Source organism: Diplotaxodon limnothrissa, linkage group LG22 (genome assembly GCF_057381915.1).
Source record: "Diplotaxodon limnothrissa isolate DT_005_m linkage group LG22, D_limnothrissa_male_GT1.1, whole genome shotgun sequence".
NCBI lineage: Eukaryota > Metazoa > Chordata > Actinopteri > Cichliformes > Cichlidae > Diplotaxodon > Diplotaxodon limnothrissa.
The window spans coordinates 1,772,501-1,828,835 of record NC_140616.1 but is presented as its reverse complement, the minus strand read 5'-3'; the positions used below and the strand labels follow the sequence as shown (position 1 = coordinate 1,828,835).

The 56,335-nt window shown below is 43.6% G+C and overlaps 2 protein-coding genes across 2 annotated transcripts; both read right to left on the bottom strand.

Annotated features, from left to right (window-relative positions):
* Positions 1-838: 838 nt before the first annotated feature.
* LOC146609108 (ATPase family AAA domain-containing protein 2-like) lies at positions 839-15,123 on the bottom strand. The gene is made up of 28 exons (XM_085345993.1): positions 14,908-15,123; positions 14,123-14,211; positions 13,839-13,867; positions 13,255-13,339; positions 12,822-12,894; positions 10,666-10,744; positions 10,459-10,584; positions 10,221-10,287; positions 9,646-9,717; positions 9,388-9,496; positions 9,137-9,252; positions 8,512-8,686; positions 8,150-8,238; positions 7,854-8,013; positions 7,515-7,605; positions 7,108-7,422; positions 6,931-7,033; positions 6,426-6,612; positions 6,030-6,215; positions 5,797-5,932; positions 5,517-5,713; positions 4,622-4,781; positions 4,154-4,276; positions 3,992-4,063; positions 2,610-3,071; positions 1,790-1,911; positions 1,021-1,149; positions 839-871 (listed from the first exon to the last, which is right to left on the bottom strand). The coding sequence occupies exons 1-28, from the start codon at positions 15,043-15,045 to the stop codon at positions 839-841; spliced, it is 3,723 nt and encodes a 1,240-aa protein (XP_085202119.1). The 5' UTR covers positions 15,046-15,123.
* A 2,199-nt stretch (positions 15,124-17,322) lies between these two features.
* LOC146609107 (H-2 class I histocompatibility antigen, Q10 alpha chain-like) lies at positions 17,323-42,146 on the bottom strand. Its single transcript, XM_085346947.1, has 7 exons — positions 42,092-42,146; positions 39,092-39,367; positions 38,537-38,827; positions 33,940-34,224; positions 21,615-21,659; positions 17,573-17,839; positions 17,323-17,417 (listed from the first exon to the last, which is right to left on the bottom strand). The coding sequence occupies exons 1-7, from the start codon at positions 42,144-42,146 to the stop codon at positions 17,323-17,325; spliced, it is 1,314 nt and encodes a 437-aa protein (XP_085203073.1).
* Between the last annotated feature and the right edge of the window lie 14,189 nt (positions 42,147-56,335).

Sequence of the window (56,335 nt, the reverse complement as noted above, 5' to 3'; positions counted from 1 at the left end):
TTCTGGGATGTGTTCAGTCAAAATAAAAGTACGCGCAAGCGCAATGTAGATGAAAGGAAACTAAGAAAATATATTTAAATGAAAGCTAATGACGATCACTTATCAGCACTCAGCTCACCGTGGCATCGAAAAACCACTAACAATGTATAAAAAGACTTTATTTTGAAGAAAGCGGAAGCGTCTGTCAGCGTGCTGAGGTCAGTGTGTGACATTAATTATTTTTTATTTTTTAAATATACACACACATATAGGAGCATGGAGGGCACGAGCAGAGCCTTTGTGGTTACGTCACATGGCTGCGCTCCGACTTTCAGAGTAAAAGTACCATCTCACACACACACAGGAGAGAAAATCCACCATCATACACTGAACTCTAGCCTTACTTACAAATCACTAATATCATTTATTTTATTTAATACTAACGGATTCATGTGAGAAACTGAAAGAAGCTCTTTGAGTCTGAAGCCCTTGAAACTGTTTCCAGCTCTCTGTAAACACTCAGATACTAACGTTTCCCACATCTGCATTTCTGTCAACTCTTCTGAGGCCTGTGACCCCAGCTGCATGTTTTCATGGTTTTATTCTGTGGTTTCGTGCTGGAGTCGCATGTGCAGGCTTTCAGCGGTCAGCTGAACAGGAAACAGACGGCGGCTTCATTCACGCTCACAGAGACTTTATTAAAGCGACATCAGACAAACAGCATGGAGATAAACATGGTATTACTGTTTGAAAAGCACTGCGATAAAGCACACCTGAGAGGAGAAACTGAACGATTCCTGACGAATGAACGACGCGTTTGTTTGAACACTGAGGTTTATTGAAGTCGAGCTGCTGGAGGTCAGGAGAATCGATCGATTTCTGTCTTCATTTCCTGGAAAGCAAAAGTGAGAAAACTGAAAATGTGCTGTTGGTGTCTGTGCGCTGCAGGCTGGAGGCTGGTACCTGATAAAGTAGCTACTGTAATCAGTTATTTATACTGAGGTCACATGAGCGCCCTCTGGGTCTCTGTGGGCGTCGTACCTGCAGCAGCTCTGCCTTGTTGCAGTTGTCTCTGTGTCGGTAGATGCACTGAGCGAGCCGGGCGTAAAGCTTCTCCAGTGGCTCCACCTCTGCGCCATCCGTCTTCGCCACGGCTCTCCTCAGGAGCCCCTGGAAAACAGAAACCAGTTTGAGGTGGTGCCTGCAGAGGCCCGTGGGGCCCACGGCCCCTGCTTTATTCATTACTGGCTGCTGGGGTGGGGGAGGGGATGCTGTGCGACTTCCTGTTTGTTTCCGGTCTGAAAGCAGTTCTTCAACCGTTGGTGCTGCAGACTGAAGATGTGAGCAGACAGCTTCCTACAGTCAGACGTGAGCAGATTCCTTCATGTTCAGCTTCCTGACGACTCGCTGAGAGCAGACGGAGACGATGAAGAGCTTCCTCCTCATCGTAAAAGGACAAACTCAAGGCGTCTGACCGGTAAAGCAGGACAGCCGCAGCTTCTTGTTCCTCATGTTTGTCAAGTATACTTCACTCTGTATGTAAACTCAGACGGACCATCCAGGTATGAAGAGTGAAATGAAGCTGGAGATGTAAATCTGCAGTTACGTTAACAGCCAGCAGGGGGCTCCAGCTGTGTCTGTGACCTTGTTAACTCTGCGTTGATGGGTTTACGGTCACACTGAGTACAGTGTGAAGGTTATTCTCTTCACGCTGATCCAGGATCTGCTCACTGATGAACGCTGGCTCTAATGAACACAGCGTCACGTTTTATTCAGTCTGAGCCCCTTAAAGAGGCGAGCTGGGACTCACCTTCAGTTTGCTGCAATCGACGATCAGCGGTGGAGTTTCTTCCTGCTGCTCCGGCCTGTCCCGACTCAACACCTGCTCCAAAGCCGCCTTGTTGGCCCTCGACTCAGACTGTTCGCTCTTCTCTGAGGAGGAAGACAAGCAGAGGAAGAGGGCATTACCCTGCAGTGCCTCCCACAAACAGCCAACTCTATGCCTTCACAGCTGGAATCAACCAGGTTATGGCAAAAAGAAATGACTGTGGAGTTTTCAGCTAACGGTAGACATCATTTCCTTTGGGATTAATATTCTGATTTGTTAGAAAGCTGCAACACACACACACACACACACACACACACACACACACACACACACACACACACACACACACACACACACACACACACACACACACAGCAGCCGTGTTATTGGTCAGATAATTTAAAAAACACCCCTCAGCGCTGCGTCAGAGGAACTGCAGTGTTCTCATACCTGGAGGCGGAAGCTAACAGGTCAGGTCTGATTGGCGTGATGCAGCCATCAGATTTACAGATGCAAAGCTCCGCTGTGTGTGTGTGTGTGTGTGTGTGTGTGTGGTATTTACAGTGTGTGCTGAACCACAGAGCCGCGTTAGCGCTCCTGCAGTGCGTTTCATTCAGACTAAAGCAGCCGGCTCTGACACCTCACACGCTCCTCCTGCTCGATGCCCGGAGCGCTGCGGAGCCTCGTAGCGTGAAGCGGCGGCCTGTAGAAGCTCGATCGGCAGCGGCTGCGCTCTGAAGCGGTCCAGTGAGTCGGTTAGTACAGCGAGGCGCTCGCACTGCTCGTGCTCACGCGCACAGACCTAAGCTGTCCGCGGTCTGGCCGTTCAGCACGGTCTCCGGGCCTGGGAGGGTCTTTGATGAGCGGGTTCGACGCACGCCTACAGGTACGCCATCAGCCAGCTGGCGATGAACCGGCTCGGTGTGGCGGTGATACCCGTTCGTGAGGACTCCGTTGTGGGATCTTGTGATGCGGTTTGGGGTGCGATGGAACCCACTCAGGCCGCCGTCACTGCTCTCTGATGGGCTGGACGAGCCAGCACCAGCAGACCCGTTCACCGCTCGCCGTCCAGCAGCTCTGACCTCCTCCGCACTCGACTCAGAGCTGAACTTACTGGACATGGAGGAGAGGGAGGTGAAGGAGGAAGAGGAGGAGGATGGGACTGTTGGCTCCTCCTCCTTCTTCTTCTTCTTCTTAGGTTTCTTAATGACGCCGGTGCTCCACTTGGACTTTCGGGGCCGTCTGTAACGTTTCTTCTTACGAGCTGGAAAACAGAAGTGGGGGTGGGGGTGGAGCGGGGAGGAGGAAGAGTAAAGGTCATTAGAGAGAAAGGTCACTTCTCGTCCTCTCTGCCTCTTCCTGTCCTCGCCTGCCCTGCGGCTCTCACGTTTGAGCAAACACTGTGGCTTCCTGCTCTCGCTGCTTTCGCTTTCACTGAGACGTTTTTAAAAGCAGCTTTTTGCTGCAGCAGCCGAAAGAAGCGCCAAGCTCTCTGTTCATCAGACGTTTCACAGCGTGAGACGAACCCGGAGCCTCAGTCCTTCTGCGAGTCTGTGAATCCATCGTTAACATGACGACTTCTGTTTTACTCTCATTTGATCTAAAAGCTGCTCTGAGGAGGCGATCCCAAAGAAAAAACACATTTCTATAGATCCACAGACGAGGAGAATCAGCTCGCTGGCTGACAGACGACTTTAAAACTGATTCATTACTTGAGGTTTTTATAAAGTTTGATGGTTACAATCTTATAAAATCGACTGTTTTTGTGATTTAAATGTCATCTTTTTGGCATTTTGTGAAAGCAGCTGAGTTTTGAGAACTTCTGAAGAATATTTTTGGAGCAGCCTGATGTCCTAATGTTTGGTACGCGAGTCCAGACTCTGAAACAGGAAGTGAAACTGGTGCACTCATCAACTGTCACTTCTCTCTCACGGACCAATTAAAAGTAGGGGCGGGGCTTATCAGCACTGCTAACAGTGGCTGAGGAGAACCTGACGGGTGGTTGACGGCTCACTGGTGTACACGCTGACCCTGACGGTGATCAGACCTGATGTGATGTCTGCTGGTTTGCTCTCACGTCACTCATATTTCTAACAGTTTTGTTAAGCAGCTGCTGACGTCTGTGACTAAGTGCGCAGAGACTCTGAGCCGCCCCGTGCTGTTTCAGTTCAGGGGTGAACTTACGTTGGAGAGTGTTTCTGGAGAACGCCGATCTGCAGACGCCATCGGCCTCCTGCGGGTTGGCCACCATCAGAGCTGTCACCAAAATAAAAGTCTTAATATAAAGTTTGACAGTACACTGTTAGCAGCAGCTGGATGAGGCGTGAACATCTGGCTGAGTTTCACCTCTGTGGATGCGCGACTCTCTGATCTCCTCGCAGACTCTCTCGAAGTCTTCGTCCAGCTCGTCTCTGATGATGGCGCGGACCGTGTCCTTCAGGGCGCACGCTCGGTGACGGATGTTGCGATCTGGCACATGCACACGCACGCACACACACACGCACGCACGCACACACACACGCAGTAAAACAAACAGGGTTTTTATCACCTCTCCACAGGTGAGTCCAGCTGAGAAATCTGCTTCTGTTTAGTTCGTCTCTCCTCAAACAGACGCAGACAAACAGAAAAGGATTTTTTTCCCCCCACCCAACAGCTGAACTTATAGCCCCGCCCATTGTGGAAATGTTTCCACCTGGAGACGCCTGCTCCGTCTGTCTCATACAGACAGCAGAAGAAGAAGAAACTTAAGAAAAGGAAGGAGACTGTGGGGCAGAGGACAAACCAAGAGAACGGTCACGGGTGATGTCGTCTCACCCATGGGGTCGCTGTCCGGGTTGTACTCCAGAGCGTTCTTCCAGATGAAGTCAGCGTCCGCCATGAACTCGCCGACGGTGACGTACTTGTGCTCGTCGATGTTGGTGAGCAGGGTGGAGAGGTCCATGGGCTTCTTAATCACCATCAGATAGTCGGGGACCTGGAGGAGAGGAAGGAGGGTTTCTGCTGATGGTGTTTGGTTTGGCCACTCGGGGGCAGCAGAGACAAATACTCTGGGCTGATTCACAGATCGAACAGGCGAGAGCGGCAGCGTTGTTTCCGTTTTATAAACCCCTGGTTGGCCTTCCCCTGACACCAATGAGCCAATCAACAGTCAGAACAGGAAACAGGCCAATCATGATGTCATGCACGGTGTCGGCGTGTGGCTGCGGTCTGACGTGATTGTAGTAAACATTTCTGACGTTTGCTCCGCGTGCTGATGGGAAACTAAAATCTGATTTAGTGAATGCTGAATGTGTGGATTTGTTCCAACATTCTATTCAATTTTATCTATATATCACTAAATCACAGTTGCCTCAAGGTGCTTTATCTGGTAAGATACAAACCCTGCAATAATATAAAGAAAACAGAACAGCCCACAGTCAGACGACCTCATGAACAAGCACTGTGGCGACAGCGGGAAGGAAAAACTCCCTTTTAACAGGAAGAAACCTCCGACAGAACCGGGCTCAGCTAAGACGACTGCTGACCCGTGAGTCTGGTCTTGCCATCTGACCTCATCAACCTGCACTGAATCTGCTGCACGCTTTTTTAATAACATGTACGGCGTGGAGCTGGGAGGAAGGCGTGAACTGATCCGATTCCGTTTGTTTAATTATTCACGACCTTAAAACTGAGCGGCAGATGTCGGCGTGTCTTTCTCTCAAACTCTCACCTCCTCGATGTCGACCGGTTTGGTGAAGGCTTTGAAGCGGCGGTCCAGAGACAGGCGCTCGGTGATGTTTCGCAGGAAGAGACGGAGCTCTCGCAGCACGTCCTCCTCCTGCTCCTCCAGGCGGAGGTGCTCTTGCGCCGACATTTTGCGAGGAGGCGGCGGTGGAGCTAGGGGGAGGACCTCCATTGCCTGAGATACTGAGAGAGGAGGAGGAGGAAAGAGTGAGCGATCTATCACACTCTGGGCTTAACAACCGCAGCATGAAGGCGGAGTCACACACATGTTTTTCTCTTAGAGGGAGGGGCCTCGGCCGCCTGGTTCAGAATGAGATCCTGGAAGAAGCTGGTCCTCTCCTGCTGGGTGGGAACTCTGAGGACGTAGACCTCCCCGTAGTCCTCCCGAAACAGGCTGTGAATCTGGGAGCGGCACAGCATCGAAGATAAAAACCTGTAAAACCTCCACGCACAGGGACACAGCTGAGGGACAAAGGAAAGATAAAGCTTCAGTCCTCACCTCTGGGTCCAGCTGCTGGAAGGACACGCTGCAGGTGGCGAGGAGGAGGATGGGGGAGAAGGACGGGATGCTGCCCAGCAGGCTGAGGAAGGATGCCCTCAGTGCCGGCCCCGCAGTGTCCCACCACTGCTGGATGTGCGGTATGTAGAGGATGCTGGGAGACGTCCGCTTGGCCTCACAGAACACCTGATCAGGGGAAAGGTCAAAGTTCACATCCTGAGACTGTCCGGCACAGACAGGCTGCTTTAAATAATTAAAAACATTACAGAGTCAGAAAGAACCACAGAGCCGCCTGTTAACACTTCTAAAATGATTAAATGAAGTTTTTATGAAGTGTGTTTATGTTTGTGTGCACATGCGTGTCGACCTGTAGATGCACATGTCTGGAGGAGTCACCTGTGCACAGGCTTCCTCTGGCGAGGTGCTGCTGACACCAAACAGCACCGCTGAGTCCAGGCTGTGGACGGTGAAACGCTCCAAAGCGTGCAGGATGGCGGGGGCCAGGTGGGAGGTTTGACCAGCGCCAGGACGACCTGCCAGCAAGATCCTGGGGCGGTGAGACGTCGGCTGTTTGACGGCACTCCTACAGGTCGGGGGAGAGGATCAGAGAATGCAGCGTGGGGGAGATAATCGATGAGAGCACGCAGTGTTTATAGAGGCCATCCCTGCTTTCTACATGACCAGTTGAACACATAAATCACGTACACGTATAAGTCATACCTGCGATACTGCAACGCAGTGTTTGCTGCGGCACCTTTACTGCACTTTAACACACAGAATCTAACCTCGGAACACAGGAATCAGTGAAAATGTGGCGCTTTGACCCAGCTTTAGACTCGGCTTCTGTTACCATGGTGATTCACTTCATAGTCACGCCCCTCAGGTGTGGATAAAGGCTCACCTGAAGAAGTGCAGGAAGGTTTTGTTCTTGGAGGGTTTGGAGATGCTGGGGCCCTCGTCTTCGTCAAACATCAGAGTGTCATCGACGATACCCGAGGTCAGGTCTGACACAGGAAACAGGAAGTTTGTAAACAGGAAGTGATGTGTAGACACAGCAGAACTTTGGCCTCTGGCTCACCTGGTTCCCTCTTCCTCTTCATGCCCTCCTCAGCGTGTGGAAACATCCTCTGCAGGGCATTGAGGATTTCTTGCAGGGCGCCGCCTAGAAGCAGGTGGACCACAGGGGACAGCGGTTTGGCCGGGGAGGCGGCAGAGCGGTGCGAGGTGGGCGACATCTTCTTCAGGGCTGCTGCAAAGTCGCAGCTGCTGACGGCGATGGAGGAGACGTCCAGCAGGAGCTTCTGGGACGTGCCGTAGATCTGCGGGTAGCGTCGGCGCAGAGCGCACAATGCCGCCTCGGTGCACACCGCCCTGATATCAGCGCCGCAGTAACCTGAGAGCGACGGAGGCTCAGGAAGTCAGGTTACCAATGAAAAAATAGCTACATTTTCCTGAGACAAAAAAAGCTGCTGCCATTTTTCTCACCGACACATTTTTCTGACAGTTCATCGAGAAAGTCTTCAGACGGAGGAGGTTTCCACTGCCGAGTGTGGATCTTCAGAATGTCTTTACGAGCCTGAAACACACACACACCTAAATTAAGGTCCCTGCTGCAGTTCCTCTGATGTCCAGCAGAGGCAGCCTCAGACTCCCACGGTAAAACTTTACAGCGGAAACAAACACGTTTACATCCTGATCCTGAAACAATCACTTCCCTTCATCACAACCGTGCTGGTAGATTTTTTTAACACCAGCCCACACTGACGCTGCACAGATGATGGATGCAGCTGAAAATATATAAAATCTAATAAAGTAAAGAGTCACCTCTCTGTCGGGAAGGCCGAACAGGAACTCGCGGTCAAAGCGCCCGGGCCGCCGCAGCGCAGGGTCGATGGAGTCGAGCCGGTTTGTGGCTCCGATCACGACGACCTCCCCTCGACTGTCGAGCCCGTCCATCAGAGCGAGGAGCGTCGACACGATGGAGCTGCGAGGAATGTCAGGAATAATTTTACAAACAGATTATTACTAATCTACAGCGGCGGCGGCGCCTCTGACCCGTTACACTGGACCTCAAACTCTGACACCGCTGAGGTGACACGTGTGGAGAAGCTGAAACTGACCTGTGGATCTGGTCCTGCCTGCTGGATCGGACCGGAGCCAGACCGTCGATCTCATCGAAGAAGATGATGGACGGACGCATCCGATACGCCTGAGTACCCCACACCCACACACACCCACACACACTTTAAACCTGTTCACGATGAATTAAATGAATTTAAATTCACAGGGTTTGTTTAAAGAGTTTGATTTCAAAGTTTCCAGCACAGACACTGTCAGAGTATTAAAGTGCTGCTGACACAAACGGATGTATATGCAGATATCGGTCACAGTGTCTGCTCAGAAGCAGCTTCTCTCTGCTCAGACTCATTAAACTCACTCAAATCATATTTCCTGCTTCAGTATGACTCAGGTGAACGTTTACCTGCTCAAACAGCAGCCGCAGCTGCCGCTCTGACTCGCCCACCCACTTGCTGAGGACGTCGGCTCCCTTCCTCATGAAGAAGGACACCTTCCTGTTGCCGTGGCTACACTCGTTGGCCAACGCCCGTGCAACCAGCGTCTTCCCCGTCCCGGGAGGGCCGTAAAACAGACACCCTCTGCAGAGAGACGCAGGTGGAGCGTGTTCACTGTGTAATCCGTCTTAAAAACATGAAGTCCAACCTTTGACCTCGGCCCACTCACATCATTCAGTCTCAGCAGGACTCAGTAACTACTACAGCACACATTTACCTTTGTGAGAAGGTAAACTCATGTCCCTGCATCAAGCATCACTCACCTCTGAAGGTTTCTTTATATATTTATAATCTGGGGTACACAAGCGTGTATTCATATCTTTGTGGGGACCAAATATAGAAAGTTTACTATACTTGTCGGGACCAAAATTCTGGTACCAAAGAGTTTGAAGGGATTTTTGAGACTCAAAATGTGATTTTAGTCTCAGGGTTACAGTTAGGTTAAGGTTAGGGTAAGAGGCTAGGGAACGCATGACGTCTATTAGATGTCCCCACAAGACATGAATACCTGACGTGTGTGTGTGTGTGTGTCACCTGGGAGGCTGAATCTTGAAGTTGTCAAAGACCTCAGGGTAGAGAAGGGGGAAGACGACCATCTCCTTCAGAGCTGAGATGTGACCTGACAGACCCCCAATACTGTCAAAACCCACCTGAGGAAGGAAGGAAGGAAAGGAAGGATATAACAGGATCAGGTGGAGAACAAAACAACACAATTAGAAGATTTTTCTGTGAATCATGTGTAAAACACGAGGTCACAGGAGAACATATCTAAGGTTTAATCTCACAGATTGGTCGATGGCCATGGGATCGATGTCCGCCAGGCCCGCTCCTGCAGCCATCTTGTCGTTGCGGGTTTCCAAAAGGTTGCCGGTACGCAGGCTGAGTGGGAGACAGCTGAGAGCGAGAGACAAGTCTCAGTAAGACAGGCAGCAAACCACATCTAATCTACTCCATACGCCTCGTGCTTCACAGTTAAAAGCATTGATGATGGACGATGTATCAGGAAGTGGTTTGATGATCCAATCAGATTGGCTGTCTCTGACCTGTCAGGGGCCGCCTCCTCTTCATCATCAGAGTCTTCATCAGATTGTTTGGACCAGGCGCTCTTAGTGGGTCTGCAGGAAGAAACAGAGACCTGAGTGTGACGGATGACGGTGAAGGATCCAACAGGTGAAGTTTTGGTGATGATGATAAGATCTGTTATTCCTGTAGTGAAGGCGGTGATTTTACATCACCCACCTCTGCACTGTGTTTGTGCTGCTGGAGCATTTTTGATGACATCAGCTGACCAACAGCATGGCTGCTGAGGTTATAGCACTAACAGGGCTGAGCTCCAGTTTGGTGAAATCGTAGGACTTTAAAAGCAAGTTTGTAAAGGTTTTAAAAGCCAGTGATGTCACAGTTTAGACATCAGTCTATGGTGGCCCCTCAGGATCAAACGATACAGGAACATTTGTGGGGGAAAATAAATAAAAACCAGAAGGCAGAAAAAGTGTGACCTGAGTTTTCGAGGGTTTAGCCTGTGCAGCTAACCTTCTTCACATTACATCATACTTCAGCGTTCAGCTGTGTCCTGCTTTATTTGAAGGAGAGAGGAAAGGCGTGTCCACGCTCTGACCTGAAGGCTGCTCTGCGGGTCGTGTTCGCTCCGGAGGCGCTGACCGGGAAGGTTCCTCTCAGGAAGTCTAATCGATACCAGAGAAAACAAAATCATCAGAGCTGGAGCTTCAGTACGTTTCAAGTGTGTGGTTTTATTTTTCTCCTGAAGAACCCGTTGTTCACCGATTTGTAGGCTTTTAGGGTTTTATTGCATTACTCAGCATGTACAGACGGCGTGTTTGGAGCGGCGTACTGACCGCTGGTCGGGCCTTGGTACAGCGACGAGGCTCGGCTCAGTTTGGCATCAACGTTGTGGCCGACGCTGCAGTTGCTGTCTTCATCTGCTGTTACGGCCTTCCTGCTGTCCTCGTCAAAGCCCGCCCCTGGAGACACCAGAGAAGACGTTTTTACCACCACGTCTCCCTCTCGTCATCATTCCTCTGCTCCTAACCATCTGCACTGACCTCGGCTGTCCTCGCTGTCGCTGAGCTCTCCTCGTAGTGGGACTGGTGTTTTACTCCTCTGGGCTTTAGAGTAGATCTTCTGCAAATGTATCAGTTATTAGGTGTGTAACGATCAGTTAATCATCCCTGTGTTTATCCAAGTAATGCATCTGATTAAAGTGACCAACGTGACAACGAGGGATGGGACTGTTTTTGGACATTTCACAGATCAGTTAACTTGTTACTGAGGAACATTTCAGAACCGCTAATATAAACACAAACTCCCACTCTGGACACAGAGCTGTGGGCCTGTGTGATGTCACAGCTCTGACACTTTTCAAAGTCGACCTGTTCTGCTCGTTTCCAGCTCCATGTTTGTGTTCTAACCGTGACCCCTAATGAGGATGCAGGTTATCACGGGGCGATCGTGGCTCAAGAGTTGGGTGTTCGTCTTGTAATCGGAAAGTTGCCGGTTCGAGCCCCGGCTCGGACAGTCTCGGTGGTCGTGTCTTTGGGCAAAACACTTCACCTACCACCTACTGGTGTTGGCCAGAGGGGCCGATGGCGCGATATGGCAGCCTCGCTTCTGTCAGTCTGTCCCAGGGCAGCTGTGGCTACACCTGTAGCTGCCTCCACCAGTGTGTGAGAGTGAATGAATAGTGGCATTGTAAAGCGCTTTGAGGGGTCCCGAAAAGTACTATATAAATGCAATCTATTATTATTATCACTGATTGATATGTGGCAGTGTGGAAAATATGTTAAATGGTCACCTCGGCAACCAGAGCCTCGAATGTCCGCTAGCGGCCAACCGTGAGCTACAAAGTAATGATAGGTGGACTGACATTAGACTGGACCAGTGCCTTAGAATAACACGCAGTTTAAAGTAATCCTTATTATTCTGGGCCTTGCAGCCCCTCAGGTCATCCTCTGTCAAGGTGTTGTAGCTCCTCCCCCTTTAAGGTGCACCTTAGGATTAGACAGACATTACACAGATCCATGAGTAGAAGAAAACTTGACCAAACTGAGCGTTTCAGGCAAGCTTTTGGTTCACTGGGATTACTGCACATACAGACTCATTATTAGAAACCTGACTGGTGTGAACATCCACGGCTGGGACAGAAGATCTGTGAGCCTGCTGTTGTTCTCTGACAGGATGTAAAGCACACGCCACACTTCACACACTCTGATTACAAACGTCTCAACGACTCTCGTTGTTTTACTCATTCAGAGCAGCAGAAACTCCATGTGAGGAGGAAATATGAACATGTGGACACAAAATAAGGGCTGGTGCTTGTCGGCTGCTTTCCAATATGGTGCCAGCTGATATAGACGTTGCCCCCTCCCCACAAGCCGCGAGCAGTGGGAGGGGGGCTGGGTGCAGCCGGGTCCACCGCCCTCATAAAGACCTGATAAGAGAGGCAGCGCCCACCGAGACGGCGGCCTCAGCTGAGGGTTTACAGCTGACTCGGGATGTAAACAAACTCTCAGTGTTGATTATCAGCGTAAAAACATAAACACAGCTCCTAACAACAAAACACGACACAGCTCCACGGCAACAGTGACGCCAGAAAGCGCACACACGCGTGTGCCTTTATAAACACTGCAGCTGCCTTAGATGTTTGTGTTGCAGTGCAGTCTGGGTAATGATGCCAAAAGGTTACGGTGAGGGAAACATGTCAGTGTTTTCTATTTGATCCTTAAAGAAAGAAAAAGACTCAAGACTGTTTGTGATGATGGAGACGATCACAGACGACCACAGTTACTGACCCCAGAACAGCTGGTGACCAGCGCACAGCTGTCTGTATCTGAGCAGACTGTTTGGGCCGATGTCACTCCTGGTCAACGGGGTCGTGACCTTTGATGACCTCTGACTTGTGGCAGAAAATACTTGACACAGCGTCTGGTTTGAGTCCTCGCTTATACAGATCAGCATCTGTGAGCTCTTTAATTACAGTACTGTGCTGACCCTCGTTTCTTTATATTTTTCTTCCAATGAGCCAAAAGTCTGAAAAAGGTTTTCTTTGTCACTCATTTTCAGTCCAGTCCTTCTACCCGAGCGTGTCCAGAGGAATGATTTTGCCTGTAATGACTGAGAACTGAACAGAGAGACGTTTCTTTGTGCAAACAGGCAGGATAAATACTTATAGTCACTGATCCAGTCTAACGGCTCCACTCACTCCTTCCTTGTTGTTACTGAGCCGCCTCTTCTTCTTCATGCTGTCCATCCTGTTCAGGACCGACCTGGCGGCGCTGCAGAGAGAACAGCGTGGACGTCACCAGGATTCAATCTACCGTATTATCACAATCGTACAGGTTTGTGGCATAAAGATCAGTGCAAACACGGCGGACGGCCACATGTGGCCTCATTCATCACATCACTCTGAGCTGCTCAGGTTAAACTTCAGACTTTTAATGTATCAAAGACATCTGTGAATCCCAGCAGGGACGATCAAACACAGAGCTGTTGTTCTGTGTGCTTCTTTCTTTGGCTGTCTCAGGGTTAACAATCAAAGTGTCATTGATGGCATCATAACCTGAACTCATCTCAGTTTCTACGTCACTGCTTTTACTGCACGTCCATCACCTCACATGTCAGGAGGATTTTCTTACTTGGTGCTGATGCCATCGAACATGTTGGAGGCCTCGTACCTGCTCGTCACTTTGGTCAGCCTCGTGCTTCTCCTCAGCCGGCCGCCTGACACACACACACACACACACACACGCACGCACGCACGCACACGCATGCACACACACACACACACACACACGGGAGATACTACAACCTTTAATTCCTGAGCTCGTGTTTCCAGCTGATGCTGGACTGTTTTACATTAAGAGGTGTTTCTAATGTTGTGTCCAATGCATCTTCAATATGAAGTCATAATATTAGAGACGTGCAGGTACACAGCACTGATGGGTAAAACCACCACTGAAGCTCAGCATATTTTAAATACATATTAAAACTGTTTCCCCTCATAAACATATAAAATATCAGGACTTTGAATGATGCTCTTACATAAATAAATATTCAGAGAAATGTTTTGTTCTGCAGCTGGAAAAATAATGGACCACTTTGTGGTCTTGCGCTGTTCCTGTGTGAGATGTTTTCCTGTCTTTGTGTGTAAAGTTTAATAAAGTGCACAGTGTGAACTCTGAGACCTTTCACGTCTTCCTGCTAGCGTTGTTTTTCTCACCTGAACGCTTCTGGAGCCGCTGAGATTTCCTGCCAACACAAAACCAATGTCAGTGACAGTAAAATGAAAGCTTCACGTCACACACTGACTCCTGAACCACAGTTAGAGCCGGTTTAAAAGCACCGTTCACATCTGTGTCCTGTGGCCTGCAGTTGGATTGTTTCTGAGCACAGTTCCTCCTGCACGCTGACACAGGTGCCATGATGAAATGTAATCGCCCAGCTCATCATTTTAGCTCTGAGCATGCTCAGTAAAACAGCTTTAACTGGTGACTTTTGTCTGACCTGATGACGCTTCCTGCTGCTTTCTCATCTTCATCCTCGGGTGTTTCGGAATCGGTGAGGTTCTGCTCCTCATCCTCAGATTTACATACCTGAGGAAGATGTGAGAGGTCGGGTCACTCGCACTCATTTGGAGGCGCCTACAGCACTACAAGTGATACACGCGTGATCACAGACATTTACACTCAGTGAGCTTCACACGACTGCAGCTAAAGACCAGAGGGGTATTTTACACCTGTCACATGACCAGGGAGCCTGCTGCACCATGTGACCTTACAGTGGTTTACATGAGGCCGATGTAAAGTTAAGAAAAACAAAACAAGCGGCTGATCTCAGAATAAACTAGTAAAATATCTGCAGCGTAATTAAAAAACGTTTAGTTTCCGATTTAAACCCGAACACTAATGAAAATATCTGGAAGGTTTTTTAAAAAAAATATTTATAATAATAATGATAAAAATACGGTTACTTTTCTTTGAGATGTAATTTATACATTTGTTTTTTTAAACGCATTTCGTTCTCAGAGACTAAACTTCGCTCTCACTCGGCGGCCATCTTTAAACACAGGGTTTTTATTTATTACCGGACTTTTACTAAAGCTCGTTAAAGCAGCGAGTGAGACCAGGAGGAAACTCCAACTGTTTACTGATTTTTACCAAAATAAGTTTAAAAAGCTGCCCCCGGTCCTCTCCCGGTCAGTTTAACGTTTTCCTCCCTCCGGTTAAACTGACGGTCATTTAAACGTCGCCGTGAGTTGAACCTTACACACCGAACACGGACACACTCACATCGGACCGTCCGGACTCTTGAGTCCGGGGAGCGTTCTTCCTCCTCCGGGTCTTTATCTCAGATCGTGCCGGGGTCCCGGTGCTCGTGCTCGGCCCGTTTCTCCGGTCCGCGTCCCCTCTGCCTCGGAGCGTCACCATGGTAACGACGCAGGCATAAGCTAACGAGATTAGCCTTAACGACAAAAATAAAGAAGCTCCGAAGAAACTCAGACCTCCGAGTGTCCGCCGGCTGTTTGTTCCCGAAGAGCGTCTCCGACTGTGGAGGCTCAGCTGAAGCTGCAACGCACCCAAACACGAGCTCGATAAGCCGACAGACCGCACAGCTGCACCGCTGTGGTTCAAACGCGAGGGTTCTGCCGCCGCCTGCTGACGTCACGCCGTAATGCACGTGGTGCGTAAACTGTTGATAATAATAATAATAATATAAAATAATAATATAGATGATTTCAACGCTCTGTCCTGTCAGCGGCTGACTCTCAGAAAGATCGATCTGCGGCTGTTTGCTTTATCAGTGAAGATAATTAATTATTTTAGTGAATAGAAATCCACTTTCTCCCCCCCCCCCCCCCCCTCCTCTGTCCTCAAACAACCAGTAATAATGGTTAAATTAAGAAATCTACTTGGAGCCTTAAGTTTTCAATTAAAATAAATCCCATCGAGTATCTCAAAGTACAGAACTGTGCAGCTAAAGTGATGCCACTTTATCAGCCACATAAATTAATTCAAAAGATGACCTCATGTCATTTTTCATGCTTCATATTGTCTTTCATTTTCCTACTTAAACACTCAGTACAGACACTCACTAAAATCTTTTTCTCTTTGCTTTCCTGAAAACTTCCCTCCAATGGGACTGCAGTGGTGATTCCTTTGTTTGTCCAACCAAACATCCAACAATTTAAAATCTACAAGCCACTGCTGCACTGTGGTGGTATTTTGTATGCAGGCAAAAGAAGTCAAATGTCCAAAACCTGAAAGTTGCGTTTTATGGTTTATTTATCCAGTTTGGCAAACAATAACAAAGATCCATTTCTGATGCTTAGTGCAGCTTCTCCTGTTTTGATAAAAAAACAAAAACCATAGGCCCTCCCCAGTGCATGCTGGTCCTATACCAGTCTCTTAATTTATAGAAAAAATGGCCCCACAGTTCTTCCTGACTGACTTAATAAGATAAACAACAAAACAAAACAAAAACATGATGCAAGTATTAACCTACAAATAAAACGTGTAAATAACAAAAGATATAAGTTAACCAACAACAAACTTTAACAAATTTCAAAATAATAAAAATAAAGAACAAATCGCTCCAACAGGGACTGCATGAAATTCTCCATCCATCCTTTTCTGGACACACGCTGCTCATGTGGTCAGTTTGCAGGGCTCACTTGAAATTACACCAGGAAACACAATAATAATGAAACAAGACTTATGAACAAACTGAGATAATTTTATTAAAATACATAAAATTCACCTCTGACCTCATGTGACGTTCACTGTGACTGAGGTTCAGCTTAAAGAGGAACGTTTTAAAAACTCATTTCAAAGAACCTCATTTCAATGCTGACTCATCAGTTTCTTGATCTGTAAAATGCATTAAAAGGAAAATATTCCACTTTTAAAAAAGCAAAAACAAAACATACTTAATGCTCTGCATTAAGTATGTTTTGGTAAATCTGGTGTTGTGTGTAGATCTGATGGAGACTTCAGGGCTTCACAGGACTCAGCGTCTCCAGCATACAGCTGTCAGCGACTCAGGTGTCAGTATAGTCTGCAGGGACAAGCAACTGTTTTATTTCATATTTCTTATGTTCAGCAAAACTAAAAATGTCTCCAATAAAACAAATATTTTGCTAAAATATATGTTGTACATTTTCTCTTAATTTTCTAACATATCTCTTATTTCCAGTTCTTGCTGACCCCTGTGCTGCAGTAATGTGAATTTCCCCAGTGTGGCTTTAATAAAGTCTGTGTCTAAATAATGAAGGTTTAAAAAAAATAACTGTTTAGACTGACGCTGTCTAAAACACATTTCATGTGCTCTGTGTTTGTCCTTCGATGTGCGCTGCAATACTGGTCCAGCATGTAACATTTGGCATTTTCCCCATAAGAAAAACAACAAATTGTTTATTTATTTGTATTACATCTGCGTGTGAAACACGTTTAACCTTTAACACACTGGCACCAGCTACATACAGGGGAGTGTTACAAGATGAAGTAAGTTTGGTAAGACATTCATCCGGATCATTTTGGACACAACTGTAAATGTAAATATCTCAATGTTTCGACCACATTAAACTTTGATACTTCCAAAATGAGATTGCTTGTTTCATTTTCACTTCCTGCCGACTTAGTTTCATTCTCTGCATATCCGACCTGCTCCAGTTTTGTTGATACTTCAGTGCTGCTATAACAGGAGCGTTACAGACCTGGGTCGGTGGTGTAGTACTCCAGATTATGGATCTCTGTCCACCTCCGCTGGACTTCTGATGGTCCTCTCCAGGGCAATGCACAGTCTGAGTAGAACAATATTAGATGAATTTCCAGCTTTATAAATAATAGATAAATTATGCAAAACACCAAAATTTCACAGTGAAACTCAAGCCCTCAATACATTAACTGACACAGCCCTAAGCAACAACAGGTCTGAAAACACAGAAAACTTTCTTACCGAAGTCATGCTTAATGTTCTGGTTCTTATAAATGACTTCATAGCTGTACTTAGACTTGTCATCCTTTGAAATCTCCACATGGGCTCTTATCTCCAAGGTGCCGTCTTTATTTGTCTCAGGGTCTGATCTCATCAGACCCTTCTCTTCAGTTACAGTCTCCCCGTTACGCTTGATCTCCACGTCGATGGCTCCCTGGCCTCTGGCGATGCATGTCAAGAGGATTTTTTCACCGTCCTTCGAATTCTGTGCATACGCCTCATCTTCAGCTGGAAGGAGAAAATGTAAAATGATGTAGGGGAGACCGGGGATAGTTGTAACGTGGGTCAGTTGTAACACTTCCAATTTCTCCAATCAGGGCTAAGTTTCAAATGATGTGACTCATCCTGTGCATGCCTAATTCAGTTCTGCTATCACACGTGAAAAATCAGCACATTTTGTCAAAAACAGACAATTTAACACCAAAAAAAGTAATTTGTATGCCAAAAAGTAAGTTTTTCTACTTTATTTCAATGTTTAATAGCATTATCTGCTTTGCAGTTAAACTCATCAAACTTGAATTATGTTATTTGTATGTCTATGGGGATATATTCTGTGTAGGTCTTTAGTGCTAATGTTTTAGCCGTTGGCTGTAATGTTAGCTAGTTCATGGCTATAGGAGTCTGGGTTAGTTGTAACAATAATGCAGATGTTGCAACTTACCACACTTTTACTTTAACTTATATTAAGTTAAGTTGGGGCAACGACATCAGCAGAGAGAGGTTCACTGGTCGCTTTTGTATATGCGGTTAATGCCATTGGCAACACAATTCCTCCACTGTTTGTGTTCCCACACATACATTATGCAGACCACTGTGTCAGAGATGGACCAGTAGGAAGTACTGGTAGTGGAAATAAATCAGGATGGGTGCAAGAAACAGATTTCCTCATCTTTCTGAAGCACTTTGCAAACCACACCAAGGTAAGCCATGATAAAAAGTAATGGAATTGCGATGCTGGTGAACAACTACATTTTTTCAGCTTCATTGTTATGTTCAAAATTGGTGCAAGAGTTGTAGGTTATAATGCCCACTGAGCCAATGAGGCCAAACTCAAGGAAGACCAATCAAAATTAATGAAATATTCAGTTGCAGAAAATTCCATAATTTGTCTTTTTGGGGGGGTTGGAATATGTTCAAAAGCTAGATTTCTGCATTCTGTCACACACACACAGCTACATAAATGTCTCTAAGTGCATTCATGTGTTGAATAAACAAAGATTACATGTTAATGTTTTGTTAGTACCCTTATTTCATTGTGTTACATTTCACCCCAGGATGTGTTACAACTAACCCAGACTATGGGGTTAATCGTAACATTTCACTCTTTGTGTTTGAGGCCATACCATGCAATGGGTAATTGTGCTGCAGAGAAAATAGCTGCACTATTTAATAGCCGAGACATGTAAATACTTTGCATTACATTTTGAATCCACTACCTTAAAAGAGCTCCAATTTACAGACAGAAATGTCAAAAATGTTACAACTATCCCCGGTCTCCCCTACTATACAACAATAAGTTCAAGTATGGCTGCACTGAATTTGGATTAAGCCTGGCAAACACTTTGATGGAAACAATCTTAATGAAAGAAAGTTAACCCAACTCCTGGACTGCTGCAGTCCTTCTAACAGAAGACTTAGCCCAGACTTTTATACCCAGTATTCCAGTATATATATGTTCCACGGTAAGTGTGACAAATAACGCACTAACATCAGTGTTAGTAAAGACTTGTGGAAATTAGAAGCAGCACTCGGTCATCTCAGGATGGACTAACACGGAGTTTTCTCTCGGTCCGTGGGGACAGTTACAGACACGGAACATCTCGTGAAAGCTATTTCCTCCTTTGTTTTGAGATGTCAGGCCTGTGCAGCAGGGTTAAAGCTCTAGAATCGATCGTCTGAAATGTGCGTCACTCTTTACTTTCACTTTTAAGCCTCCTGCAGGACGGTCACTCACCGCCGTCCACACGCAGTCCTGTCCCCGCGAGGACCAGAACCACCACGAGGATCATTCTGTTCTCGTTTAGAACCAGTTTTATCCTCCTGCTGGAGCGGGGTCTCCGTGTCTGCCTGAGACCTACAGCTGCTCGCCTTCCTGCTGATGTTAGTGAGCAACAGCTGGAAGACTTCAGCTGGATAACGGTTTCTATTTTTTTTATTCCCAGCTTTATTCTGGAAGATCACACACGGAAGAGCAAACCCTGGAACACCAACACTAAAAATAATAATACAAACACATTATGTTTTAAATAGATTGCTTTATTGAAGTGATTTTTATTGGTCTTATTGGTCTCTTTTAACTTCTGGTAGTTGTTTTGTTTTACTGAATGTTATAAGTGTGTAATAAGGGAGTAATAATGGGAACACACACAATGAAATTGACATTTTGCAGATTTTTACTGAATGGAAGCACTCAGATTGTACGTGAATCAAAGATTTAGAATTAGCGATTTGAACTTTGAACTATGAAACACTAAACAACAACAAATATGTGAACTTTGGCCCTGTAGTTTGTTTCTGGGGGTCTTTTTTCTAAGCCCAGGCGTTTTTAGCCCCTGGTGGAACTCCAAAGATCAGTTCCTTACAAGCTGCAGACGAAGGACATCTGCTGTGATCGGTCGGGGTGAGAGAAACAAGACAGGATAAAGACATGCGGTGGAAGAGAGACAGAGGTTAATAACAGATATGATTCAATGCAGAGAGGTCTGTTAATACATAGTGAGTGAGAAAGGTGACTGGAAAGGAAACACCCAGTGCATCATGGGAATCCCCGGCAGCCTACGTCTATTGCAGCATAACTAAGGGAGGATTCAGGGTCACCTGTCTCAGGGTGATGCTGAAAAACTAGTTCATGTATCACACAGTGGAAAATTGTGTTCTTATATTTTGTTTTGGATCAGGCTGTGTGTTGGTACATAGTGTTAATTTTATTTGCATGATTTTATTGTGATATTTATATTGCATGGTTTTATCCTCATATTTATATTGTGTATTTTAGTGTAGTTGCACAATATTCTTTTAATCCACTGTGGACTAAGCGGACAGTTGTAGGCACCTGTGAGGTGGGGGCGTTCCCCAAGGCGGCCTATCAGCCGCCAAACTGACCTGTTAAGGAGGATAGTGAGCTGTGCTGAGGTGGGACAGAGTGACAGTTTGGTCCTACTGATGCTGAGAAAAATGTTCATTCGCTCAGGATTCTCGTCCTGACGCGTTTATCCTGCTGCTCCAGCACAAACCTGAGCTATAATCACGGTTCCTGCAGGTCAGCTGATCATTCTGATGATCGCACGAATCTAAAACTCACCTTTGCACAGATTTCCTGTGAAACTCTTCACAGCTGTGACAGTCACACCGTGGTCACATGACTGAACCAACCTGTGAGCTTCAACAATGAAGTGCTGACCTTAGCGCAAGAGCATCGTATCAATAATGATAAAAATTATAAATATCATTATAACGGGCGACCGTGGCTCAGGGGGTTGGGAAGCGCATCTGTAACCGGAAGGTCGCCGGTTCGATCCCTGGGCTCTCTGTCCTGGTCGTTGTGTCCTTGGGCAAGACACTTTACCCTACTTGCCTACTGGTGTTGGCCAGAGGGGCCGATGGCGCGATATGGCAGCCTCGCTTCTGTCAGTCTGCCCCAGGGCAGCTGTGGCTACACCTGTAGCTGCCTCCACCAGTGTGTGAATGTGAGAGTGAATGAATAGTGGTATTGTAAAGCGCTTTGGGTGCCTTGAAAAGCGCTATATAAATCCAATCCATTATTATAATGATAATAATATTCAATTCAATTTTATTTATATAGCGCCAAATCACAACAAAAGTCGCCTCAAGGCGCTTCATAGTAATAATAATAATGATTATAATGATAATAATTATAATGATAATAATTATAATGATAATGATAATAATCATATTTTTCATTAAAACTGTTTATGAGTTTCTCCAGGATGAATTTTAACACCCAAAGTTTGATCCTGTGCAACTATTAATAAACGATACTTACAGGAGACACCTGAGTCAGAGGCGGAGTCAGAGGAGCTTTGAGAGTCTGAAGGAAAGAAATTAATTCAGGTAAACTTGTGAGTTGAATATGTAAAATTAACAATATCATGATAAAAATAATTAACATAACTTTCATATTTACGCATCACTGCACAGTTGAAAACACACATACTTGAAAAACTTAAAAAATAAAAAAAAATTGCTGCACAACCAGTAAATTTTTAAGCCAATGTTCAGGAAAAGTATTTCCTGTTTAGAGTTCAGGTTTGACTTTTCAAGTGTGTGTAACTTGACAAGTTAACTGCAATAAATTACAGGTAGTAATAAAATAAACTACTAACTCTTTTACGCTGTGTCCGCACCTACACGGGTATTTTTGAAAACGCAGCTGTTTCGTCCACGTAAACGGCGTTTCGAATCACCGAAAACGGAGATTTTTTTTAAAACTCCTTTTTTGCGTTTACGTGTGGACGAGGAATACAGAGTTCGTCACACAATGTCAAAGGTATGTGCCTTGTTCACGTCACGCTGAGCGCACCTTATTTTTTCCTATGAGATGAACTGCAGAATGGCAGATAGAGACAAAACACTGTTAATCTGACTGTCTGCAGGTTTTACACGCTTACGTACACAGATGCAGTTACTGTCCCTCCATTTACAAAGGCAGAGGCGTCATGTGTGATTATTTTACATGTAGTTGTTTTTTTCTGTGTAATAATATTTAACATTGCTATCAATGCATTTCTTAAAAATTGCCTCTCTGTGCAAAATAGGTTTAAAAACAAACAGCTGTGAGATCCTGTTTGTTCGTGATTTAAACCGGGGAACAAATCGTGGCAGGATCAGCCTGATGTTATTTGTATCCTGCTGTAACTTTACTGTATAAAGAGCAAAATTCCCAAAGTGCAGACGGTCTGCACTTTGGGAAGCTGTCTTAGAGGAAGAGGACATTTTTAACAAAAGCTTCTACAGTGGGGCAAAAAAGTATTTAGTCAGCCACCGATTGTGCAAGTTCCCCCACCTAAAATGATGACAGAGGTCAGTAATTTGCACCAGAGGTACACGTCAACTGTGAGAGACAGAATGTGAAATAAAAATTCATGAATCCACATGGTAGGATTTGTAAAGAATTTATTCGTAAATCAGGGTGGAAAATAAGTATTTGGTCACCTCAAACATGGAAAATCTCTGGCTCTCACAGACCTGTAACGTCTTCTGTAAGACGCTTTTCTGTCCCCCACTCGTTACCTGTATGAATGGCACCTGTTTGAACTCATCATCTGTATAAAAGACACCTGTCCACAGCCTCAAACAGTCAGACTCCAAACTCCGCCATGGCCAAGACCAAAGAGCTTTCGAAGGACACCAGGAAAAGTATTGTAGACCTGCACCAGACTGGGAAGAGTGAATCTACAATAGGCAAGCAGCTTGGTGTGAAAAAATCAACTGTGGGAGCAATCATCAGAAAATGGAAGACATACAAGACCACTGATAATCTCCCTCGATCTGGGGCTCCACGCAAGATCTCATCCCGTGGGGTCAAAATGATCATGAGAACGGTGAGCAAAGATCCCAGAACCACACGGGGGGACCTGGTGAATGACCTGCAGAGAGCTGGGACCAAAGTAACAAAGGTCACCATCAGTAACACACTACAACGGCAGGGAATCAAATCCCGCAGTGCCAGACGTGTTCCGCTGCTGAAGCCAGTGCATGTCCAGGCCCGTCTGAAGTTTGCCAGAGAGCACATGGATGATACAGCAGAGGATTGGGAGAATGTCATGTGGTCAGATGAAACCAAAGTAGAACTTTTTGGTATAAACTCAACTCGTCGTGTTTGGAGGAAGAAGAATACTGAGTTGCATCCCAAGAACACCATACCTACTGTGAAGCATGGGGGTGGAAACATCATGCTATGGGGCTGTTTTTCTGCCAAGGGGACAGGACGACTGATCCGTGTTAAGGACAGAATGAATGGGGCCATGTATCGTGAGATTTTGAGCCAAAACCTCCTTCCATCAGTGAGAACTTTGAAGATGAAACGAGGCTGGGTCTTCCAACATGACAATGATCCAAAACACACCGCCCGGGCAACAAAGGAGTGGCTCCGTGAGAAGCATTTGAAAGTCCTGGAGTGGCCTAGCCAGTCTCCAGACCTCAACCCCATAGAAAATCTGTGGCGGGAGTTGAAAGTCCGTGTTGCTCGGCGACAGCCCCAAAACATCACTGCTCTCGAGAAGATCTGCATGGAGGAATGGGCCAAAATACCAGCTACTGTGTGTGCAAACCTGGTAAAGACCTATAGTAAATGTTTGACCTCTGTTATTGCCAACAAAGGTTATGTTACAAAGTATTGAGTTGTATTTTTGTTATTGACCAAATACTTATTTTCCACCCTGATTTACGAATAAATTCTTTACAAATCCTACCATGTGGATTCATGGATTTTTTTTTCACATTCTGTCTCTCACAGTTGAAGTGTACCTCTGGTGCAAATTACTGACCTCTGTCATCATTTTAGGTGGGGGAACTTGCACAATCGGTGGCTGACTAAATACTTTTTTGCCCCACTGTATAAAGTATTTACTTGCTTTCAGGTTTTATTCAAATGTTAGTCTTTTCAGTTGTTTCCCCACTTTTTTCCTGTTTCAAAATCAAACACCAGTTTGTGAGAAGATTATCTTCTTTTTTTTTTTAAACAGGCATCGGTTTTGCATTGGCATTGGCTAATTTGCCAATTGTATGTTAAAAATGTTTGTATTTTAATATTCAAAAATGTTTTTGCCCAAAACACATGTGCACTACATGTCAGTAAAAATACTATGCAAATATTGATGTCCTTGAATGCTGAATAAAAACTGACTGATTGTATCTCTTGTACTTTATCAACGCAGTATCTAAAAACTTTGCACCGTAGTGGTTAAAATCTCATTCTAATAAGAGTTAAAAGCGCATTCGGTTATTAGGTTTACGGGGTTATTGAATTATGGTTAACGGTTGGTAGAATTGTTTTTAACATTATCTGCCAATTACATCTGCCACCCTTCTCCAAATCTGTGCCCCTACCTGGCCCCCCCAACAAAAATTTTCTAGACACGCCACTGGCTGGGATGGTCAATTTGGTAAAGTAAATCCGTTGGGCATCTTTCTTCGCCTTTAGACAATAATTCTGATGTAAAAGAGCCAAACAGGACAGGCAAAAAAAAAAAAAATCAAAGATATCATTACCGACTCGACCCTCCCATTTATCCAGGATTAATACCAGCTACAGCTTGTGTTCCACTTGATAAATGGACTTATATGTGTGTAATCTTTCTCACATGGTGTGTCGTAAACAGTGACAGAAAAATGTCTGTCACAACATCTGAGACTATTTAAATTAAGGCAAAGCTAAAACAATTTTGAGATTTAATTTAAAAATTAATTTCAGCAATCTTATTGTCACATTTTGTTGAAACGGGTTTGTGTGTGGAAATATAGTCATTAAATGATGTTGAACAGCATTTTGAAAAGTACATTAATGAGAAGAAGCTGGTTTGCTGGACACGCTTTCTGGAGTAGAGCCAAACATTTTTAATTGTGGAACCAACAGCACTCATGACCTTGTAAACTTTAAATTTTATGTGATGGTGGTGCAACTTAAATGAATAGAACCACATTCAGCATTATGATCATAAATACTTTGCCTATTGGTGTTGTTCTGGTAAAACTAGGTAAATCTCAATCACAATTTTGGCTTCCCACAATTAAATAACCATAATGAAGTGTGTGTTCTGTCAATACAATGTGAAGCAAAAACAAATCAAGTACTGCGGTGTATACAGCCTAAATAGTGCATCAGTGCACTGAATTTATGTTAGTAAGGCCAATTTTTTTTTAATTCAGGAATTTGTGCAAATATGAACCAGAATTCTTCTCTTTAAATGACAATGCACTATAAAAGTTTGGTTACAAAAATCATAAATAATTGTAACAAATAATCATAATTATCATTTTGGGAAAAATTGCGTAGCCCTATTTTCATCTGATGGAAGTTCTTATGAGGGCTTTGGACATCTTTGTCACGGCGGGGTGCGCCGATGTATGTGGAAACAGGACCCAAAAGCAGATGATGACGAGGAATTGTAATGATTAACAGAAAAGTGAACCTTTATTGCGATGACGGCAGGGAATGAACCAAGAGACCAAAACAAACAGGCAAAACACTAAGAAACAAAACACTATAAGGTACTAAGACCAAACACTATAACTATAACTGTGGAGTACATAAGCAGGCAAAGACAAAAACTAAGGCTAAGGTCAACATAACAAACGAAAACTAGAACTATAACTGGGGCGAGGTAAACAGGCTAAGACCATGACTATAACTGTAACTCTGGTGAGATTAAACAGACGAACCGACAATGGCATGAAGAAAACAAAAGGCTTAAATACAGACATGAGGTGATCAGGGGAAGTAGGGACACATGGGGGAACGGCTGACAGACATAAACCTAAAGACGGGACCAGGGCCCTGTTTCAGGAAGCCGGTTTGGAAAACTCAGAGTGAAAAACGACACTCACGGTTGAGTAACCCCGAACTGTCCAACTCGGAATATTCCGTTTCAGAAAGGCTGATAACAATTAGTTCAGTCAACGCGGAGTTGCTTTAACCCCAAGTGAAGCGCGCGGACGAGGATACATAAAGCCCTGATAAGCGGAGCACAGATTAAGCGAGTCACCATGGAGACGGAGGGAAAGAAGGCGCGGTCAATGTATTTCACAGCGCTTGAGGCCGAAATTCTGATGGCAGCATATGCCGATAACATGCAAATTCCGCGGAAAAAAGTAACACAGCCACAGCTGCAAAAGCATGCATGGCAAAACATAGCCGACAGAGTCAATGCGTGAGTGTTAATTTAAACATTGATCGAGGGATTTCCACCCATTTAACACGTTATTTTATCATATGTTATTTTATTTGTTATTTTATACATTTTATTTTGTGATGTGATGTGAGCGCAGGTGCAACCCAACAGGCCCCAAACGTTCCTGGCAGCAAGTAAAAATGAAATATAAAAATATAGTCCAAACAGGTGAGGTGTAATTGTATTATGAGTCATAGTGCTTGGTCTGTTTGTCCGATGTAAATCAATTGCAGTTAGAGGCTACATTAATTTTCTTTCTGTAAGCACTTATTGAAATTATCTGAGCACATTACAAGTACATATTTGCTTACTCTGTATGCTCAAATGTGGCCCGTTATAGCCAACAGAAAAAAGCGGAGGCCCGAAAAACAGGTGGGGGTCCTCCACCACCACCACTCACAGAGGCTGAGCAGTTGGCCCTCAGCCAAAACAGTGGGCGCCCTGTGGCCGAAGGCATCTCTGCGGGGACATCCTCTGAGGCAATAACCCCGCAAGACACAAGTGCCTACATAGGGGGTAAATTCAAAATAATACATGATGTGCATACATCCTTTCTTCACAGTCACCTTTGCAGTGCTACTCATTCATTTGATAAACTCTTTACCATAATGGATTATTTTGTAGTGAAGTTATTTTCCGACTGATTTTGCCTTCCCTCAGGCTTGGTTGTCTTTGAGAGCATAATGACAATGAAGTGTAAGGTGCTTGGTATGTTTGTTAATTGCCATTTGGTCCCTTGTAAGTTATAAGTGACCTGTATAAACCTCATATTCTATCAGTTGATGGTGATGGTGTACTGCATCTGGTGCAGCCTCCTGTTGAGCCAGACCAACATGCAGTTGTGAGTAATACTCCACAGATTATATGAGTTTACAGTAGAACAGCAATGTTGTTTATTTCTTTACTACAGGAAAATAATGAAGAAACATTGACAGCTGTTACAGAGGAGGAAGCAACAGAGACACTTTATGAGGTTTACATCTTTTAATACTTTGTGTACAGGAAATACAGGCGACCAATAAAGCCAGTTGAACAAAAAATCTGTTTATTCTTCTTTCAACATGTTGAGGTGATGGGTCAAAGGAAATGATTGTGACATATGGTGTCTCTGACTGCGCTTCCATCTTGTATGTCCGTGGGAGGGTCAGGATGTTCATGGTTTGGATCACTGCTGTTTGGTTCAGAAGGACAGTGTTCTCCTCTAATTGTGGCAATGTTGTGAAGAATCACACATGCCACAATAATGTCACATGCCCTTTCTGGGGTGACCCTGAGTCTTTGCAGGCACTGGAACCGGGCCTTAAGCATTTCGATAGTCATTTCAATTCTGGCTCTTGTCCTGCAATTAGCCAGATTATATCGCTGCTGTGGGCCCGGTTCAGGGTCAGGGTAAGGGGTAAGCAAATAGGGTAAACATGGATACCCCCTATCACCAAGCAAGTAGCCAGTGAACTCTCCTAAGACAGAAGGATACACTTCAGTTCAAATGTCCCTGAAGCAATTGGTCTTTATATATTTTAAAGTATTCTCAACTCACCATGTCCAAATTTTGTGCTCAGTGTACATTCACGGAATATTTGTGAGTCATGGACAGAGCCTGGCCACTTGGCTTCCACATTTGTGATAATGTTGGCAGCATCACATATGATCTTCACAGTGCAGAGAACACAAATTAGCATCCATTACTATAATGAAATAATTTGTTAGTTTGAAATGCTACAGGGAACTATGTACCTGTACATTAATGCTGTGGAAAGACTTCCTGTTCACATAGTCTCCTTCATTTACTGAAGGAGCAATGATTGGAACGTGAGTGCCATCTATACAGCCAATCACGCCTGGGAACCCTGAAAATAAATGTGCAATTTAAGTAGTAGTCCAAGTATCACCACATCATACATTAAGTTTTGGTCATCCTGATACCTGCAATTTTGTGGCATCCCTCTTTGATAAATCTTGTGGGTCTATGACCGGGGAACACCACAAACGTGTACAGGAGACGTTTCAGTGCAACTGTAACATTCCTGACTGCCCGACAGACGGTAGCCTTGGAAACGTGCTCAGCGTCACCAATATTATACAGAAAGCTCCCGTTTGCAAGAAACCGAAGTGCGATACAAATAATATGCAATGAACTGAGAGCATGTCCGCGATGTGTCACATGCGTAATATATGGCCTGAGGATGTTATTCAAATAAATTATAGATTGTGCTGAGAAACGGTAACGTTCGCACAGAAAATCATCAGGAAATGATAAAATGTCCAAATGCGCTCTGATCACTCTCTCCCGGCGGAGAGCTCTGCGGAGAATTTGGGCTTCACGATCTACTGGCTCTTCAAGGAAGGGGCACGCCATGTCCGACACTTCCTACTGTCAGGTTTCCGACAAAGGGGCGGAGACAGTCAGGGTTAGTTGTAGTAAACCTGCTAGGGGGCAGGTTAGCTTCACGGAGTGTGTCGTCATAGTGACTCACTCAGGCTGCAGCTGAACTCGCTTTGTGAAACCGAAAACCCAGAGTTTTCGTTAACTCAGGGTATACTTACTCAGTTTTTCCACTAAACCGGCTTCCTGAAACAGGGCCCAGGAGAGGAAAGCTAAATATAATGAACAAAGAACACATGACATTGTCAGAATAAAACAGGAAATGACAACACAACTTAACAGACCTAATACGTGATGAAATAAATAGAAAACCCCAAAACATAGAAAACCCAGGAACAATAACTGCCTAAACTAAAGGCAAATAGGAAATAACACAAACTAATAACATATCAAAAAATACAAAGAAAACTCAGAGTGCTGGGTCGGAGACCCAGCCTGTGACAATCTTGGCTTGCCACTTTCAGCAGTCTGGCTGTTTCCAGGGCCTCAAAATCTTAATTGTCATAAGCATCACCTGCAGGGACACACAGCAGTATTATTTTTACATGCATGAAAACAAACAGAAGGTTCAGTGTTGATATTTTTTTGTTTCCCTTAAGTGTAAATCTGTGCAGTGCAAATTTCAAAACATACTCACAAGAGAAACCACAGTCAAAGTCAAAGCCTAGTTCGATCAGTCATTCTAATGTTGTTAATGATATTCTCTTAACTCTGGATTCTGGCAGCCCTGCTGCCTTTGACACAGTCAACCTCAATCGTTAAAACACACGCTGATAAAAAGGAAAACATATATAGATATCATTCTCAAATATGATATGCTGGCTCAAACGTGTCAGTGGTTTCAGTTTACTTATCTGGAAGGACTTTTTATTTCAGCATGTGCCCCCACAGCTCTACAGCAGCCCCTCTTAATGATGGTGCATCTGAAAGCTCAATCTTGGGTCTACTCTTGTTTGCACTGTACATGTTGCCACTAGGAGTCTATTTTTCTGTCTTTCTTTTTTAAACCGTATAACCTTTCATTTCACTGTTTTGCAGACAACTTGCATATTTGTCTTTAAAAGCAGAGAAAGATTCATTTCAACTGTTGCTACGTTGCCATGAAGACGTTAAACAGTGGATGTTCTTAAATTTTGAAAATTAAATGAAAACAAAAAAAAAATGTCATTTTGCCAACTCTATTAGTAAATACATTGACAGTGTTCAGTGAAGGTATTTACACAGTAGTATCAGACACAGTTTAGTTTTTGTAATCATCCTGCAGTTTACTCAGCTTGGCCAAAAACTCTTTGGCCTTATTAATAAATAAAGGAGATTAATCACTATGTTTTACCACGACACACCAATGTAAATTCATTAAAGTAAATGCTGTAATGAAATTTCCTGTCACATTCCTTTTAAAACACATGCCACTTTATTTCTAAAGCACCAAAGGTCTGTACAAAAAGAAAAGAAAAAAAAATCAGAGATCAGGAATAAACGAATACATCAGTACATACAAAGGGTAAAAGTTCAAGACAGATGAAAACTCACGCTGGTATAAAAGCCAAGGAGAAAAGGTGTTGGGTTTTTTTTTTGTTTTTTTTTTAAACGAGTTTTAAAAACAGCAGGAGAGTGTTTACCTGCCTGACCTCTAGCAGCAGCTCATTCCACGTTTTAGGAAAACTGCAAAGGCTCTGGATTTATAAAATGTCTTTGGGAGAGTCAAAAGCACCTGGTTAGCTGATCTACAAGCAGGTGATGGCGTGTAAGGGTGAAACATCTCAGACAAATAAGAAGGGCCAAGACCTTTAAGAGACTTCCAAACAAATAAAAGAATTTTAAAATGGATTGGAAACTGAATGGTAAGCTAGTGAAGGTCCACTAAACCGGGGTTTTTGTGCTCTCGTTTGCTTAAAAATCGTACAGCAGTGTTTTGTACCAGCTGTAGATGTGAGAGGGGGGCCTGGCTTATTCCAAACACAAGACATTAATCCAGGCGAGCGATGATAAATCCATGGATCAGAGTCTCAAGGCGGCATCTAGACAGGATGGGCTTCATTTTGACAGCTGCCTCAACTGAAAGATGGAGGATTTAACCACAGCATTGACATGTGAGTCGAGTTTTAGGCTGGGGTCCATTTTCACACCTAAATTAGTGATGCTGGATTTTTCGTGGGGGGCCAAAGAGGAAAGGTCAAAGTCAGGGATACAGCTGGAGGCACTGGATTTAGCATGACCTCAGCCAGTATTCTCTGTGGCAGAAGGTTTAGTGTGAATCCTGAACCTGTGAGCTGCAGGCATGAACAACAGTATTATTTTACATGTAAAGTAACACAGAGGCTGATCTGCTCTGATTTATTCTCTGTTCTTTGGCAAAGCTGCTTTCTACCCTCGCTCTAACTCAGAAAACATACTGCAGGTTCTCAGTGAGGGATACACCAACCTGATCATATCATGAAAATTAATAAACCCTTATGTGTAAGGGACACACTCCACTTAAATATTTACTTTCTATCTGTAATTTAAATCAATTAAATGTAACAGGGACTTCCAAAAATAGAAACCCACTGATCTGATATTTATTAGGAAAATAATAAAATAGTCAAAATCAAAAAAGAAAAGTCAGCTAGCAACGATCAAGTTGATGTGGATCCAGCTCTGTGAGACTGATATCAGACTGGTGCAGTAGTATCCTACATCATCAGTTATACTTACATGTCAGAGTAAAAACCGCTGGAGAAAGAAGAGGCCACTGTGAAGGAGAAAAAAGTATTCACATGGGTTTAAAATGTGTCGGTCACTACCAGAGTACAGAATAATGTGGCTTACAATTACACATCACAGAGCTCAATGCTACATGTTAGCTGACAAAAACTTACTGGAACTTGCTTTATTACCCTCGTCTTCGTCAGCACTTCCTGTAAAGACAAAGGAGGAAAAAAGTAAAAAAAAGTAAAAAAAAAAAAAAGTAATCAGCTGCAACATGAGCTTAAAATGTATCAGTCAATACCACAGTACAGAATAATGTGACTCATATTATACAACACAGAGCAGCATGTTAGCTGAGGGAGACTTACTGTCACTGCCTGTGAGACGTTCGGTTTCCCCATCCTTCCCATCTTTAGCATCAGCCTTCTTATCTACAGTAACTGCTACACTTCCTGTAAAGACAACATACATTGTGAGCTACATGAAGGAAACAGCAAACTTTAGCAACACACTGATGTGATGCTGGTGATCGTTCTGATGTGAGGGTCGTTCCTTTCATTGATTACTGCAGGTTCTCACAGGCTAAGGTGATAAGTGGTGCTGTCATGTAGTTAAGAGTGGGAGAGAATAGACCGGGTTATATTTGTAGTCTTAATTTAAAGATAAACGTGGGAATTCCCCAGTGTTCTTGAACACCTCACATCAAAGGAACGTGGAGGAAAGCCTGCAGGAAAGGAGTCGACGTTCCTAAAAACCTTTTTGTTCCAATTCAGAAAGTAAAAACATCCACGTCACACAATTTTTATTCACCATTATCAATAAAAAGTTATCAAAGTTTCATTTTAATGCAACAATGACTCTCATAGAAATTTGTTTCACTGGTCCTCTACATCCCACTCTGTGCCCCACAGATGGAGAACGACTGATATAAAAGAGGCACCGTTCCACATAAAACACACAGAATATGAAGAACATCCTCTACAATCTACTGGGTCTTAAACTAAACTGTTATGTGTGTCTGAGGAAGGAGAAGGAAACACGTACCACTGCTGGAAGCTGCAGGCACACACACACACACACACACACACACACACACACACACACACACACACACACACACCCCAAACTTCATAAGAGAAAAATAAAGATGTTACCTTTGTTGTCGTTGGCTCCACGTCTGCGTCCTGTAAACAGACGTAACACAGACTGTCAGTGATGATGGATGAACTCAGTGGTTTGTTCTACATGTGTGAAGCAGCTCAACTCTGATATCATCATCAGGCCTCAGTCAGCAGCGTGTTCATTAACATGCAGTGTGAATGACTCACATGCTGAAGTGTAATCCTACAGTTTACTGTGATCCAGACTAACTGTTGTTGAAAAGTTTCAGCTCTACATGCAGATGTGTCTGAGTGGAGACGGTGGAGGAAACGAGCTGCACACTATCAGCAAACATCAATCATTTCTGTTCTGCACAGAAAAACTACATTTATGTCCCAGAGGGCTCAAAGTTATTGGATCAGAAGCTGCAGACAGGAAAGTCTGACATCATGTCACATGACTGTGACCTTTGACCCCCTCATGGAGTCCTAATAGAATACTAAGTGAAGTGTTTGAAGGCTGACAGACTGGAGCAGCTGATATTCAACATTTCTTACATTCATTTCAATGATTTTCTTCATGTGTTTCAAATGTGATGATCAGTAACAGCTCCATGTCATCACTGTCTGAGACCAGGACAGTTTCATTTTTACAGGATACAAAGACAAACATTTTAGCTCCACTCAACAATAATTACACACAACAGCACACTGGACTTACCAAGATACAAGATCAGACCCACAGCTACAGCAACAAGAGCAACCAGAGCCAAGAATCCTCCCACTGCACCAGCAATCAGAGCTCCACATCCAGGTTCCTCCGGAGGGTCACCGTTCTCTGAAACACAGACACAAGCTTCAGGTTGAGGTCACTGTCAGTTATTTGCTGCTGTTTGTTACTGAGATGTAGATTTGAAGCCACAGTCATGATGGAGTCAGTGATCTGACAGCAGTGATGTGGAGCAGCAACAGGAGGTCAGTGAGAGGGGACGGCACTGAAACTGTTCATATCTGGAACTATTCAGTGATGCTCTGGAGGAGATCGCTGCTCTGCTTCTTCAGGGCTGCAGAGCTGGGCTACATGTGACATGCTAGCTTAGTTCTAGATGGACTGACATGGATCTGACCTCAGGACTGTGATCAGGACAGAATGATGCAGATCTGCTGGACACAGAGGAGCTCCAGGCTCTGACTGAAGAAACAGAGTTATGATCAACAACAGAGGCAATAAATAAAGTTTCTTACCCCAAAGCTTCATAACATCCACACCAGTCGCCTCATGAACGACTTTACAGCTGAACCATGACAGGTCAGACTTCAAAATCTCCACATGGTCTCGTCTCTGGAAGGTCTCATCGTTATTTGGAAGAACTCCTGAGCTCTTCAGGCCGTCGACTGCAGTCAGAACACGTCCGTTCCTTCTGATCCTCACGATGATGTCTTTGGGGTAGAAGCCTGTGGCGAGGCAGGTCAGGATGAGGTTTGTCTCCACTTTGGCCTTCTTTGCAAACATGTACACATCAGGTGGAGCTGGAAGCAGGAAATGGAAAACTGTGTCACTACATGTGGTAACTGTAACACTGATTTAATGAATTTATCTGTGACACATTAAAGAATGAACCAGCTGGTACTGGATGTCTTATATGAGCTGTAAGTATTAAAGCTTCGGTCACACAAGAGGAAAAATAGGTTGGTAACCTCCATGAAAACTGGTTGGGAGTTGGTCGCACTGCTTTTCTTCTTTATTCTTTGTGTTGTGAATAATAACTCTGTGAATAATGACGCGTCACCAAAGAAGAAAATATCTAATTGGCTGAGAAAAACTAAAAATGTGACTGGCTGAGTTTACCTCATTTTATTCTGAGAAGCTTCGAGGAGCAGCTTCCATAAAAGACACTTGATTGTTCATTTATTTATGACAGTGGTTTAATTCTGTACTCTGATTCTGGTCTGCAGAGATCTCACAGACGAGCCGCAGATACAGCTTTCACAGAGTGAGACCTGATCTGTTAAAGTCTGATTTCTAGTTTAAACCTGCAGAGAGGCTCTGCTTCATTTTACAAACATGTCCACATGGATCACACAGGCTGCAAACATGCAGATGTTAAAGTGACACATTTATTGAAGGAATATTTGGTTAAATGTGTGAGCATTTATTTTGGTTCCAATAAAACTGATATTTCTGCCAAACAAAGGACGTTACATACAGCTCATAATTTAAAAGTAAAAAAAAATTGAATTATCAGAAATAAATACAAATATTATTGATGCTTTTTAAGGTGAAATGTTGTCACACATTGACCTAAAACTGGGGGGGGGGGGGAAAAAAAAAAAAAAAAAAAAAAAAAAAAAAAGGCTTTCATGAATTTATGTACAGTTATTCATTATTACTGAAACTATAGACTCTTTTTTCTTTTTTTTTTTTTGCCTGTCCCATTTGGTTCTTTAGCCGTCAGAATTGTTGTCTGAAGACCAACAAGGAGACCCAATGGATTTACTTTGCCAAATGGATCATCGTGGCATTGCCGTATTGGTCCATTTGGTCGACCTTTGTTTTTATTATTTATTATATTTTATTTTCAGATGTTACAGACGGGACAGACGTGAGTGAGGGATAGGAAAGGGAGAAAGAAAGAGGAAGGAAAGGAAAAACAGAAGGGGAGAGGGACAGTGAGAAAGGGGGGGAGAAAAAAAAAATCTCCTGGATCACCTGTTGAGAGAAGAATAGAAAACAAGCAAAAAAACCAAAACAAAGCAACATACTAAACACAACTCCATCGCATTAATCTAGCTAAGTGTAAACAGCAGTATATACTAAATATTCAATGTTGTTGTGCAGCACGCAGGACAGATGTGCTTCGAAGTAGTAGCCAAGAAAGGTGTGATTTAAGTCTACGAGCAGTGAACACCCGTGTGCACACCTGTGTGGATCAGCGCGCTTGTATTCAAATGGTTTCCACATGTAATGGTCTGCAAGAGGATGTAGAGAGCCATAGCCCCGCCCCCCAGGGCATGAAGCAGGCATAGAGGAGATCCAGGCCCCAGACATCCAGAGGCCCCAGAGTGCGAGAGCCCAAGGAGGACCACCGGAGGGGCATCCGTGCCACCTTCATGGGAAGGGCTGAGGATCCCCAGACGAGGTGTCACCCAGTAGCCACCGAGCAGAAGCTAGAGGGGGCTGCACCGGCGTGCCCGCCGGCTCTGCCGGCAGCCAGCTGTGCCAGAGTGAACCGAGCCACAGGCCCAGAGGCCGGAGGCCCGAGGGCCCCCCGCACCGTGGAGGAGGCCTGACCGAGCAACAGGCGCCAGGCCCCGCCAGGTAGCCACCGGGAGCGAGCCGGTACATACCTGAGTGCCCAGCCCCGGACACCAAGAACCACCAATGCACCGACCCCTGAGGGCATCAGTCACCGGCAGGGAGTGTGGTGAGGGGAGATAGGCCTTGGAGGGCCTGGGAGTTCCCAGAGAGGTGGAGTCTAAGACCCGACCTGACATATAGACACAGACAAACAGGCACACACAGACACAAACATGCGTTCCCACCCTCATGCACACATATGCAAACACTCAGCACTTACCCAACGTAAGGACTGACATAAATGGACATGTACACGCAATCACAATCATTGTCTCCTCTGCACCCTCGTGACACACCCGCACCCCAAGGCCCTACCTGTGTGGGTGAGTGTGGTGGAGCGGGAAGAGGGAGGTAGCCAGGGATGGGGAGGAAAAGGAGGGAGGGGAGGATGCCCCTCCCTAGGGCCAGCTCCCCCGCTGACCCCAGTAGGCACCCTTGTCCTCTGGTACCCACCAAGGCAAGGGAGCCCAGGTCCATCCAGACCGGGGCCTACGGTAGCACTGCCAAGCCCCACAGGACCCGGGGCAGCCCACCCTACCCCACCGCAGAGGAAACTGTACCCACCCCAACATTCAATCATCTCCCAGACTACACAAGACAACAGACACCCAGGTTAAGTTTATTCTCCACCTCTCCTATGTCTCTCCCCCACCTGCAGAGTGGACTCCTGCAAGGATGGAACAACCTCCCCGCCAGTTGAAGAGCCCCCCAGTTAGGCCAATGCACAAGAGGCCCCCTGCGCCAGGGCTGAGCCCCCATGCACCCACCCGCTCACAACCTCGGTGACACACCGACGAGGACCGAAGCCCCCAAGGCCCAGCCAGAGCCCCAGCACGGAGGGGAAGCACCCCCGAACCCCAAACCCCCACGCCTGCCCCGGCTCCACTCAGGGGCAGCCAGGCCACCAGGCCAGTAACCTACATCCACCAGTACAGACCATCCTCCAGCCCCGCTGCACACAGCCACGAGGAGAACAACCTCTAAGAGCGACCAGAGCCACTAACCAGGTTATGAACACAACCCCCAGGTTAAGCCCTCCAGGGATAACGTCTCTAGGGGTCCTCCAGGCGCCCTAAGCCCGTCCCAACTCCACATCAACCACAGTAGCTAAGGCGGGACCAAACCACAACCCCCCACCCCCGCTAGGTGATGGAGCCGATCAAAGGAGCCCAGAGGGATTGATCTAATGTGGTGGCAGAGGCTATATCGAGACTAATGTGATCTATTAGAAGGTTTCTATATTGGCTCGAATTAAGATTATTTTTATTTTTCCAGTTCATGAGGACAGTTTTCTTGGCGATGCATAGGGCAGTGAAAATCATGTGGACTGTATTAGTTTCTGTAGTGACCTCATCCAGTTTTCCCAAAAAACACACTACAGGGGAATTTGGAATGTTACATTTCAGACACTTTGATAAGTCTTCACATATCTCGCGCCAAAACTTTTGCACTGGTGGACAGAACCAAAGAGCGTGGATGTAATTGTCTGGTGTATTGCCTTGACAGTGTGAGCAGTTGTTGGAAGATGTAAAGCCCATCTTGAACATCCGATGACCTGTATAGTGCACTCTATGTAGTATTTTGTATTGTATTAATTGCAGACTGGGATTTTTAATTAATTTAAAGGTTTTTAAGCAAATCTGAGACCAGAAGTTTTGGTCTAAGCTGACTGATAAATCTGCTTCCCACTTTGCAATAGGAATGGATATTGATTCATCTAATTTAGAAAGTGTTCTGTATATTTTAGATAATAATTTGGGGGATTTAAGAGTAAGAAAATGTGCCGCACTTAGTGGTGTTTGTAATTCAACTTGACTGAGGTTAAATTTCTTTTTTACCATGGATTTAATTTGTTGATATTCTAAAAACCTTGTCTTGTTGATTCCATATTGTTCAACTAGTCTGTCAAATGGAATAAATTCTGTTCCCTCTAATATATGTTCTAAGTATTTAATTCCTTTACAACTCCATTCTGGGAAATTAATCATATTATTGTTTTGTAATATGTCAGGGTTATTCCAGATAGGTGTACGTTTGCATGGGATTAATGAAGACTCCGTTATTTTTAGAAACTCCCACCATGCTGTCAGAGAAAAGCTGATGTTGATGCTTTTAAAGCATTCATGTCTTTTGATGTTTGAGCTAATAAATGGTAGGTCTGAGATCTCTAGATCCTTGCATAGTGCCTGTTCAACATCTAGCCAGGGCTCAACTAAGAAGGTATGTTTTAACCATTCTGAGATGAACTGAAGCCTGTTGGCTAAGAAGTATTGGTAAAAATTAGGCAGATCTAATCCTCCTCTATCCTTGGTTCTTTGTAGCGTTTTTAAGCTAATACGCGGGGGTTTATCTTTCCAAAGGAATTTGGAAATATATGAATCCAGAGATCTGAACCAATCTTGTGATGGTTTGTTAGGGATCATCAAAAATAAGTAATTTATTAAAACTATAGACTCTAATAATGAATTCAAATTTCATACATACGGGCTGTTTTAAGCTGCTGTTGTTCATAATTCACAAACTTGCTCAGCCAATCGATGCACTCGTTCTCCAGGTATCCCTTGGTGTAATCTTTCAGCACCTGGACGCCGTCCCACTTCATCTTGGTTAATTGTGCCTCCTGAATCGCAGCGACCCAGTCTGCGATTGTATCATTAAAGGACAGGAAGTTGTTTCCATCGTAGGCGTACATGTCCACGCCTCGGACAAACCTGAGTGAGCCATCAGGCTGCGTCTCACCCTCACAGCCCACCATCCACTGAAGAACGTGAGGGGCTGAAACACAGGAGGGTGAAATAAATAAATGTTTACATAAACATCAGAGGAGAAAAGATGAAGAACTTGAATCAAAACATAACTTTTTAATTTAACCAATAAGCAGGAATAATTTGTTTCTGAGTTGAACAGCTTGAAGTTGAAACATTCCTGTGCAGGCAGCTTTATGCTGTTGATTTCATGCTTTCTTACTGATTATTGATCATTCAGATTTCATGGATTTTACCTGAGTTATCAAATCATTAAAACACAGCAAAGACTTACTGGCTGAGTCACTCTGTCCCATTCGCTCCATCAGGATGCCGATGTTGACCTTGAACCACTGCTGCTTGCTCTTGCGGGACTGTGTGCCTCTTTCCCAGTAAACAGCAGGTAAACGCTCTCTCATCCACTCCTGTCTGGGAACTTTCACCTGATGCTCGCTGTCAAAGTAGTCGATCATCCTGCCGTCCAGCAAACCCATGGCTGTGAACTCGTGGATGCCCGGGAGGCCGACAGGTTTGGAGAGCGCCGTGTAGATGTAATGGAGGGAGTGAGTGTCTGAAAGTCACACAGGAGCAAATGTGTCAGATTTGGACCCAAACCTCCGTGTCCAACATCTTGTTCTCATTTGGTTTTTGATTACATTACTTTCAGTCTTTAGAGTGAAGATCTCTGAATTTTCTCTGGAAGGAAAAAACCTTTAATTTTTTGTTAAAGAAAATAAAAAGTTTTGCTAACAAGTGTTTTTCCACTCCGACTTAAAACCCCCAAACTCAGCTTCAGGATTTTCTAAAACTCAGTAAAAGCCTGGATTAAAGGTCCATGAGGGAGAAACAGAGAAACACAGAGAGCTCCTGAGAAGCAGTGAGAGCTCTTCAGCTCTTCAGCAGCACAGATGTGATCTGTTTGTCATTTAGTGAGGACAGAGCACGGTGCTGTCCTCTGCACAGATCTCTTTAACCCTGCAGAGAGCTGTGATCAGGGTTAAGTTTAAAAACATCCGCTATCAACTTCTGCAAACTTCTCTCTTACACAGAACGGCCAAATTAAACAAGAAAGTAAGACTGAAACTAATGAATAACCTCAACATTTATGTAGCTGTGTAAACTTCAAATATCTGCTCAGATTATCAAGACATCACATATTTGCAAAAGCGCTCCGACGTTTAGGGAGACGTGTTTCCCACGAGCTGGATAGCTGACTGGGAGCTCGAGGTCCACTAGAGCTGGAGAAAACACTGGACTCTAAGCACATCATTTTCAAACCCCCCGAGGTCTTTCGCTACTCAGGATAAACATGATATATGAGTCACTCAGATAACTTAAAAATGTTGTTGTTTGGCTTTTTTCACTGTTTTATTTGTTCCTGAGTAAATCGGTTTGTCTGAGATTAAAGTTATAGTTTTCACACAGCTGAATAAACGTCAAGCAGACAGCTGATTATCAGAAGTGTGAGACGGTCGAGAGTTTACTCCGGTGTCCTGTTATATTTTAGATAGCAAGGAGTTTATTAAACTTCACCGAAACAATCTGCAAATTTCATTAAAATTTAATAAACTATCATCTTGTCTTTGTGAATGTGCCAGTGAATGTGAGTGCGAATGGTTGTCTGTCCCTGTGTGTTGGCCCTGCGACAGACTGGCGAACTGTCCAGGGTGTACCCCGCCTCTCGCCCTATGACAGCTGGGATAGGCTCCAGCGCCCCCCGCGACCCTGAAAAGGATAAGCGGAAGCGAATGGATGGATGGATCATCGTGTCTTTATTTTTAGTTAGCACAGACCTTAAACACTTAAAGCTGGAAGCTAATGATAGTTATATAAGAGCAGATGCTGCTGGTGCAACAAGCTGTACGCTTTACGTCTAATGGATGCACGATCTGATTAGTCAACTAATCGCAAAAATAATCAGTGACTAGTTGACTATTAAAATAATCCTTTGTGGCAGCCCTACTCCCCGTTGTTACTGCCAGGGGCAGCTCTAAAAGGGTGGCATGTGCCACCCTAGTTTTGCATATGACAGTGTTGTTTATTAAAATAAGATTGATTGATTGATAATACTTTATTCATCCTGAGGGAAATTGAGTTAAGGCTGCCAGCTGTGCCAGCGCCATGAGATAACATGAGATAGCATTAACACTTTGAGCAAAACTGAATATATTGCATAGTGTTTCCCCCTCCACCATTAACAAATTGTTCAGCACATAGTGCAGATCAACTTGTTTCTTGTTTTCAGTGGCAAGCGATGCCTATGATTGTGCCAGAGGACATGTCGAACAACACCATGGGAATTTCAGATTTCACACAGGTGGTTGGCTGTTACACTCTGGAAATGAAATGAAGATGAATGTTATTAACCCTTTGGGGTCAGCGGACCCGCCTACCTCCAAATCACATGACTGATTTAAGCTGACATAACAGTAAGAGAGAGAGATATCGATAGTGAGTTCTAAGATGTGGGAGATTTGCGACGTTAAGCGTGGAGTGTGTAGTTTGTGTGTTTTGTAGTGGTTGTTTTGTTTTGTGTGTCAGTGAGGGCACTAATGAACGTCACAAATGCAGACTGCAGTGTAAACACTATCTCCACTGTCACCAGATGTATTGGCTGGATTTTTAGATGAATACTTGTATATGTTTACAAAGTTTGTGCATACGTTTTTAAAATGCAGAATTTATATTTGCATTTCAAGTTATGAAAACAATTTACTAAACATGTCTGTGGTTTATACAGCTAAAATATAGCTGCTAGAAGGATTTTATGTTTTTGTGTGATTTCAGATCAGTGGTGTTAATACAGTATGTCAGTAAAAATCAACTAAATTCAGACATGTGAGGTTGTGCTGAAAAGAATGATTTTGCTACCCCATTTCATTTTCATGCCACCCGAAGAAAATTCCTCTAGATCCGCCCCTGGTGGCTGCGCATGCGCACAACACAAAGTTAAGTGGCAGACTGTTCTACCTACTTAAATTTATGCTGGAATTATTGTGTGACAGCAGACAAGTGCATAAACTACGTACAGTAGAATGCTTTGCCAAAGTACGATGGTTTGTCAGAACGCCGCGTTTAAGTCGTTAGAAACAGTTTCATTTTATAAATACATCTGACTTTTTGTTTCTATGCGCCAGGAAGTATTAAAGTATCAAACTTCTTTCAGGACAATTTTTACACAACAGGAGTGATGTAGGTGCACTAAAAATAAATACATTAAAACTTTTAGTTGAATAAACTCGTCTGACATTAATCATTTTACTTTCGATTTGACGTGTGTAAAACGTAAACTCACCGCTGTTTACCGTCAGTCCTGTCCCCACAAGGAGCAAAACTGCGATCACGAACATTTTAATCTAAATCAAGTCATCTTCTCCGGAATAAGGTTGGATTTATTCCCCTCCGTTGGACCGAATATTCGTCTCCATGTCTGCTCCTCGCTGCTTCCTGATTTTTCGGTTTAGTGATGCATTCAGGGAACGCGCGTAAACTACAGACCATTCAGGAATGTTCACTATTCACAGATGAGTGAGAAACTACGGAGCCCCTCTGATGACATGGTACAAAAAATAAATAAATTGTGGCCACGAAATATCATATCATGTCCGAAATATCGGACATGCACTGGCTTCAGCAGCGGAACACGTCTGGCACTGCGGGATTTGATTCCCTGCCGTTGTAGTGTGTTACTGATGGTGACCTTTGTTACTTTGGTCCCAGCTCTCTGCAGGTCATTCACCAGGTCCCCCCATGTGGTTCTGGGATCTTTGCTCACCGTTCTCATGATCATTTTGACCCCACGGGATGAGATCTTGCGTGGAGCCCCAGATCGAGGGAGATTATCAGTGGTCTTGTATGTCTTCCATTTTCTGATGATTGCTCCCACAGTTGATTTTTTCACACCAAGCTGCTTGCCTATTGTAGATTCACTCTTCCCAGTCTGGTGCAGGTCTACAATACTTTTCCTGGTGTCCTTCGAGAGCTCTTTGGTCTTGGCCATGGCGGAGTTTGGAGTCTGACTGTTTGAGGCTGTGGACAGGTGTCTTTTATACAGATGATGAGTTCAAACAGGTGCCATTCATACAGGTAACGAGTGGGGGACAGAAAAGCTTCTTACAGAAGACGTTACAGGTCTGTGAGAGCCAGAGATTTTCCTTGTTTGAGGTGACCAAATACTTATTTTCCACCCTGATTTACGAATAAATTCTTTACAAATCCTACCATGTGGATTCATGGATTTTTTTTTTCACATTCTGTTGAATGCACACTTTCAAAGTAGAGCAATGCTGAAGGCTACTAATAAACGAGGTATGTTCAACATAAAACCTTAGTTCTCTGTGTCACGAAGGTGTCTCTCTTTTACCCTGGCCACATCACCATACTAGCTGGTGCAACTAATCTGGTCTGGACAATAATAACAGTTTTAGATGGAAAGCATCTTAAAATTGCCTTTTTTTTGCTGAACATCTCCTTTGAAAGTAGTATCATGTGAGTCACACTTGTTAAGGTAATACATGCTAAATGAGCCGTAGTTTTCAATGCATCATCGGATGAAGCCTTGCAGTTACAGTAGCTCACTGCAGGTATCACGTTGCCAAGGGAACTAATAAAGCATACAGTGATCGGAATGATTTTGTATTGATGCAGGTTGTCATTGCTCATGCTGAACTACTTAAACTCCAAGTAGACAATCGCTCCATTCCTCATTACCATAGATAATATCTAAGTAATAAAACAATCATTATCAAATTCTGATTTGCCATAGATAAAGTGATTTTATAGGTAGGCTATCATGTAAAAATCTGCTACATAAAATTTATAACTGAGTGTAAAAATACTAATTTCATTTTCATGTGGTTTAGAGGTCAGGTATGGATACTCGGCTGCGAGAATTCTTAACAGAGCGTAAAGTTGAAGAAGATGTGATCAAGAAACTTGAAGATGAGAATGTAAGCCACTGCAGCTGTTGCTGTGTGCGTGCGGGGGTGTCTGTGTGTTTGTTTTTGAACGGAGAGCCGCAATCCACAATTTACTATGCACATTCTAAAAAAATTTATTGAATTTCATATTTTTGTTTAATCAGTGACATTAATTAATGACGTGATATGTTTATAGAGTAATTTTAAAAGTAATTTTTGTTCATCTTATGTTGGACAAATGTGTACCACATTACCAAAAGTATCTGTTATCAAAAGTAGATAGCAAAAACAACTCTAAAATATGCAGTTGTATGTATTCCTTGTTTTTTTAATATTGACAATTTTATTAATTTGTTATTTATATTTTTCAGATTGATGAAACTGTCATTCCCTTAATGACAGACAGTGACCTGGCAAAGTACATCCCCAAAGTTGGCGATAGAGTCTCCACTGTGACCTTCTGCAGACAAGCAACACTGTCACGGACGTCACCATCCAGGAAAGAATCTATACTCTCAAGGCTACGACAAAGACTGACAGGAGCTGAGGGAATGCCTCCTAAAAAGAAATTGTCTCAATGGGCAGAAAATACAAATCCAGTATGAAGAGTTGGACAGCACCAGGGCCCGACATGGTTCACGCCTACTGGCTAAAGAAGCTGACTGCACTCCACGAGCGTCTGGCAGCACAAATGAACCAGCTGCTAGTTAACGAGAGACACCCGGAATGGCTAACCGAAGGTCGGACGGTCCTGATCCCCAAGGACCCCAAGAAGGGGCCGATCAATAACCTGCCTCAGTACTACATGGAAGCTCCTGTCAGGCATCATATCGGCTAAGATGAACAGGCACATGGGTCAATACATGAGCGGGACACAGAAAGGGATTGGCAAGAATACCAGAGGCGCAAAACACCAGCTACTGGTAGACAGAACAGTCAGCCGAGACTGCAAGACCAGACTGACCAACCTGTGCACTGCATGGATTGATTACAAGAAGGCCTATGACTCAATGCCCCACAGCTGGACACTGGAATGCCGAGAATTGTGTGTGTATATATCATGTATATACACTCAACAAAAATATAAACGCAACACCTTTGTTACTGCTCCCATTCCCCATGGGATGGACGTAGAGACCTAAAATTCATTCCAGATACACAATATAACCATCCCTCCCAAACAGTGGTCACAAATCAGTCCAAATGTGTGGTAGTGGGCACATCTGCCATATTGAGATAATCCATCCCACCTCACAGGTGTGCCACATCAGGATGCTGATCTGACATCATGAGTAGTGCACAGGTGTACCTCAGACTGCCCACAACAAAAGGCCACCCTGGAATGTGCAGTTTTGTCTCACAGCAAAATGCCACAGATGCCACAAGCAATGAGGGAGCGTGCAACTGGCATGCTGACAGCAGGAATGTCAACCAGATCTGTCGCCCGTGCATTGAATGTTCATTTCTCAACCATAAGCCGTCTCCACAGGCGTTTCAGAGAATATGGCAGCACATCCAACCGGCCTCACAACCGCAGACCTCGTGTAACCACACCAGCCCAGGACCTCCACATCCAGCAGGTTCACCTCCAAGATCGTCTGAGACCAGCCACCCAGACAGCTGCTGGAACAATTGGTTTGCACAACCAAACAATTTCTGCACGAACTGTCAGAAACCGTCTCAGGGACGCTCAACTGCATGCCCGTCGTCCTCATCGGGGTCTTGACCTGACTCCAGCTCGTCGCCGTAACAGACTTGTGTGGGCAAATGCTCACATTCGATGGCGTCTGGCACGTTGGAGAGGTGTGCGCTTCACGGATGAATCATGGTTCACATTGTTCAGGGCAGATGGCAGCTGAGAATGTCCCAGTTCTTGCATGGCCAGCATACTCACCGGTCATGTCACCCATTGAGCATGTTCGGGATGTGCTTGACCGGCGTATACGACAGCGTGTACCAGTTCCCACGAATATCCAACAACCTCGCACAGCCATTGAAGTGGAGTGGACCAACATTCCACAGGCCACAATTGACAATCTGATAGACTCCATGCGACGATGTGTTGCACTGCATGAGGCAAATGGTGGTCACACCAGATACTGACCGGTTCTGGGTCCCCAGACCCCCAATAGCGCAAAAAACTGCACATTCCAGGGTGGCCTTTTGTTGTGGGCAGTCTGAGGTACACCTGTGCACTACTCATGATGTCAGATCAGCATCCTGATGTGGCACACCTGTGAGGTGGGATGGATTATCTCAATATAGCAGATGTGCCCACTACCACACATTTCGACTGATTTGTGACCACTGTTTGGGAGGGATGGTTATATTGTGTATCTGGAATGAATTTTAGGTCTCTACGTCCATCCCATGGGGAATGGGAGCAGTAACAAAGGTGTTGCGTTTATATTTTTGTTGAGTGTATATATATATATATATATATATATATATGCTTTCTACCCTCACTCTAACTCAGAATATGACAACATACAACAGGTTCTCAGTGAAGGATGCACCAATCTGATCATATCATGAAAATTAATCATTGCTCATGCGTAAGGGACCGTCACACACCACTTAAACATTTACTTTTTATCTTTTTAATTGAAATCAAATGTAACTTGAGACTTACTATATGATTAACTAAAAGGCTTCCAAAAATACAAAACCTACTGATTTGATATTTATTAGTAAAATAATAAATGAATCCATTATTCATATTTATTAATGTGTAAAAACTATATGTGGATCCAGCTCTATGAGACTGATATCAGAAGAGCACATCCCTCACTAGCGCTACCAGAGTTAGAGAGAGAAGAAAAGTATTCAGCTACAACATGAGTTTAAAATCAATCCATCATTTCAGGGGTACAAAATAAATACAATAACTCTTTAAAAATGTGATTTTCTGGATTGTTTTTTTTCTCATTTTGTCGCTCATAGTTGAGGTATACCTATGATGAAAATTACAGCTCTCTCTCATCCTGGTGGCTGAATAAAAACTTTTCTGGACCACTGTAATTACACAAACCTTACAAACCGTCCTACCCCTTGTTTCTACACATGTGTACAACACAAAAACGCAAGTTGGTGGCATCCATCCATCCATTCGCTTCCGCTTATCCTTTTCAGGGTCGCGGGGGGCGCTGGAGCTGATCCCAGCTGTCATGGGGCGAGAGGCGGGGTACACCCTGGACAGGTCGCCAGTCTGTCGCAGGGCCAACACACAGGGACAGACAACCATTCGCACTCACATTCACACCTATGGGCAATTTAGATTTTTCAATTAACCTATCCCCACAAGCTGCATGTCTTTGGACAGTGGGAGGAAGCCGGAGTACCCGGAGGGAACCCACGCAAACACAAACATGTAAACACCACACAGAAGACGCTGGTCTGATGGTGGAATTGAACTCAGGACCTTCTTGCGGTGCAGCAACAGTGCTAACCACCGTGCTGCCCTTATTTAATGCTACTCCATTTTCATATTTGGTAAATAGGTAAGTATTAGCAGTTTACTGCTATGGATACTTGAGTTACTGTTACCTGTTACTTCCACACACCAAATCCAGTCGTTGGTACTTGCTGGCTTGTGTAGCCACTAAGTAACAAAAGCTCAACATTGCACCCAGCATCCTGGAGCACTTCTGTTGTCTTTTGTACGTGTTTTGAGTTTTTACGTGTTTTGAAGTTTGTACGTGCTTTGTCTTTAGGGGCCACCATAAATATACTTTTATTTTTTCACTCCACATAAAATGTAATAAATAAATCATATAACACAAGAATCAACTATTTACATTTCAACTTTTAACTATTTAAATTTTCAGCTTTTTCCTTTTACAAATTTAAAGTGAAACAACACAAAACACTGCAAACCACAACACAATTAAATATAAATTATAATATGAAAACAAAAAGAAGATGCATATTCTCTGTCATATGGGCCTGCATGAATAAACTTTCTGAATCCTTTATCATCTGCAACTGAAAATAGTTGTGGATGATTACTATCCACAGTATTTCTGATTTCGCGCCATTACCCCGATTCATAGCGGAAGCCGGTTTTTTACTTCCGCTTGCGCTGTTGTTGACAGTTGCGGGGTTACACCTTCACTGTTGATAAAGATTTCTCTCACTGCAGTTTGTTTTACCTGGAGTAAATGGCAACACATCGAAGGTGGATACACAGTAGAGATGTTTTAAAAAGCAGCGAGGACAGTTCAGTTGCAGTGCCTCACCCGTCACTTCTCACGGAGTGGGTAGATGACATGAAACTATGGCCCGATGTTAGCTACATCGACATTATTAATTACCTTGTATTTTCCGAAGGCGTTGATGGCGAGGAATTACGTAATTACAAGAGCACCGAGGCGTATAATTACCTGCACAGCAACAAAATTGATAAAGTACTGCTCAACAAACAAGGCGACTTTATTTTTCTTAAAGCAGCTGTAGAGCCGAGCCAGAGTATTAATCAAGCGAAACACTTAGCATGGGCAATGCTAAGAGAAAGCGGAGTAGTGGAGACAGTCGGCTGTTCCTATATCGCCGGATTAGGGAGATCATGTAGCCATGCGGCTGCTATTCTGTGGAAGGTATATCACTTATCTGGATATCACAATGTTTAAATCACTGAAACAGAAACACTGGACTGGTCAAAGGTTGTGATTAAGGAGTCACGCTACTGCCATCTAGCCAAGTATTACGTGGAGCACTGTTTACATGTGAAAGCCACTCGTTAACTTTGTGTGGGCTGTATGCTGTACAATCACATGAAGGTAAAATATAAAAAAAATAAAAGACTGATGTTGGGGGAAAACTCTGTAAAAAACCCAGGAGAAATAAAGACACAATGAGACAAAGTTACTTTCTTTATCAAACGTGTACACGGGTGAGCTGCTAAGAACAACTCCCACCATGCACAGTGGCTTGGTAATTTTTATAGGCACAGAGCACAGAGACAGTGAGAACAGGATAACAAATAATAAACAGATAAAATAAAACAACTCCATATATGGTGCTAGTCTCGTCAGCAGAGAGCTAGGGAAGATAAAACAATCTAAAACAATATGTCCCAGAAACAAGATGTGTTTGCTGGGAAAGTCTAAAAAGATAATTCTAAACTAATCTAACCATAGGCAGAGGGCAGACAAAAGGCATCTTTGTACATTTAAAAGAAGGTAAAGAAACATAGAATCATTTTTCCTGTAACATTCCCTCCTGTTTTAACTTATTTTAAATGTATACAACAATTGTCTGTGAAGGTTATTTATTAAGTATCTTAAGCAATTTTTTAATTTTCAAAATGTCAGCATAGCAGAAATGGAAGTCATCTGGTCTAAAGAATAAAACAAAAGAAAATAATAAAAAGAAAAACATAGTAAATGAAAATCATAGTAAATGAAATAACAAGTGGAATAAACAAGAAAAAATAATAAAACTAAAACTACAAAAAATAAAAGATAAAAACCTTATATTTTAAAACGAAAACTACAAAAAATAAAAGGATGAAAACTAAAATGAAAACTTTGTATTTAAAAATGATGAAAACTTCATATGTAAAATGAAAACTTCAAAAAAAATACAAGGATGAAAACCTTATACTTAAAATGATGCAAACCTTAAATTGAAAACTTTATATGTAAAATAATGAAAACTTCATATTTAAAATGAAAACTTCAAAAAATAAAGGATGAGAACTTCAAAAAATAAAAGGGTGAAAACCTTATATTGTACCTGCATAAACTACTAATGTGTTAATCAGTGCATGATCACTTGAAAAAGGCAGAAGTCATTTTTAATCACCACGTCATTCATTAGCAGTTATTACAAGTTCTCCTCTAACAGAATTGCAACGGGATGCTGTTCTTCTTTAGGCACGGCAACATAAGCAGTCATTGTAGTTGTTATCATCTTTGAAATCATTACTCTTAGACATGGCGGTGTAGCTGCTCCAGATGTGTGGTCAGTGACATATTTTTGCAGAATGGACAAATTCTGCAAAGTTTCATAAATGTCTCCTCCAGTTTCGTATCCATCAGGGATAAAAGTGCAACATGTTTCCCCGATCAGCTTGCAAACTCCTCCTTGTGATGCTGTTAGCAGGTCTAGTGTCAGTCTGTTCTGCAGCACCATCGTTCTGATGGCCTGCTGTTCTCCTGCTAAGGCGGTTCCCAGGGTCTTAGTCAAGTTGATGTGTCGTAGCAGAGCATATCGGTTGATTTCCACATGATCCTGCACCTCGGCAACTCCAATGCCGGGGATCAAGCTCTGTAAGAATTTCACTCCTCCTCAGATGCGAAACTCTGGTTCCTTTACTGCTTGGTGCCGTCCGTGCACATCCTGTCTGGTAATGAGTCTTTGTTTGTAGTATCATTCGGTAGCTGTAGTTGGAGCGACAGTTGAGGCTCATCAGTGTCGCGTTACTGGCACAGGTTTCGTTGAGTGAACAGTCCATACACTTCCTCTCGTTCCTTGGTGGGCAGAAAGTGTATATGTATTTGCATAGCAGTCAGTTTTATTATTCAAGTAAGCTGTAGTGTTCATAAACTGCCACCAGAAGTTAGTGGCATAGCCATGGGGAAACTTGGTGTACTTTCCTTTGTCATACAGTGTCTGCCTTTTCTCCATATAACGTGACTTGTTGTCCCTCACGGAAGCAAAGGTGAGGAGCCCGGCCATGGTCAGGGCCGCTGCAGTTGTTAAGAGCCACCACCTCATGACGACGGGACACACCCTCCTGTCGCGAGTAGACCCCCCGGCCAGGAAAGCTGACCCCTCCACCGGGCGAGATCACAACAAGTGGGCAAGCCTGCCGTCAGCTGTGTTTAGATGGCTTCACTTACTGGCTCTGATGGATGCAAGATGGTCGTTCCGCTATTTTGCAAGCTCCAGTTTTTCCTTTGGAGCACTTTGATCAGAACCCAGTCACCGGGCTGTGATCTGCAAGACACTTGATAGACATCATTACATTCTTCGTCATTTACAATCATCTCTTTATTTTCCTACAACTTAGACATACATTTTGCTACTGAAATTGTATCTGCCTTTTTCACTGGGTAGATTTCTGGCCACTTTGAGAATACATCTATAACCACTAGGGTGTATTTTTACCCTTGGCATTCATTTAGCTCAATAAAGTCCATATGGATTGTGTGGTCTCAGGTTTCCCTGAGCATTACATTTTTGACACGTCATGCATGTTCTGACAAATTGTTTTGCTGAGGTTTCAAAATTTACAGTGTAGAATTTACAGTGTAGAAATGAGAGTTGACAATACTGGTCAGTCCCCCCGTTGACAAATGCGTACAGCCATGAGTCACTAATGCCGCCATTTTGTGGAGGAATTTTGGCAACACTGGCTTGCCATAACACATCATTAAGTCGTTTGTCAGAACTGCACCGTGTTTTAGCCATTTTGCCTGCTCTGCTGTGCTTGCTGCTTTTTGTTCATTTTTCAACACATCCAGTGGAATCTGATGTGTGTTTACTGCCATCAATGTGATGTTTGCCTGTTGTGCCGCCTATTTTGCTGCTCTGTCAGCAAAATTGTTGCCTGTAGTAATGAAAGAGTCAGTAGGCGTTGTAAGAGGTTGGCATGCTGGTTTGCCAGTTGGTGTAATCATTCCTCTGGTTTTCCAGATTTTTTGCAAAATGATGCACAGCAGAGAAAACATACTGGCTGTCTATATAAATGGTTATTTGTTTATCTTTGTGTATTTCACATGCGCAACAATCTCGTGTGAAGTGACCTTCCTCTCCACGGTTCTAGCAGGCGTTGTCTCTATGTTATCTGCTGTTTCTGCGTGGCTGTCTGCAGCCTTGGTGTTTGTGACTTTGCTCGCCTCTCTGTTCCTGATAGCCACCTGCGAATTAGTGTTTTAGTCTGTTGTCAACAGTCAGCCTTATTTTTAAGTTACAGAATGCTTCTCCCTTTTTTTGTTTTTTGTTTTTTTGTTTGGGAGAATAGATGCAACTCTACATTTTCACTTAAGGCAGTTTTAGATAATTTCTAGTTCTTCAAACAATGCATGGATCTCACACATTTCAAACTTTCAAGTTAGGGTTGTTTCCCATTTATACAAATATATATATTTAACTTTGCATTGCTCACAGCTCATAGCTCACAGCTCTAAACCTAGGCATTTTTCAATCATATGCCTAATCACTATGTGTCACTGTGATTCTCAAGTATTGTCACAAGTTCGTTTAAATTCGTTTCCAAAACCAACAAAATAATCAAACAAAACCAAAAAACATAAACGTGTCAGGACACAAAAGAAAAAGAAAAATGCTGCCACCCGAACAAGGCAGAAGTCTCCATATGTTGGCTTGTAATAGCATGCAGCTTGTAACATGGTAGACTAATGTGCCTGTGTTAATTCAGCTTTATATTATTGTGTGAAGTTGCACTGGGTTGGGAGTGGTTTTGTGTGTGTCACATTTTTGGTGAGCCAATGGCTGGAATGGGGTTGGACTAATTAGAGGCAGGTGTACTTGATTGCACTGATACACTGGTCTACTTATAGCCCACACTACAAACACTGCTGTGTTGTTTTGTCTCTCTGTGCAGGTATGTAATGTGATGAAATCAGATATGTTTGGGATGGATGGGTTTTGCCCTATGAATTTTATATTAGGTGTGTCGTTTTGTCTCTCTGTGCAGGCCAGGGCCTATTATATGCCACAGCCTAAAGGCAGCAGGGTTGCAGAGGCTTGAGTGACCACTGACTATATGCTTGCAGGGTGGTGGGTCTCCAAGGACAACTTCTAACCCTGTTAAAGGCAACATGTGGAGTGCAACTTGGCTGTGTGGCATAGCTGGCTCTGGCCTTGGGACTGTGTGTTTTTATACAATTCATAAGTGGGACACTGGACTGTTTTATCTTTTATCTCTTGATATATTTTTTGTCAACAAATTATCTTTTAGAATTTTATTGACTGACATCTTTTTGCCCATGACTGAAACGGTTGGTCAGACCTAGAGTCTTTCTTTGGGTGTGTTACAGCAGCTTCTGCTCTAAAAGAAACAAATAAATAAAAAGAAAAGAAAATGTGTAACATGCTCATCAGCTTAGCAGTGTCTACATATTTAATTCAGCTTCTCAATCCTGTAGTTGTAGCTGTTGTCTACAGGGTTTTGCTTATTGGTTGTTATTATAGGTGTGCTCTATATCTCAGCAATGTGTCATTCTAGGATGATAGGTTTCAAGCTGGTCAAGTGCCTCTATGCACTTCATTAGTTTAGTTATTCTCTGTATTGTCTTCATCTCACATGTCATTACACTGAGTTTCAGCAAACCTTAAGCTTGATGCAGACTACTGCTTAACAATTATCCACCTCACATCATAACCGATTAAGGTGCCTCTTCATATTAATATTATGTCATTGTTAATATTATCCTCTTTGTCTTATATAACAGCAATAGCATATTATAATATTTTATCAGTGTGTACCACTATACTACTCCTGAGCCAATTTGTTAGTTAGATCATCTTATTCAGCAAACAGATAATTTAGAATTCATCCAATCTGCGGTCACATTTGTTCTCTCTGTTGCATGGCGGACCAGGCAGTTCTATTATAATATATTATTTATATTTTATTTTGTATCCATCAAGGGCTTCAGATGACCTGCAGAATCATCCTTTTCCCAGGGTGGAGACAGTTACCTTTTCACACACTGTCCTTGGCTGAACAATGACACAGCCTTAATATACTTTATTTATGTTATTAAAATATTTTCGTGTGAATTATTTGCTTTATATTCATTTTATACATGCTGGGCATGGTCATCATGCCAACTGTGTTTCATTGATAATATCACTTTACAGGTTGTTATCCTTGCTATTATTAATTTCAAATACTCTAAAGATAATTTCTACTGTAATTTTCCCTTTGTTTATCTTTATTTCGTACTTTTTATATTTATATCTACTCAGTGGGGTCTGTTTTCAACCCTTTTAAACTACTTCAAACTACTTTGATCTCTAGTTTACACTTAATAAGGGATTATTATGTTCTTCCTGATATGGGTGTTGCTGCACATGCGGCTGCAGGAATGAGTGATGGTTTACTAAAAGGATTGTGGGAACTGCACAGTGTCTCGTCTTCTGGTTTTACTAAACTGGCAGTTGGATTCTGTTCTCCCGACTGTTTATATTTTGTTTTCTTAAATCTCTCAGTTTACAGACACTGTTTTTGTCCGGCGTCTGGACTTTTCTTTTCTCACCACTGCTCGTCAGCAGGAGTGAGTTTTAATTTCACTTGCTTGATTACCCATCTTATTTATGTATTTACTTATTTTTGTTTAAGTAATATATACACAATACAGCTGCTATCACCTTCGCTGGTATTAGAGACGAGAGTGGTTGCTCACACGCCCTTCTACTTTCGGACTATTTCCAAAAGCGGTGTGAACTTTACGAGACGGAACTCGACCGTTCTCTCAACTCACCAGCACGTCAGTGAATAGCAGTAAAAGAAAAACACAGTAGGAGCAGCTCAGTCTCTTATTGGACCGTGAAAAGTCAGCTTGCTCCGTTAGTTACAACAATACACACACACACACACATTCACACTTATTCGCGCGATCGGAACCCTTATAATAAAGGGGAGCTGCCAGTCTTTCTGTAGACGAGCTACTTATTCCCTTGACCCAGCTGGGGGAGCTACCCAGAGCTCCAAACCTAACCCACAAGAGTGGGGAGCTTCCAGTCGACGAGCTCCAAGCTACCAGCCGACGAGCTACTTTAAACCCACAGAAGTGGGGAGCTTCCAGTCGCGACGAGCTACTTTCGCTATTTTAAATTCCCTGAATTTAAAATACGTTTTTACGCAAGATTGTGTCAGTGTGTCTGTATCTACCTGGTCAGTGTCGCCGGGTCTGGTCCACCTCGATCGGGCCCCACCACCGTGGGTCGCTTTCTAAGAACGTTGGCCAAGACTCGAATTTAACGCCCTTGGTCTTTGACCACACACCTAGTGTGTGGGCTGTCGACAGACGAACAACGTGGACTGGTCACGGAGATGGGACACGATGGAGGCGCTCCGGCTCCGAAGGACCAAGAAATGTTGGGGGAAAACTCTGTAAAAAACCCTTATAATAAAGACACAATGAGACAAAGTTACTTTCTTTATCAAACGTGTACACGGGTGAGCTGCTAAGAACAACTCACACCATGCACAGTGGCTTGGTAATTTTTATAGGCACAGAGCACAGAGACAGTGAGAACAGGATAACAAATAATAAACAGATAAAATAAAACAACTCCATATATGGTGCTAGTCTCGTCAGCAGAGAGCTAGGGAAGATAAAACAATCTAAAACAATATGTCCCAGAAACAAGATGTGTTTGCTGGGAAAGTCTAAAAAGATAATTCTAAACTAATCTAACCATAGGCAGAGGGCAGACAAAAGGCATCTTTGTACATTTAAAAGAAGGTAAAGAAACATAGAATCATTTTTCCTGTAACAACTGAACATTAAGGTCAAATTTACAAGACAAGAAAAACTATAGTTATAAGAAGTGACACAGAGTAGTATAATACATGTTTGTTTATATATATGTATATTTGTACACACACACTACTTTGAAAAAAATTAGACTGTGGATGTATATTTCTGCATCAAAAAGTAACTGACTATTAATATGAAATGGATAATATGGGTGACTTTGCCAGTGTTTATATCTGTTTTGGATGATTCAGGTGTATTGACCCAGGGTCATATCTATAACATGCAGGACACCGACCGTGTACTGCTTTTGTTAGTGTAAACTTCCTCATTATGTTAAATCTTGAGTATTGACAGTGAGAAAAAACTATTAATGTTTGTTACAGGTGCAGAATGCTGCGATCAGTGGAAAGACAGGGCTTGCGTGTACAGACGAGCAGCGCAGGTGGAATGCAGGGACAGCAAAGAACCTTGAACCTAAACGTCTGAGCCAGATAAACTTCAGACATCACAGGGCAGAGCAGCAGTACGATGTGAACTCCCGGACTGCAGTGACACAATCTCTCCCTAACACACCATATCACCTTACACATCAAGACTTTATTGACAGTGTTAGCAAAGCACCAGTGAAGCCACTTTTCCTCCTCAAGAACACATTAATTGGAAAGTGTTACAATGCCTCGCCATCTGCAGGTCCTCACCGCAACAGTAAAGTTGATGAGCAATTTTTTCAGCCACACCAAGCACACAGTTACAAACTAAGCTGTAATCCATGCAGGGCATTCTACCAGGCATACATTCAAGTTTCTGAAGAGCAAGCAGAACAATTACAAGAAGAAACAAAAGAGCAAAGTGCATCTGATTTGTGGCACAACTGCAGGAAAATCAGACTTACAGCAAGCTCTGCTAAAAAAGTTCCAGTACGTGCCACCACAAAAAATGACAAATTTTTATCTGAGCACATGTACCCTTCCTTTCGTGGGAATTATGAAACAAACTATGGTAAAGAAAATGAAGTTAGAGCTTGTCATCAGCTGAAAGAACAGGGTATGAACATCCTTCACATGGGTAGTGTTATCAGCATCCAGGAGCCATGGCTCTCTGCGAGTCCTGACGGGATCATTGACTCAGATGTGCTTCTAGAAATAAAATGTCCTGTGCAGA

What these genes read in the sequence shown, in the direction of transcription:
- LOC146609108 (XM_085345993.1), bottom strand. Translation starts at nt 15,045, where the DNA reads ATGGTGACGCTCCGAGGCAGAGGGGACGCGGACCGGAGAAACGGGCCG. An exon ending in AAGAGTCCGGACGGTCCGAT is followed by an intron (nt 14,212 to 14,907) that starts GTGAGTGTGTCC and finishes CATCTTCCTCAG; the next exon opens with GTATGTAAATCTGAGGATGA. An exon ending in ACCTTCCTGCACTTCTTCAG is followed by an intron (nt 6,613 to 6,930) that starts GTGAGCCTTTAT and finishes CCCGACCTGTAG; the next exon opens with GAGTGCCGTCAAACAGCCGA.
- LOC146609107 (XM_085346947.1), bottom strand. Translation starts at nt 42,146, where the DNA reads ATGTTCGTGATCGCAGTTTTGCTCCTTGTGGGGACAGGACTGACGGTA. An exon ending in GGGACAGAGTGACTCAGCCA is followed by an intron (nt 38,828 to 39,091) that starts GTAAGTCTTTGC and finishes CCTGTGTTTCAG; the next exon opens with CCCCTCACGTTCTTCAGTGG. An exon ending in ACAGCAGCTTAAAACAGCCC is followed by an intron (nt 34,225 to 38,536) that starts GTATGTATGAAA and finishes TCCTGCTTCCAG; the next exon opens with CTCCACCTGATGTGTACATG.